Source organism: Psittacula echo (genome assembly GCF_963264785.1).
Source record: "Psittacula echo genome assembly, chromosome: 8".
NCBI lineage: Eukaryota > Metazoa > Chordata > Aves > Psittaciformes > Psittacidae > Psittacula > Psittacula echo.
Genome location: NC_137744.1, coordinates 1,579,157 through 1,649,594, shown reverse-complemented (window position 1 = coordinate 1,649,594; position 70,438 = coordinate 1,579,157).

Here is a 70,438-nt window from a genome sequence, read left to right as displayed (position 1 = left end):
ATCCACTGGTTAAATTAAAACTAGGGACTAGAGGAAAGAAAGTGGAATTTTAGTGGGTACAGGAGCAACGTATTCAGTGTTAAATCAGAGAGAAAAGAATTTGTTACAGATGTGGGAGCTACTGGCCACCAAGAAAAAGGAAAAAGGTTAGAAAAGAAAAGAAAAAAGAAAAGAAAAGAAAGGAAAGGAAAAGAAAAGAAAAGAAAAGAAAAGAAAAGAAAAGAAAAGAAAAGAAAAGAAAAGAAAAGAAAAAAGAAATCGCAGCCCCTGATTTCACAGTGGGTTCAGTGGGTAACTCCGTGGAGGTCTCCATCCAGCAAGGCGCTTGAGTCCCTGCTCAAATCTCCCCACAGATTTCTTCCCTCATGGCCTCAGCCTGGCATCTTTAAGCCTTAATTCCTGCTGGTTTCATAGAATTATAGAATCCTAGAATGGGTTGGGTTGAAGGGACCTTCAAGCTTGTCCAGTTTCAACCCCCTGACTGGGGCAGGGACACTTTCCACTGGAGCAGGTTGCTCCAAGCCCCTGTGTCCAACCTGGCCTTGAACACTGCCAGGGATGGGGCAGCCACAGCTTCTCTGGGCACGCTGTGCCAGCGCCTCAGCACCCTCACAGGGAAGAAGCCCTTCACTGCAGCCCTTTGGATTTCAGCCATGCTGTGGGTGCCTTTGGGCTCAGCCAGCTTTCTGAGGGAAAGCCCGTGGGGCACCACAACCTCATGGACCTCAGGCAACTTCTCTTTGTCCAAGCCAAAACCATCCTGAGATACAGTGGAACCAGTATCGCACCCACAGCCATTTGTAGGGTCTTGTTCTGTCTTTGGGCCATGCAAGGTTTGGCACAGAGAGAGGCCACCGCAGCCCTCACTTCTGCCAGGCGTGTGGGGCACCAGAGCCCCTGGCTCCAAAGATGCTCAACACCTTCCTCCTCCTCTCCCTTCCAGGTCCTTTGAAATGTCCCAGCGCAGCAGCAAGGATGCTCTTTCCACCCATTAGAGGTGGGTCTGGGTGTTTCTCACTTGGCTGAGTCAACCCCATCTTCCTCCCAGGTTTAATAGGCTCTCAGTTTCAGTGGATTTCAGCCTCTGGGATGCCTGCAATAAATGGCAAAGAAATGAACTCATTTCTGCCTTTTGTTTTGAATAACACACAACCGGGGAGGCCAATTGCACTTTTCTCCCTTTCTTTCTCTTTAAAAGCAGCCCCCAAGTAGAGAAGAGCCTTCAAGAATAGCTGCAGGACTCACCCGACCCTTCCCACTTTTCTCCCTGCTCCCCGGTGCAGATAACTTCAGTGCATGGGGTTTTTTTTGGGAGGGTGTTGGGTAGTGTCAGGTTCTTTCCCCCTGAATCCACAGGCCTATGTGCTGCATGCCCCCATTAGCACAGGGCATCATCCCCAGGGGACTGCTGTCCTCCAGATATGAGGCTGGGGGGATGGGGGGGCAGCAGCTGATTTGAGCCTTCTCTTTAACCATGCAAATCCCTCTGGGCAGCCCTGGCCTGTGCTGGGTGCTCTGGCATCATCTTCTGCCAGGAGGGGCTCTGCAGTGGAGGGGAATTGCGGTGCCAGGGGGGGTAGGGTTTGGATGCTGCCTGTGGCTGGGTGGGGAGGGCTCACTCTTTGGGCTCAGCAGGAAACTGAAACCTTATGAACTCTATTGTGGTCCTTGTTTTTTTTCCTGTCTGAAAAGGCAGAGCCACATCCACACCCCAGCGCTGCCTCCCTGCGCACCGAGAGAAGCATTACTGCTGGGCGCCAAAAAGGGCCGACGTGGGCTCAGTCAGCACCTCAGCACCACACAGCCATTTGCTCACCCCTTCATGTTCCTTGCCCACTTCTGATAAGAAAAGTCCGATAAATAAAGTATAAGACTACTACTAACGATAAGGGAAATAACAAGAGGAGAGAATACAAAACTAAAAGGGCAAAGGAAAAAAACGATCAAAACAAGTGATGCACAGTACAACTACTCAGCACCCGCCGACCCATACCCAGCCCGACCCAAGCAGCAGTTAGTCCCTTACAGGTAATTCCCCCCAGTTTCTATACTGGGCATGATGTGCTGTGGTATGGAATATCCCTTTAGCTAATTTGGGTCAGGTGTCCTGTCTCTGCTCCCTCCTGGCTTCTTGGGCCCCTCCTGGCTGGCAGAGCATGAGACTGAAAAGTCCTTGATCAGGATAAGGGCTAATGAGCAGCAACTGTGTGTTATCAGTGTTACCTGTGTTACCAGACTGAAGCCCAAACAAAGCACTGCACCAGATACAAGGAAAGAGAAAAAAATAACTGTTTCAGCTGAACCCAGGAGCCAGAGGTCCAGAGGGTGGGGATGGGCTGGAGATGCTTCCTAGAGCTGAACTGTGTCTCATGGAGTGGAAAGCTGAAGGTCCAGGTGGCTGCAGCAGCGGGTGCAGAGGGAGCATCTCTGTGGGTGGTGGTCCCATTGCTGAGACTGCGGCTGAGCCACGGGACAGAAACGGGATCACCGCAGCTTCCCGAGTGAAGCCAGCGGAGGGAGAGCGGAGGCTGCAGGGGGCATGGAGCAGGGTGGTCCCTTCACACACACGGCGGGAGCCAGACGCAGGCTCCCCGCCCGCTTCCGCTCGCCGCAGAAGCGGCGGCACAGTCCGGGCGCTGCAGTCAGTGTTGTGTCGTGTGGCAGGGGTTGGCTCCGGGCTGCAGGCCCAGGGGAGGAGGGGCCGGTGGCCGGTGGGGTGGTGGAAACAGCGGCTGCACCTGTGGGGCTGGGGCCTGGGGCGGTGGGGATGGGAACTGCAGCGATAGGGATGCCGACTGAAGCAGTGGGCACCGAGGGATCTCCCCCTCACCCCCCTGCTCCCTGCCAGGAGCTGCTCTCTGCTCCCCAGGCACAGCTTCCCCCTCCTACCCAGTCCCAGAAACATGAACTCAAAGGCAGGCAGGCAGGCAGGCGGAGTCATCATAGGCCCTCAAGGTACTGTTCACACAGCTCCTAAAGAGCCCCCATTCTCCCCTCCCCAGCCCTTGGGCAGGGTAGCCTTTGCACGTGTAGTTTGGGGTACTCAGTCCCAGGGCTCTGATGAGCTCCATTCACCCTTTACTGCAGGATGGGGAGAGCATCAGGCAAGGCCAGGGCGAGGTCACAGAAGCCTCTGAATTAGCTCCTTATTGGTCTATGAGGAAGGTGGTTTTCTTGGTTTGCTCATTTATCCCTGACAGTTCAGGGCCAGGTTGGATGGGGCTTGGAGCAAGCTGCTCTAGTGGAAGGTGTCCCTGCCCGTGGCAGGGGTTGGAGCTTGGAGGAGCTTTAAGGTCCCTTTCAACCCAAACCATTCTATGGTTCTATCATGATTCTACAGCTGTGATGGTTTCCCCAAGCTGTTCTCCAAGCAACCTTTTTGCTCAGCCTGTGCTGCTGGTGGAGATGCCAGTGCTGTGGGGACATGTGCAGAAGGTTGGGGGTTCCCCCATCGCTGCACCAAGCAGCCTTCACCTTTCCCAATCCCTGTGTAGCAGATGCCAACGGTGAACCCCTGTGAAGCAGATGCCTTTCACACTGTCCTTCAGAGACCCGGCCACAGCAACATGTGTCTGGAGCAGCCACAGCAAGAGCCCCTCAGTGCAGAGAGCGTTCATCCCTTATGCTGGTCTGAAGGAGCTTTCAGGGCTTCACCATGTTACCCTGCCTGCTGGTGGACATCATGTGCTGTGAGTATGAAAAGGGACTTGTGTGGGGCTTGCACTGGCCATGCACCAACTTGGAGAGCTCATCCTTGCAGCATTCCTGTGCTTTCCTTCCCTCCCTGCTCCATCCAGGCTGTGGCAGTGCTGGTGAAGGTTTCTCCTTTGGGGAGCCATCCTGGTGAGTGCCTCCTTCCTCCAGTGCCGTACCTGGGTACCACCACCTCTTAAAGCAGCTTTCATCCACTTCATCCTTAAGGATTGCTCCCTGTGAGTCTCTTCTCTGCTCTCAGACCTTGCCTTGAGCTTCTTCACCTCCTCTCCGTCATCTTCCCTCTTTGCTTAGACTAGTTTTCCTTTTGGTTTCTGCTCTTTTAGCTTGTTTACTCTTCAGGAACCAGCACAGCCTTTTTTAACATGCTAAAAATATCTCCAAGGTGACGGTTCTGTCAGATTTAGGGGCTGGAAATATTAGATGTGACTTTCCTCTTGGTAAGTCCTTTTCTGCCAGTGGGGCTACAACAGGGTTCTCATGCCTGGGTTTTGTACAGCGCATTTCAGGGTTGCACTTGCAGCCTGGCCCTGATGCATAAGGTCACTGGGCATGTAGCTAAGTGGGAGCAGCAGCTTTGCAGGGTTTAACCTCTTCTCGAGGAGGGGGGTGGGACACACAGGCTGACTATGCCTGCTGGTTCTAGCAGTGTTCAGACAGGTCAGCTCTCACACACCACAGTATCACAGTATCACAGTACGTTAGAGATTGGAAGGACCTCAAAAGATCATCTAGTCCAATCCCCCTGCCAGAGCAGGAACACCTAAATAAGGCTACACAGGAATGTGTCCAGGCGGGTTTTGAATGTCTCCAGAGAAGGAGACTCCACAACCCCCCTGGGCAGCCTGTTCCAGTGTTCTGTCACCCTCCCTGAGAAGAAGTTTCTTCTCAAGTTTAAGTGGAACCTCTTGTGTTCCAGTTTATACCCATTACCCCTTGTCCTATCATTGTTTGCCATTGAGAAGAGCCTGGCTCCATCCTCATGACACTCCCCCTTTATATATTTATATACACTAATAAGGTCCCCCCGCAGTCTCCTCTTCTCCAAACTATAGAGACCCAGCTCCCTCAGCCTTTCCTCATAAGGTAGATGCTCCACTCCCTTAATCATCCTAGTCGCCCTGCGCTGGACTCTCTCCAGCAGGTCCCTGTCCTTCTTGAACTGAGGGGCCCAGAACTGGACACAATATTCCAGATGCGGTCTCACCAGGGCAGAGTAGAGGGGGAGGAGGACCTCTCTCGACCTACTGACCACCCCCCTTCTAATACACCCCAGGATGCCATTGGCCTTCTTGGCCACAAGGGCACAGTGTTGGCTCATGGTCATCCTGCCATCCACTAGGACCCCCAGGTCCCTCTCCCCTACACTGCTCTCTAACAGGTCGTTCCCCAACCTATATTGGAACCTGGGGTTGTTCCTGCCCAGATGCAGGACTCTACACTTTCCCTTGTTATATTTCATCAAGTTATTCCCTGCCCAACTCTCCAGCCTGTCCAGGTCCCGCTGGATGGCAGCACAGCCTTCTGGCGTGTCAGCCACTCCTCCCAGCTTAGTGTCATCAGCAAACTTGCTGACAGTACACTCAATTCCCTCATCTAAATCATTGATGAATATATTAAATAATACTGGTCCCAGTACTGACCCTTGAGGCACTCCGCTAGATACAGGCCTCCAACTAGACTCCGCCCCATAGACTACAACTCTCTGGCTTCTGTCCTTCAGCCAGTTCGCAGTCCACCTCACTACCTGATCATCCAGGCCACACTTCCTCAGTTTAGCTATGAGGATGCTGTGGGAGACTGTGTCAAATGCTTTGCTGAAGTCAAGGTAGACCACGTCCACCGCTCTGCCATCATCCATCCACCGTGTTATTTCCTCATAAAAGGCTATGAGGTTGGTCAAGCATGACTTCCCCTTGGTAAAGCCATGTTGACTGCCCCTCATAACCCTCTTATCCTTGACATGCCTTAAGATGGCATCAAGGATAAGGTGCTCCATCACTTTCCCAGGGATGGAGGTGAGGCTGACCGGTCTATAGTTACCCGGGTCCTCCTTCTTGCCCTTTTTGAAGACTGGAGTGACATTTGCTTTCCTCCAGTCCTCAGCCACCTCTCCCATTTCCCAAGACTTTGTAAAGATGATGGCGAGTGGTCTAGCAATGACTTCCGCCAGTTCCCTCAGCACCCGCGGGTGCATCCCATCTGGACCCATGGATTTATGGATGTCCAGATTGCTCAACTGGTCCCTAACCCATTCCTCGTCAACTAAGGCAAACTGCTCCAGTAACCTGACTTCATCTGAGGTCTCAGGAGTACAGGGCTCTTAAGGACTGCCTCTGGCAGAGTAGACAGAGACAAAGAAGGCATTCAATAACTCTGCCATCTCTGTATCTTCTGTCACCAGGGCACCCATCCCGTTCACCAGTGGGCCAACCTTGCCTCTGGTGTTAGTTTTATCAGCTATGTATTTGAAAAAGCTCTTTCTGTTGTCCTTGACCCCTCTCGCCAGATTTAATTCTAAGGAGGCCTTAGCCATCCTAGCTGCCTTCCTACATCCTCTAGCAGCAGCCTTATATTCCTCCCAAGTGGCCAGCCCCTCCTTCCATGACCTATAAACTCTCCTCTTCCACCAAGACTGTCAGCAGACTTATTTAGCAGCCAGGACTACAGAATCCCAGCAAAGCGCATCTCAGAGTTTGTTTTCTAAGCAATGCTCTTCTTCTCAGGTGCTGAGACCCAGGGGGGAGGTCACTCTGAGATAGCACCTGCTGATGTGCTTAAAGCCCTAGAAAGTCCAGATTTCCATCATTTTCATCCCAAAGGGCAAGACGTCATCTTAACCAGCTAAGAAGTGGTTTTATTACACAAACCAACAGTTTTATCTTGCCAAAGGAGGAAAGGAATCAGGCATGTGGTTTAACAGGTGTCAGGAAGTCAGTTGAAAACTTGTGGCAAGAATAAGTAAGATAAAATAGGGTGTACAAGGAGATGAAATTGCTCATTGGCTTTGCTTCAAAACTAACCCGCTCTGGCATCCCTCCTGTTTCCAGACCTGTTGGTGGTTTGGCAGGGGTCCTCAGCAGTGGGGAGAATCACAGAAAGGAGACTTGCAGCTGAAGGATCTGATGTACTGATGCATGCGCTGGATATCAAGAACATGAGCATCACTGAGTGGGAATATATAAGAAACACCACATCTGAAATCATCCTGCAGCACTATGCAGATGAGCAGTCTCCAGCAGTTTACCAAGGCAGAGTGATCATCTATCCAAAGAACAGCTCGATTCTTTTGCAGAGGGTACAAGAGGGAGACAGTGGCATCTATAAGCAATGGTTGATCTGATGCATGATAAAGACAGGACAACCCTCCTTGCAGTTATCAGTAAGCCAAAGGTGTTGAGAGGATGGTTTTCACAGAGATTCACCAGTCCGTGCAGCAGACAGCTCATAGAATCACGGAGTGGTTTGGGTTGAAGGGCCATTAAAGCTCATCCAGTTCTAAACCCCTGCCACGGCAGGGGGGCAGAGACACCTTCCACCAGAGCAGGTTGCTCTAATCCCTGTCCAACCTGGCCTTGAACACCTCCAGCTCCACAAGATGGAAACCAGAATAGTCATAGTATCATGTAGTATCTTGAGTTGGAAGGGACCCATAAGGGTCACTGAGTCCAACTCCCTGCTCCTCGCAGAACTACCTAACACTAAACCATATGACTAAGAGCATCATCCAGATGCGTCTTGACTTCAGACAGGCTTGGTGCCATGACTTCCCTGGGCAGCATGTTCCAGGGACTTACGTCCCTCCCAGTATAGAACTTTTTCCTCTTACCCAGTCTAAACTTGCCCTAACACAGCCTCGTCCCATTTCCTTGTGTCCTATTGCTGGTCACCAGCTCCCCCCACGTAGCTCCAGACTTTGCAGACTCTTCCTTCAAAGCAGCATTGCCATTCTCTGTCTCTGAATTTCCTTGAAAACTAAACAGAAACAAGAGCTAACCCTGTTTTGAACTGCCCTTTCCTAGAGCTCTGCATCACCACAGGAGCATACCTCATGTAGGACATTCAGGGACGAAGGAGCTCAGGCGCATGGTGTTGCTATCAAGTGGAAGTCCAGATGTACTTAAGAGCAGGTACTTAGGGGTGAGCTGAGGGATGGAGCCAGTCCTCCTTCTGCAAGGGCAGGGGTCTCCAGCATGCCAGGCTTGCTTCTCTGTGCTCCAGCCCATATGGCGCTGGACCAGTTTAACTGCAGGGAGCAGCAGTGTCCCACGTTGCTGCTTTTTTGGCAGAACTTCATGACTTCTTTGCCCACTCCTATACTTTCCCCTGTCACTGCTGCGTGGGAAAAGCCCTCTCCTCTTGGGACACCAGTGACTGGCAGTGTCTGGAAAGTTCCTGTCACTCCTTCCAGGCATAATCCCAACTGGCATCTCTTTTAGGTCGGTATCTGTGCGCCCAGGGTGCTGTGCCTCATCCCCAAGCATTGGTAGTATCCATCCTAGGGGCAGTGGGGTGGCAGGGATGGGAACATCTAATTTCTGCTTGAACTTGGTGGATGTTTTCCTGCTCCTGCAGTATCTTCTCTCCCTCCAAAACGTCCAGAGGTGTAAATTGGACCTGCTCATTCCCAAGGGGCTCGGAGTTCCTGCATGTTGGCCAGTTTTCAGGTCCAAAGCACGGAGCAACTCATGCTCCCAGGAGTGCTACCATGCTTTTCAGAGCCCATGCCCCAGCCTGAGCTTCAGTGCAATTTGAACCTGGCAGGTTTACCCATCGAGCTGGTCTGTGTGGTGGGAATGGTGGCTTCCGTATCCTGGAAGAAGGATGGATGTCTCCTTCCCCCTGAAAAGCACTTCCTGCTCTCTGGAAACCTCACTGAACTGCAGATACGGAATGGAGAGAAGTTGGACTGCGGCTCCTACTCCTGCAGCCTCAGCAAGCCCATAATGTGGAAGGAGGCAGCTCTGAACCTGGTGGTCATAGGTTAGCCTTGGCTGGGCCGGTGGTTGTCCTGTTGTCACATGTCCCCCTTGCAGGGTACAACTGTCTATCATGGGTTTTCCCAAGCCAGGAAGACCCAGGGCTCATCCCTGGAGTTTTCCAGTGTTTTGCTGTTTCCTGGGATAGCTGATCTGGGTGTGGGGTTTGTCCCCAGCATGGGGTTTCCCCCCTGCTCTTGAGGTCTCACCTTGCAGGTCTCATCCCTCCCCTATGCTACGTGCAGAGGTTGGTTGTGGTCGCGCTGATGTTCAGCATCGTCTCTGCCCCCGGCTTCATCATCCTGCTGTGCCAGCTGGGGAAGCAGAGCTTGCGTGAGTGCCAGAAGTCCCCAGGCAAACCCTCCTCTCCGTACCGTGGCCAGGGCAGACAGCAGAAAGCCTCAGCTCCTTCTGCCCCGTCATCCTAATTCCCTCTGGCAGTGGTCGGCTATGTACTGAGCTCCCGCATTCCTTCACATGCCTCTGCAGCTTGCACAGAAAATAAAACTCCCAGAAGCAGCTGATCCCAAATGGAGCCAAAAATAGTCGGAGTACCAAGCGAATGAGTCTTTCCCATTCCTTGGGCATCCCTGGGAAGTTTTAACATGTGCAGGCTGCATGGGAAGAGCCTTCCTGCCTACAGTTGGCCAAAGTCTCATGTGTTTTGATGGGGTTTGGGGTTTTTGCTCATCTCCGGGGTTTTTGCTCATCTCCTGGGTTTTGGTGACCAAGCACACTGGTGTTTGGGTCATGACACTGGGTCTCTAACCCAGAGGTGTGCAGGTTAACATAGGTGCTTCAGTAGCAATATACATATTGATTAACAGAAAACAAACCTAAAGACATCGCCAGCACCCACACAGTAATCTGTGAGTGTGTTCTACCTACCAGGAGTAATCCCCAGACTAAAGGAGACCATCTGGAGAGCAGAAGTGAAGGCCTTCAGCTGGCTGGGAAGTTCTCCCATGTGTGTTTGTCTCTCAGCATTAACACTGGGGACATGCACAGGCTGTGTATTGCCTTTGGGGGTAATGTCTCCGTGCCTAAGGCTTGTGGAAAGAGCTTGTGTCATGGGGGTTTCAACCATGAAATGGGTCTCCAGAGGAAATCCAGCATGTGTCAGGTTATTATAAGAGGCAAAAAAATTCAGGCAGAAGTGTTGGAAAAGTGTCTCACGAGGTGGAATTGGGTATTCATTAAATATTAGCATTAAATCCTTTCTGTGAGGGTGCTGAGGCGCTGGCACAGGGTGCCCAGAGAAGCTGTGGCTGCCCCATCCCTGGCAGTGTTCAAGGCCAGGTTGGACACAGGGGCTTGGAGCAAGCTGCTCTAGTGGAAGGTGTCCCTGCCCATGGCAGGGGCTTGAAACTGCAGGAGCTTTAAGGTCCCTTCCCACCCAAACCAGGCTGGGATTCTATGATGAACTGGTGTCTGGTTCAGTGTGGTACCTCTTTCTTTAGTTTCAGTAGCAATTAGCAAATCATCAACATATGGTAGCAAAGTTCCTGCCTGAGTGGGCGTATTTCATGATTCTAGTTCTTGAGCTAATGGATTTCCAAATATCATCGGGCTATTTTTGAATCCTTGAGGTAATACTGTCCAAGTTAACTGGGTTTTTCTTCCCATATTGGGGTTTTCCCATTCAAAAGCAAACAAATTCTGGCTTGCTTTGGCCAAGGACGGACAGAAAGATGTGCCCTTTAAGTCCATGATGGTAAACCATTTTTGGTTATTGTTCAATTTGGTTAATAAGGTATACGGATTAGCTACTACTGGATGAATATCCTCCATAATTTTGTTGATTGCCCTTAATCTTGAACTAACCTGTAACTTTTTCCATCAGGTTTCTTTACTGGTAAGACAGGGGTGTTATATTCTGATTCACATTCAATTAACAATCCATACTCTAAAAATTTATCAATGATTTCTTTGATTCCCTTCTGATCCTCTAATCTTAAGGGATATTGTTTTATCTGAACTGGGCAGGCCACCCTTTTTATTTGTACTTTAACAGGCAAAGCATTTTTCACCTCACCTGGAACTTCAGATGCCCATTCTCCTGGATACACCTGATTAAAGACTTCTTCTATTTCAGGGAGGTCCTCTCTTTTGCTTTTCTGTTGAATTAAAGATAAACTCAGGACTTCAATTAATTGTTCATCCTTAACTCTTAATTCCATTTCTCCTTCCTTAAACATTATAGTCACTTCCAAATGTTCTAGTAAATCTTGCCCTAGGAAAGATTTTGGAGAATTTGGCAAGTCTGAAAAAGTATGCATTCCTATTTGTTTTTCCCAATTGGTACTCTAAAGGTTTCAGAAAACCCTTTTTCTTGGCGCCCAGTAGCTCCCACAACTGTAACAAATGCTTTTCCCAATGGAGTCAGACTCTGATTTAGCACCGAATAGTTTGCTCCTGTATCCACTAAAATTTCCACCTCCTTTCCTCTGGTCCCTAGCTTTAATTTAACCAGTAAATCCTCTGGGGTAGATTCCCCAGGTCCCCGTCAGTCTAGTTGCTATTCAGCCGTTGAAGCCACCTGCGGATTCCTTTTAGGGCAATCATGTTTCCAATATCCAAATCCCCTACAGTACACACACTGACCTGGTCCCACAGGAACAGAATTTACTCCTCCACCCCTGCCTGACATTCTTCTTCTGCCTTGTACTCTCATATTAGACCCTCTACCAGTTTCTACTTGTCCCAAAGCTGCCACCGTAGCCGTGGCTATGGAACAACCCAACTTTTTCTTCTCCACCTGTTCCCGATTTCTAGACACTCTCCATGCTTCTTTTATCAACTTTTCTGTATCATGATTACTGGTTCTTTAAACTTCTGAAGCTTCTTTCTAATATCTTCTGATGATTGCCCTGAAAATCAATTGGCTATCTGGTGCTTCCTATCCTCTGAGGAGGGATCTAATATAGTGAACTTTCGCATTGCTTCTCTCAACCTGTTCAAAAACTCAGTTGGTGTTTTGGCTTGCCCTTGTTTTATGACAAATAGGGCTGATCAATTTACTGGTTTTGGAATTGCATTTTCCAGTCCAAATTTTATCCAATTTTGATATATTTTCAGAGCGACATAATCCGTAGGCTCGTCATAATCCCAGTCTGGTTTTGTGGTGAGAATATGGTCTTCCACTCTGACAGCTAATGCTCCTGCAGTAGTCTGAGCATTCACATCAGTGCGGGCAGTTTTTAACACCAGCTGTTTTTCCGTTTCAGTTAATGCATCCAGCATTACATCTATATCTCTCCAGTCAGGAACTTGGCTTTGAACAATCCACTGAAACCTTTTTGCCACTCCTATTGGATCATCTCGATAGTCTTTCACAGCTAACTTCCAAGCATCTAAAGCTCCCATTGAAAAATTCACCTTTATTCTTATCTGACCCTCTGGTCCCATTGCCTGTCTTAAAGGTGCCTCAGTTATTGGTCCTGTTTTACTAGGAATGCGTGCAGCAATTCGGGTAACATTTTCAGGTCCTTCAGCTCTGTTGTCAGCAACACCAACCCCTTCCCCCTCATTAGCATCAGAAGGATTCACGGCAGGGGATGCTCCTCATGGAGGTCCCGGTGATACATAAGCCTCCACCCTATCTTCCTGATTACTCTTTTATCTTAATTTTAAACATCTTTCTTCAATATTACAGGCTGAGCAACATCTATCCACTTGAGATCCCTGTTTTCCCCTGTCCTTTTCCAAAGCTAAAATTAAGGGATCCAGAGGAGCTACATTAATCCCGCAGTCTCTCTGCCACTCCAGGTGGTTTCTTAACGTGAAAAATGTATCTGCATACATTGCTTCATTCGATGTCTTTGGGTCCCAATCAGGATCAGACACAAGGGCATGGACTCATGGCCCCACTGCCTTTGTGCCTTTTTTATTGCTCCCCACTTTTTTGGGGGGGTTGGTTTTTTGGTAGTTTTTTTGGTTTTGGGGTTTTTTCCAAGTCACACACCTTGCTCTGCAGCAGCTACAAATGCCTGCCTCTGCAACAGCACTTCTGCTTTAACCCTTTCTAACTCAGAATGTAAATCTGCTGCTTTAAGTTTCTATCTTATCCCACAATGCGCTCCACGGTTCCTGCACTCACCCCGGTGGCTCCACAGGAGGAGCCACAGCCCGAGGCTCTTTCTTATGAAACATAGCGATCGTATATTATACAAAAACTTCAACGCGGCCCTGACAACAAAAATACAAGGAACAGCATCTCTCGATGCAGCTACGCGCCCCACGGACCAAGCCCTGTCCTCAACACACACACACACACATGCAAGGGATCCACCAAGCTTAACATTACTTGGAACTGAATTTACTTATTTACAAAGGATTATATTTCATTTTGTACTTGCTTGTCTCAATTTACCACTTCTCTGGGCAACCTGTGGCAGTGCCTCTATCTTTCAAAGCAGAATCTCCTCCTGCTATCCCCCACCACTCTTGCTTGGCTGTACTCGCAGTTATGCTCTTGATTGGTGCTGAAAGGGGTTGTTGCTCCCTTGTGGTGCCTTTTGCCTCATTAGCCCCCTGCCGAGCTGTGAAGTGGTTCTGGGTGGGGACATCGCGGTCTGGAGGAAACCCCTTGCTGGTATTTGTTCGCTTCCTCCTCTTACTGTGTTTTTTTCTGGCACCAAGTCACCAACCCCCTGGAATAATGTCCTCTTTCCTTTCTGTTTGTGCTAGGGGAGACGCTTGTGGTCCCTGCACAACTTGGGCTTGGAGCCAGCAGCTCAGCTCTCTCTCAGCTTTCCTAATGTCTCTTAATCTCTTGTCTGTCAACAAGACCGCTCACTACTGGTATCCCCCAGGGCGTGGTATTGTGGCAAGTGTTGCATAATTTCTTCATTAGAATCATAGAATCCCAGAACCAGACCATTGATGATGGGGGACGTCACTGTGGGGATCTGTTACGGACCGCCTGATCAAGAGGAATCTGTGGATGAAGTCCTCTATAGGCAGATAGGAACAGCCTCACGCTCACAGGCCCTTGTTCTCATGGGGGACTTCAACCACCCTGACATCTGTTGGAATGAAGGTACGGCCCGGCACAAGCAATCCAGGAGGTTCCTTGATTGTGTGGAAGACAACTTCCTTCTGCAAGTAGTAGAGGAGCCGACAAGGAGAGGTGCCATGCTTGACCTCGTGCTCACCAACAGCGAAGGGCTGGTTGGAAATGTGACGCTCCAGGGCAGCCTTGGTTGCAGTGACCACGAGATGGTCGAATTCGAGATCCTCGGGACAGTGAGAAGAGCATGCAGCAAGCTCACTGCCCTGGACTTCAAGAGAGCAGACTTTGGCCTCTTCAGGAGCCTGCTTAGTTCCATGGGATACAGCCCTAAAGGGCAGGGGGGCCCAAGACTGTTGGTTGTTATTCAAGGATCACCTGCTACAAGCTCAGGAGTGTTACGTCACAACTAGAAGGAAGTGCAGCAGGAAGGCCAGGAGACCTCCTTGGATGGATAAAGAGTGCTCAGGAAAATTCAAAGGAAAAAAGAGGCTTATAGAAGGTGGAAGCAGGGACAGGCGGCCTGGGAAGAATACAGGGATGTTGTCCGGGAAGCTAGGGACCAGGTTAGGAAAGCTAAGGCACAGTTAGAATTGAACTTGGCTAGGGATTTGAAGGATAACAGGAAGGGATTCTATAGTACATAGCGAATGAAAGACAGACTAGGGGCAACATAGGCCCCCTCCGGAAGATATCGGGAGAACTGGCTACCCTGGATTTGGAGAAGGCTGAAGTTCTTAATGATTTCTTTGCCTCGGTCTTCACTGGCAAAGTCTCTGACCGCACCACCCAAGTCTTGGAAGGCGGACGCATGGACTGTGAGAATGAAGACCCTAGGCCCACTGTAGGACAGGATCTGGTTCGAGACCATCTTAAAAACCTAAACGTACACAAGGCCATGGGACCTGACGAAATCTATCTGCGGGTCCTGAAGGAGCTGGCGAATGAAGTTGCTAAGACACTGGCCATCGTATTTGAAAAATCATGGCAGTCAGGTGAAGTTCCCGACGACTGGAAGAAGGGAAATATAACTCCCATTTTCAAGAAGGGGAAAATGGATGACCCGGGGAATTACAGACCAGTCAGTCTCACCTCCATGCCTGGCAAAATCTTGGAGCAGATTCTCCTGGAAGGCATGCTAAGGCACATGAAAAACAACAAGGTGCTTGGTGACAGCCAGCATGGCTTCACTAAAGGGAAATCCTGCCTGACCAATTTGGTGGCCTTCTATGATGGGGCTATGGAACTGATGGACGGGGGTAGAGCAGTTGATGTCATCTACCTGGACTTGTGCAAAGCGTTCGACACTGTCCCACACGACATCCTTGTCTCTAAATTGGAGAGACATCAATTTGATGGGTGGACCACTCGGTGGATAAAGAACTGGCTGGATGGCCGCACGCAAAGAGTTGTGGTCAATGGCTCGGTGTCCGGCTGGAGACCAGTAACGAGTGGTGTCCCTCAGGGATGGGTGTTGGGACCGGTCTTGTTCAACATCTTTGTCAGCGACATGGACAGTGGGATTGAGTGCGCCCTCAGCAAGTTTGCCGATGACACCAAGCTGTGTGGTTCAGTTGATACACCGGAGGGAAGGGATGCCATCCAGAGGGACCTCGACACTCTTGTGAGGTGGGCTGATGCCAACCTTATGAAGTTTAACCATGCCAAGTGCAAGGTCCTACACCTGGGTCGCAGCAATCCCAGGCACAGCCACAGGTTGGGCAGAGAAGAGATTCAGAGCAGCCCTGCAGAGAAGGACTTGGGGGTGTTGGTTGATGAGAAAATGAACATGAGCCGGCTGCAGTGTTTGCTCGCAGCCCAGAAAGCAACCATATCCTGGGCTGCATCAAGAGCAGCGTGACCAGCAGGTCGAAGGAGGTGATCCTGCCCCTCTACTCTGCTCTCGTGAGACCTCACTCGGAGTATTGTGTGCAGTTCTGGTGTCCTCAACATAAAAAGGACATGGAACTGTTGGAACAAGTCCAGAGGAGGCCACGAGGATGATCAGGGGACTGGAGCACCTCCTGTATGGAGACAGGCTGAGAAAGCTGGGGCTGTTCAGCCTGGAGAAGAGAAGGCTGCGTGGAAACCTCAGAGCAGCCTACAAAGATGCTGGGAATGGACTGTTCATCAGGGACTGTAGTGACAGGACAAGGGGTAACAGGTTCAAACTTAAACAGGGGAAGTTTAGATTGGATATAAGGAGGAAATTCTTTACTGAGAGGGTGATGAGGCACTGGAATGGGTTGCCCAGGGAGGTTGTGAATGCTCCATCCCTGGCGGTGTTCAAGGCCAGGTTGGATGAGGCCTTGGGTGGCATGGTTTAGTGTGGGGTGTCCCTGCCCATGGCAGCGGGGTTGGAACTTGATGATCTGAAGGTCCTTTCCAACCCTAACTATTCTATGATTCTAGGTAACGCCCCTGCCCTGCTTGCACCCATTACCCTGTTCTTTCCTCCCATGCTCACCACTTACTGAGGACTTCCAGCAGCATTTTCAGGCTCTCCCTGTCTCCCATGTTGACAGTCACTTTGGAGATGCCACTGTCACTTTCCTGGACACCCTCTAGCAGGAGGGATCCATTGGATGGATGGAAAACAGCTCGTCCTGCGTAGGGCACGTGGATGGCTGGGCTGTGGGACCCCCTGTAGTACTGCAGGATGGTGTGGGAGCTGGTGCCATTGAGGTATTCCCACTGCATGGAGTAGACCTGTGTGATGTTACCCAGCCCAGGAAGCAGCACTGGTGATCCCACAGCAGCAACTTTACTCTGGAAGGGTTCCAAGACTTCTGCAGCCTGTTGCAAAGGCACCAGCAGCCCTGGAGTGCGGGAGAAGAGAAGATGAGCCGGGGAGATGGAGCAGGTTAGCATGGCTGAGGAGAGGCTTTGGTACCCGGATGCCACGGACACACACGTGGTACCTGGACTACTTGGTCACAGCCTCTCACAAAGCCATCTCCCATCACACTTCCAGGCAGGGAGACATTCCAGCTGGAGCACATACAGATGCCGAAACACAGCCCAGGATGCTTGGAGCTCTCTGCTTGCAGCACTGCAAGCTTGTTCTACTCCACTTTTGTGTGTGTTTTAGGTGGAGTTCCCTACCAGTCCATGCCAAAAACAAATTTTCTAATTCTGGCCTAGTTTCCATGGTTCATTCCCAATCCCCAGCCTCTTTGAGGCTGAAGGTGTCCATTCACTTCCAGAAGAGCTGCCTCCCCCACATCACAGGGTGATTTCTGGGCTTGTCGTGACTTGGGCTCTAAGAGGCACTTGGGGACTTCAGGAGGAGTAAGTCATAGTGTCCCCCTCTTCGTTTCTTGTCCACCCCCCCCCCCAAAAAAAAAAAAAAAAAAAAAACCAAAAAACCAGAGCTTTCTAGAAAAGCCAGGCAGAATCACAACTAAAGCTCTGGTTTGGGAAGCGGAGTCTTAAAAACATGCATGTTTTAAAGGGTGAATGTAAAGGGTTTAAAGCAAGGAGCCAGCCCCAAGCAGAGGAAGCAGAAGGAAAGGTGTTTATCTGCACAGGCAGAGGTCCAGCTACTTGCTAGCAATGTTCCTGGTGCTCCTGGGGGTCTGCTCTGTTGGAGTGCCAGGATTTCTCCTAAAGCTCCTCCTCTCCTGTGTAACCGCTCCACGGGAGCATCAGCTCCGAGGCTCACAGAGACAGGGACCAGCATCAGCCCATCCCAGCCCCAGCCCCGCAGCCAGCCTTCCCGCCGGGACACAGGCTCCAGCAGCGCTGGGACGCTGGGCCGCTGGGGCACGGCGCCCTGGCTCCCCACACACCCTGTTTGCTTCCCGGTGCCCCCGTTTCCGCCTCATCAGTGGATGCTCACGAGTGTTTGCTGCCCGTGCAGACAGCCCGAGAGCGGCCCCTGCGTCCTGCTGCTGCTCCCGGCAGCTCTGCAGGTGGGAAAGGAACCAGTGAATCCAGCTCACCTGATGCCTTCCATCTCTCATCCCCACAGCATCGAGAGACGGCTCCTGCCGCTACCCGCTGTTACCCAGCCTGAGAGGAAGAAACAGCCTCATGGCTAAAGGTCCCCTCGCTCTAGGAAAACACTCTTCATACAGAACATGCGGCACCACCAGCAGAAGGGAAGAGGAAACACTTCATGGCAGGCAGCTTTCACAGCTGCAATATCCGAAGCTCATCCAATAGGCACTTGGAGCTCACTAACACCACAGCATCGGAAATCTACGTACATTCTAACAGGCTTCTTTTCTCTTTTAGATGCTCACCCTGAAAACTCTTTGTGCCTGTGCACTTCAAGGCAGCCACTGCATATATAAGGCCCACACTGAGGCTTCTCACATAAGTAAAACTGCAATAAATGTTGTGTTATTACATACATCAGCCCCAGCATAAATCTGCAGCAGGCTTCTAGCCTTGGCACTGTACTTGGTTCTTGGGCTGCTTCTGCCTTCTCTGTCTTTGCACAGTGAAGCAGACATCCTTCCCTTTCAGGTGAAGCATTTGCCCCCTCTAAAAAGCCTCCTATTGACCGCACATCCCCCTGCTCATCTGCAAAGCTCTGCTGAAGCCTCAGGCTCTCTGTGGGCTTGCACCAGGCAAGGATCTGGACGCAGACAGCATCAGCACCCAGCCCAGCCTGCGGACTGCTTACCTGCAAGGAGCACCCAGCCGGCCCCCAGCAGCTCCGTAGGATGACACGTCAGCATCTGCCAGGGAAACATGGCTCAGAACTGCCCTGCTTTCCCAACAGCCCTTCAGGAGTGCCCGCTGTGAGAACAGCTCAGGCTGTACCGGGAGAGGAGGTCCGGTGCTCCTGATGCAGAGCTGGGGGTAATCCCAGCCTGTTTTCCTGACGACTGCTCCTCTCCTCTCCCACTCCTCTGCCTGGGGACACTTCCCGGAGGCTTCCCAGTGGCAGCTCCCGGCTCTTGCCCCTGCGTCCTCTGATGCTGCTGCAAGTGGGAAAGCAGAGCTGCCTGATCCCTGCCCACACAGCAGCGGGGAGCCGCAGCTCCCGGTGAGCAGATCCCAAGGCTCTCCCTGTTGGTCAGGGAAGCCCTGGGAGCAGCCCCCACGGAAGGAAATGCTGAGCTTGATTGACGAGGCCAAAGCAAGGAGAATAACCCACCTGCTTCCAGGAGAGGTGCCTATTCCAGTTCTTGCAGCAATAGAGATTACAGGTGATGTCCCCGATCACTGCCCTGCCCTGAGGTCAAATGAGCACCCGTGGCATGAGAAAGCACAGAATCCCAGCCTGGTTTGGACTGGAAGGGACCTTAAAGCTCCTCCAGTTCCAGCCCTTGCCATGGGCAGTGACACCTTCCACTGGAGCAGCTTGCTCCAAGCCCCTGTGTCCAACCCGGCCTTGAACACTGCCAGGGATGGGGCAGCCACAGCTTCTCTGGGCACCTTGTGACAGCGCCTCAGCACCCTCACAGGGAAGAGCTTCTGCCTCAGAGCTCATCTCAGTCTCCCCTCTGGCAGGTTCAAGCCATTCCCCTTGTCCTGTCCCTACAGGCCCTTGTCCAAAGCCCATCTCCACGTTTCTTGTCAGCTCTTTTGGGGGACCACGGCAAGGGATGGATGAGGGTTTGTGAGACCTGCAGCAGAGCATCTGCTCACCACGAGTCTGAGCATCACTCCCCCACCCCGCTGGCTCTGCCTGAGGAAACCCTCTGGCTGTGCTGGAGCTGGGACCAGACATGGAGTCCCTCGACCTCCGAGGCATCACTGCAGCTTGGGGGCTTCATTTTGGGCATGTCTCCTGTGCCATGCACTGGGTGGCCGTGCAGAGCAAGCACTAATGGGGAGGTGGGATGTGCTGGGGGCAGTGAGGGGTGTCGGGGGGGGGGTTGCAGCCGTGGGGCAGAGCCTCTGCCTCAGCTGAGGAAGAGAAGGAGGTGAGAGAAGGTCAGGGAAGTTTTAGCCTGGCCCAAAGCGCTGGGGCAGGAGGGGCTGAGCTCCACGTAACCACTGTTATTTGTTTTTTCTAAATAAAACAAAGGAAGGAAGTTAATAAATAATGGAAAGTGGAGAACGCATTAATGAAAGAGAGAACGAGGGAGAGAGGGGGAGAGAGGAAGGGACAGGGCAGAGGGAGAGCGCGGGGCGGGGGAGAGATATTCCTGCCTGCATCGATGGGAACCTCATGCCGGTGCAATAGGAGGGAGAGGTGCCCAGTGCTTCTCAGGAGCTCCGGCCAGGCAGCTCCTCTTTGGCTGCTCTGAAATCTTGATGTGGGGCAGCGGGGGCAGACGCAGGGGAAACACCGTCTGCTGCAGCCCCAGCAACTTGCTGTTGAGGCTGCCCTTGCTGCCCGCTGCCAGCATTGCTGGCAGGTGCTCTGCCGCTTGCCCACCGCTCCTCAGTGTGGGCTGAGTGCCTGGGGCCTTGCTGCTGTTGGCTGCACGGACAGTGTCTGTTCTTGTTTGTGCCCCTGCAGCCCTGCTGTGTGCTGGGTCCGGCCGTGCTGCTGGCTGCTAGTGGGGTCCCTGGCTCCCCATCACAGGTAGCAGCCCGCAGCACCTGCTGACAGCTCTCTCTGACTGAAGTGGTGGCTGGGGTGCCATTGTCACCAACGGTGGCAGACGGAGTGTCTGCTCCTGTGTTGTCACGCTCTTTTGGGCCCCAAGCCCACATCTCCCACAGCCCAGTGCTGGCGGGAGCGGGAGCAGGGGCAGGGTAGGGGCTGGGAGATCGAACGCGACCTGCCACAGCACCTGCTGGATTGGCATGCACAGCCAACAGCTCCGAGATAACAGATCCCAAGTTCCTACATGGGGGCTGGAGTGCTGATAACATGCTCCTGACATCATTATACCTCTGGGTGCAGCACCTCCCGTGAGTGGCTCTCCCCACCCAGTTCAGCCTGTGCTTTCCAAACACGTGCAAGTGCACCTCCTCCATTGCTCCCATAATTTAGTTCCTTATCTCCGGCCTTAGTAGCTCCAAGCCTCGCTCCTTATTCTCACATCCCTTCTGCATCCCTCTCATTCTGGTCACTGGGCTGCAGCACGCAGCAGGCTTCAAAAGCCAGCTGACGTGGGAGCCACTCCATCACACACTGTTTCATCCCATCGGGATGCGCTTTTCCTGCATGGGCAGCACACGCTGCCAAGAGCCAGCAGGACTGCAAGCTCAGCAGCTGGGAAGTGCTGCAAGGAAAGAGGTTGCTCCGCAGGCTTCTCCACTACTGACATGAGGGAAAACCTGGCAACAGCGTGCAGCATACTCCCCTTTCAAAGCCAGCAATGCACAGCTAGAGGACAAAGTTATTTAACTTAGAACAGTCTGACTTTATTGCTGCAAAGATCAGAACTGTAGCTGACTGGCAATATTCTCATGTACTCAGAGGAAGGAGTCTGAAGGGGAAGGGGTGCACACAGACAGTGGCCCCCGCTGCCCTCCTCACACCTATTGTGGTGTTTCTTTTCCAGAGTTTAGTCTTCGTGGATGTTGAAAAGCTTTGCTACTTCAGTGAGATCATCGTGCTCCTCCCCATCTTTGATGATCTGATGGAAGGAAGAACACAGTAAAACCTGTACATACATTAAAGTACCAGTGCTGCAAGGCTGTACCTGTCACCCATCAACACAATGAATTCCTTAGATCTCTGAAGCTCTGCTGATGATAACTTAGGCAGCCCACAACACAACAGTACTTCCTACAGCCAAATTTATATGGGAGTCTTAAACACATTATTATCTGCCTAGAGGCTGGAGTTGAAACAATCTCACTACCCCTGTAGGATTTCTTTCCGATGCCTGGGTTTCCCTTTACAGATCCGAAGAACAAGTACCTTCAACAAGTGATTCACCTCAGCTCTGAGAGGATGAGCAAGCTTGGCTCTTTGCATGACTTAGAGGAGCCCGTATAGGTGGCTTAAACTTGCAAACCTACCTTTTAGATGATGAGATGAAGAGGGCAAGGTACACACTTGGCCCTCTGATTTAGAGGAATGGCTGCTACAAGAAGGAAGGAAAGGATCTCTTTCATGGGGATGGAAGTAGTAATAGGTTTAAAGTGCATCCTGAAGGCTTCTGATTAGGTACCAACGGAAACTTCCACCACTAAGAATAGTTCATTTTGGGACAGATCACCTGGAGATGGTATGGAATCTCTCTCAAAGTACTGAAATTCTCCAGATGTTAACAAGTGACCTAAGTATAGCTGATCTTACCTTGGAGGATGGAGACAGACTATGGGGGATGGAGACCTACTCCTAAGCACCTACTCAAGGCTGCTCCTAACCTGACGTTTTATGGCAGGGTATCTAGGATGACAGTTTAAGACTGTTTTAGACACTTGTACATCAGAAAAAGCAGCAGAAATATAGGACTTTTCATGCTGATGCTCAGTCCATTGTGATTCTTGCCTGTACTTACTACAGGCCTGAAATTTCAGCCCTGCAAAGGCAAGGCTTGAAACATAAACCTGACTCAAGTTGGCTTTTGTAAGACTTTTGAACAAACATGCTGAAAAGCAAAAGGACATCTCCCATAATTCACCTGAGGCAGGGCTACCATTGGATGTTGCACAGCGCCGTTCCAGACACAGCATCTGCATTTATTCATCCTAATTTTCAACTGGTAGATTGATTTGTCTACATGAAAATCCCTGACCTAAGCAAGCCTCCCTGTTCAGCACACTAGTCCTGTACTGACCTTTCGAGCAATAGGCATTCTGTTGCAGATGTTCCACAATACAATTCCAACCACAACTTTATCCCTGAGGTAGAAAACGACACCTTTGCCATAGTCTTCTCCTTGCTTTGGAACTTGAGGCGCTGGTGAAGAGCTTGGAGAAACGTCAACTTCTGAGGCTTCTGCTTCTGTCTCGCTCTCTGATCGAACACCCGTCCCTAACGCACAGATATGAGATAGCGAACATCCAGTGCGGAAAAAAGCAGCAGCTTTTGCTGTCATTGTGAAAGCAGACTAAAGAGTGAGGTTCTGTAACAGCCTGAGGCATCCTCCTTTGAGGTGCATACAGCAAAAGTTAGGTTTCAATAACAGGAGAATGAAGCAATCCTAACCTGAAGCACAACCCTGACAATTGCTGAGGTGAGTAGCTGAATTGCTGAGGCGAGTACCTCGAGAGAGGACGCCCTCAGCACCGGAGCGGGGGGAAGCTCAGCGCTCAGGAGCCTCAACTCAGAGCGGCGAAAGCCACTGAGCGAGCCTCACGTCCCGGACAGGACTTGCCCCGGAGCCGGGAGCTCGGCGGAGGCGAGCAGGGACTCACAGGGGGCGGAGCCAGGAGGGGCGGCACCAGCCCTGACTGGGTAAAAACCCGCCCCAGGGAGCGCGAGCGACCGGAAGCGAGGCAAAGAGGAGGGGGAAGGGGGCGGGCCGAGGCAGTTTGCGCGGGCAGGCGAGCGGGATGGTGAGGGGGGTGGTGAGCGCTGGCCGCATGACCAGGGCCCGGCCTGGGAGCTCTGCTCTGGCTGCCCCGGCGGTGGCCAACGTAGGCACCCAGACAGAGCCGATGAGAGGGGAGGCTGCAGTGCAGAGCTCGGAGTGTAGAGAGTGCCTGCACTGCTCTCCTGAGGCGAGGGTGCGCAATGGGCAGGGCTGCAGTCAGTGCTGCCTGGTGCAGGTCCTCATGCAGCAGGGGCTGAGCTGCAGGATGCTGTCAATAGGCTAAAAGATGTAAGGGAAGCTGAGAGGAAGCAGGACTGCTTGCTCCAGGCCCGGGCTGTGCAGGGGCCCCAAAAATCCATTGTAGCTCATTGAGGAAAGAAGGAGGCTGTTAACCCAGGAAGCTGGGAAATAGAAAAAGCAACAACAACAACAAAAACACCACACCAAAAAAAAACCAAACAAAAAAAGGAGGAAGAAGACAATTAAAAGCAGGGGGCTTCTTCCTAAACCTGTTGTCCCCACCCAGAACCACTTTGCTGTCAAGCTGGCAGTGTTTCCAGAAGCAGAACTGTAAATGGGCAGCAGATGGGTGACCCCACTCAATCCCCCCCGTCCCCATCCTACAGCTTACGACCAACTGGGTGCAGGGGTCTTGCAGCTGCCCTGAGCCATGGCCTCGTGTCCCCAGGGCTGCAGCAGAGGAAGGACAGGGAGGTGGGCCTGAAGCTGCAGCTGTACTTGTGCAGGAATGCGCACACAGCTCTTGGTTTGTGTTTGGGGTTGGGAAACCACCTTGCACTCCCGGCCACCCTGTGTGGGGCTGGCACGCAGAGCTCCGCAGTGCAACTGGAGCAAGCGGAGAACAACTTGATCTTGCTGGAAACCAGCTCTAAAGACTGTGTCTGGGAAGCTGTAGCGTGAGCTCGCGCATGGCCTTCGCTTCCCTCCCTGCCCTCATGTGCCCGGCTATTTCCTCGCTCGGGTTCTGTGGCTGTGAAGGCAGAGACAGAATGCATCGACAGAAGGTCCCCAAAGGCAGAAAGGGAAGTCATGGGGAGGGGCCTGGAGCAGCTTCTCTTGACTGACTGCTGTGTCAGTCAGTCCTGGAACTGGGCGAGAGAAGCTTCCAGAAGTGCAGGAACCGGGGCCAATAAACAAGGGCACATGAGAGCCCCTGGGGCACTCTCTCCACACCAAACACCCCCATTGGCAGACTGGTGATCTCTCCCGTTTCTCTGCTGCCCCACCCCCCCCTTTCTCTCTCTCTCTCTTTTTTGAAAGCTGCTGAGTAACACAAGGCCTACCTCGATTTCTCATGAAGCCGCAGAGCTCAGGTGGAGTCTAACTGGGAGAGGGTGACCATTTACAGAATATTTGTTCCATTAAAGCTGGTGTTTATGGAGGGACCTCGGGTGTTATCTCAGCTGAATCCACACAGAGGGGCTTTTGAGGGAGATTCACATGAAGACATTAGGCAGAAGCGCTTCCCTGTGAGCGTGCTGAGGGGCTGGCACAGGGTGCCCAGAGAAGCTGTGGCTGCCCCATCCGTGGTAGTGTTCAAGGCCAGGTTGGACACAGGGGCTTGGAGCAAGCTGCTCTAGTGGAAGGTATCCCTGCCTGTTGCCAGGGGGTTGGAACTGGATGAGCTTTAAGGTTCCTTCCAGACGTGGGAGCCACTGCATCACACACTGTTTCATCCCATCGGGATGCACTTTTCCTACATGGGCAGCATGCGCTGCCAAGAGCCAGCAGGACTGCAAGCTCAGCAGCTGGGAAGTGCTGCAAGGAAAGAGGTCGCTCCGCAGGCTTCTCTGCTACTGACACAAGGGAAAAGCTGGAGCAGGCAGAGGCGAGCACTGGGGGGAAAGGGATCTGGTTTATTGTTCAGAGAAAGGGTCCACAGCGAGCGCAGGCTGCAGCACGATGTCCTCAGCGCAGCTCCCTCGCGCCTGCAGCTGGCAGTGGGGCACTATGTCTCCACTTGGGGGCTGATTCAGGATCTGCGGAAAGCCCTGCGCAGAGCCTTCAGCGCCCTTCTGAAGCGGGATAGTTGTTGCTCTTGGACGTGTTTCTCACTGGTGTCATGCAATGCTTCGTTTGGGTTGGCGGTTCCCCAAGTATGGCTGGTGGAGCGGGGATAGACGGGTAGCAGGTTACGTTGTGTTTGCGGCTGCCACTTCTGCATTTTCATGGGGGTTTTCCACTGCTGGCTTTCAGTCCTCTCCCAGGTAGGGGAGGCCCTGGCACTGTTGAACTTCTGCAAAGGGTGCCACCAGCCTGGCCTGGGTGCCACTCGAGTCGAGGATGTAGTTGGCTCCTCCTTGGTGTCCTGAGCTGCTGCAGGCACTGCCTCTTCATCCCTGTAGAATCGCGGGGAGGCAAAGGTTCTGCTGGCCTCTCCTTGATGCTCTTCAGGTGTTTTCCTCTTTTTGCGCCCGAATACAACTTGCAGAGCTCTGTCAACAACTAAGACACTTTGTGGGTCCTGTCTCGGGGCCTGTGGTGGTTGCTGGCTCCAGCTCGGTACTGGTCCTTGTGCCCAGGCCTGCCCTGGTCCCTTCCTGTCTGTGCGCAGGCGCCTGGCCTGTGCTGATGTCTCTCTCTGGGCCTGTGCTAGTGTTGGCACAGGAGACTTGGTGTGCTGAACTTCTGCAGGTCTCCTTGCTGCCATTGACACATGCACTGCTTCAGCCATGTTCTGCTCTTCCAGACGTTGCTGGATAGTTTCCTCGATCATAGCAAAATTCCTGCGAATGATGTCCCTTGCAAAGTGGCTGGCTACTTCCTGTGGAACCAAATCAGAGGCTATGGGGCTGAGCAGAGAAAGTATCGTACTCTGGGATTCCTCTTCTTCCTTCTGCTTGCTAAAGGCATGGGAAGCTCGTGCCGGTGGCTTCTCTTTTGCCACGGCAGCGAGAGGTGCGTGATGCTTCCCTTCCTCAGCAGCTGGACAGATATCTGCCTTTACAGGCTCTTCTTGATGTTCTCTAGACACGGTGGACACCATGTCTTCTCCAGCCTCACCTGCTGCTGGGACAAGAGGGGCTGTGCTGGGCTCTGCCTGAAGCTCTGCAGCCGCGGAAGACTCCGTGTCCTCAACTGCTGCAGGCCTTGTTGCTGCCATTGGTGCACCCACATGGTTTTCATCAATGTCCTGCTGCTCCAGGGGCTGCTCGTCCGTTTCGTGGATGACAGCCACAGGCTTGCGCAGGACGCCTCTCACAAAGCTCCTGGCTGTTTCCGGTTGTATCAGCTCAGAGGCAGTAGGGCTGAGCAGGGTAAACGGCTTTCTCTGTGCCTCTGCTTCTGCCTCCTGCTCGTCAAAGCCAGGGGAGGCTGATGCCAGTGCCTCCTTCTGCTCTTGTGCCACAGATGTTGTCTGTTCATCTGTTCCTGCGGCAAGGTGGGGTTTCTCACCCTCTGCCCCAGGGATCTGTGTCAAGGCAGCTGCTTCTTCCTGCTTGTCTTCTGCCAGAGATATAAGGGCTCTTCTGGCTTCCTTTTGGTCTCCAGACACGGGAGACACCATGTCTTCTCCAGCCTCATCTGCTGCCAGGCCGAAAGGGGCTGAGCTGGGCTCTCCTCGAGGCTCTATAGCCATAGGAGTCTCCATGTCCTCAAGTGTTAGTGGCATCACTGGTGTCTTTGACACATCCACATGGCTTTGGGCCACATCCTCCTGCTCCTGAGGCTGCTCGTCTGTTTCCTGCATGGCAGACATAGCTTTGCACGCAATGTCCCTCACAAAGCGCCTGGCTGTTTCCTGCATAAAGAGCTCATAGGCAGTGGGGCTGAGCAGAGCAAATGACTATCTCCGGGCCTCTGTTTCTGCCTCCTGCTCGCCAAAGCCAGGGGAAGGTGGTGCCGGTGCCTCCTTCTGCTCTTGTTCCACGGAAGCGAGAGGTGCGCGGTGCTGCTCTTCCTCATCAGCTCCAGCCAGGGGAGGAGCTGCCAGCTCGGTGTCCGTGGGACCGGCCAGGACAGGAGGCACGCTCTGCAGGTCTCCAGCTGCCTCTGATGTCGCATCTGTGCCCACATTGCTGCGGATGCTGGATCCCACCTGGATGTCCGCTCGGGGGTCCTGGAAGAGCTCTGGCACCAAAGGGCTGACGCAGATGTTGTACATGGTGACGGCTTCCCCTTGGGGTAGCTCTTTGTCACTAACACTTTCCAACTCCTCCTTCACCTCCTCATCCTTCTCCTCAGGGAAGGCTGCTGGCTCCTCCTGTAAACACACAGCAGAACTTCAGGAGCTGACAGCTCTCCCCAGCCCTGTCCCTCCCAGGGCTGCAGGTAGCTGTGTGGGTGCTGTGCCGTGGGCTGCTTTCTCCCCTGCTGCCCTGTGACCAGCACCAGGGCTGGGTGGTGCATTGGCCCGTCACCTGGGCCCTGGGGCTGCTGCTGGTGGCTGCTGACTGGGGAGGTCCCTCCCGGGCTGCTCTCCTTCAGTGCCTTTGCTCCAGAGGAGGGGTGCCAGATGGGAGAGCAAGAGCACAGGCAGGGGAGGGAGGGAATGTTCAGCGGGATGGCACAGGGAGCACCAGCAATGTCCCTGGCACATGCATTTTGGGATCTGCGGCTGCCTCCAGCACCTTGGGATCCCCAGTGCCGGCCACGTGGGTGTCACTCACCTGGGGCTGAGAGCCCTGAGTCAAAGGTGAAGCTGCTGCTTCACCTTCATCATGGGCTCCAGGCGCAAGGTGAGGTATCCCAGACTCTGCCCCAGGGATCATTGTCATTGAAGCCAGAACTTCCTCCTCATGTTGTGCTGGGGAGACAACGGCTCTGCTGGCCTCCTGTTGATGGTCTCCAGACACGGGAGACACCGTGTCTTCTCCAGCCTCATCTGCTGCTGGGGCGAAAGGGGCTGAGCTGGGCTCTCCTCGAGGCTCTATAGCCATAGGAGTCTCCATGTCCTCAAGTGTTAGTGGCATCACTGGTGTCTTTGACACATCCACATGGCTTTGGGCCACATCCTCCTGCTCCTGAGGCTGCTCATCTGTTTCCTGCATGGCAGACATAGCTTTGCACACAATGTCCCTCACAAAGCGCCTGGCTGTTTCCTGCATAAAGAGCTCGTAGGCAGTGGGGCTGAGCAGAGCAAATGACTTTCTCTGGGCCTCTGCTCCTGCCTCTTGCTCGCCAAAGCCAGGGGAAGGTGGTGCCGGTGCCTCCTTCTGCTCTTGTTCCACGGAAGCGAGAGGTGCGCGGTGCTGCTCTTCCTCATCAGCTCCAGCCAGGGGAGGAGCTGCCAGCTCGGTGTCCGTGGGACCGGCCAGGACAGGAGGCACGCTCTGCAGGTCTCCAGCTGCCTCTGATGTCGCATCTGTGCCCACATTGCTGCGGATGCTGGATCCCACCTGGATGTCCGCTCGGGGGTCCTGGAAGAGCTCTGGCACCAAAGGGCTGACGCAGATGTTGTACATGGTGACGGCTTCCCCTTGGGGTAGCTCTTTGTCACTAACACATTCCAACTCCTCCTTCACCTCCTCATCCTTCTCCTCAGGGAAGGCTGCTGGCTCCTCCTGTAAACACACAGCAGAACTTCAGGAGCTGACAGCTCTCCCCAGCCCTGTCCCTCCCAGGGCTGCAGGTAGCTGTGTGGGTGCTGTGCCGTGGGCTGCTTTCTCCCCTGCTGCCCTGTGACCAGCACCAGGGCTGGGTGGTGCATTGGCCCGTCACCTGGGCCCTGGGGCTGCTACTGGTGGCTGCTGACTGGGGAGGTCCCTCCCGGGCTGCTCTCCTTCAGTGCCTTTGCTCCAGAGGAGGGGTGCCAGATGGGAGAGCAAGAGCACAGGCAGGGGAGGGAGGGAATGTTCAGCGGGATGGCCCAGGGAGCACCAGCAATGTCCCTGGCACATGCATTTTGGGATCTGGGGCTGCCTCCAGCACCTTGGGATCCCCAGTGCCGGCCACGTGGGTGTCACTCACCTGGGGCTGAGAGCTCTGAGTCAAAGGTGAAGCTGCTGCTTCTCCTTCATCATGGGCTCCAGGCGCAAGGTGAGGTATCCCAGACTCTGCCCCAGGGATCATTGTCATTGAAGCCAGAACTTCCTCCTCATGTTGTGCTGGGGAGACAACGGCTCTGCTGGCCTCCTGTTGATGGTCTCCAGACACGGGAGACACCGTGTCTTCTCCAGCCTCATCTGCTGCTGGGGCGAAAGGGGCTGAGCTGGGCTCTCCTCGAGGCTCTATAGCCATAGGAGTCTCCATGTCCTCAAGTGTTAGTGGCATCACTGGTGTCTTTGACACATCCACATGGCTTTGGGCCACATCCTCCTGCTCCTGAGGCTGCTCGTCTGTTTCCTGCATGGCAGACATAGCTTTGCACACAATGTCCCTCACAAAGCGCCTGGCTGTTTCCTGCATAAAGAGCTCGTAGGCAGTGGGGCTGAGCAGAGCAAATGACTTTCTCTGGGCCTCTGCTCCTGCCTCTTGCTCGCCAAAGCCAGGGGAAGGTGGTGCCGGTGCCTCCTTCTGCTCTTGTTCCACGGAAGCGAGAGGTGCGCGGTGCTGTTCTTCCTCATCAGCTCCAGCCAGGGGAGGAGCTGCCAGCTCGGTGTCCGTGGGACCGGCCAGGACAGGAGGCACGCTCTGCAGGTCTCCAGCTGCCTCTGATGTCGCATCTGTGCCCACATTGCTGCGGATGCTGGATCCCACCTGGATGTCCGCTCGGGGGTCCTGGAAGAGCTCTGGCACCAAAGGTCTGACGCAGATGTTGTACGTGGTGACGGCTTCCCCTTGGGGTAGCTCTTTGTCACTAACACATTCCAACTCCTCCTTCACCTCCTCATCCTTCTCCTCAGGGAAGGCTGCTGGCTCCTCCTGTAAACACACAGCAGAACTTCAGGAGCTGACAGCTCTCCCCAGCCCTGTCCCTCCCAGGGCTGCAGGTAGCTGTGTGGGTGCTGTGCCGTGGGCTGCTTTCTCCCCTGCTGCCCTGTGACCAGCACCAGGGCTGGGTGGTGCATTGGCCCGTCACCTGGGCCCTGGGGCTGCTGCTGGTGGCTGCTGACTGGGGAGGTCCCTCCCGGGCTGCTCTCCTTCAGTGCCTTTGCTCCAGAGGAGGGGTGCCAGATGGGAGAGCAAGAGCACAGGCAGGGGAGGGAGGGAATGTCAGCACGATGGCACAGGGAGCACCAGCAATGTCCCTGGCACATGCATTTTGGGATCTGGGGCTGCCTCCAGCACCTTGGGATCCCCAGTGCCGGCCACATGGGTGTCACTCACCTGGGGCTGAGAGCCCTGAGTCAAAGGTGAAGCTGCTGCTTCTCCTTCATCATGGGCTCCAGGCGCAAGGTGAGGTATCCCAGACTCTGCCCCAGGGATCATTGTCATTGAAGCCAGAACTTCCTCCTCATGTTGTGCTGGGGAGACAACGGCTCTGCTGGCCTCCTGTTGATGGTCTCCAGACACGGGAGACACCGTGTCTTCTCCAGCCTCATCTGCTGCTGGGGCGAAAGGGGCTGAGCTGGGCTCTCCTCGAGGCTCTATAGCCATAGGAGTCTCCATGTCCTCAAGTGTTAGTGGCATCACTGGTGTCTTTGACACATCCACATGGCTTTGGGCCACATCCTCCTGCTCCTGAGGCTGCTCATCTGTTTCCTGCATGGCAGACATAGCTTTGCACACAATGTCCCTCACAAAGCGCCTGGCTGTTTCCTGCATAAAGAGCTCGTAGGCAGTGGGGCTGAGCAGAGCAAATGACTTTCTCTGGGCCTCTGCTCCTGCCTCTTGCTCGCCAAAGCCAGGGGAAGGTGGTGCCGGTGCCTCCTTCTGCTCTTGTTCCACGGAAGCGAGAGGTGCGCGGTGCTGCTCTTCCTCACCAGCTCCAGCCAGGGGAGGAGCTGCCAGCTCGGTGTCCGTGGGACCGGCCAGGACAGGAGGCACGCTCTGCAGGTCTCCAGCTGCCTCTGATGTCGCATCTGTGCCCACATTGCTGCGGATGCTGGATCCCACCTGGATGTCCGCTCGGGGGTCCTGGAAGAGCTCTGGCACCAAAGGGCTGACGCAGATGTTGTACATGGTGACGGCTTCCCCTTGGGGTAGCTCTTTGTCACTAACACATTCCAACTCCTCCTTCACCTCCTCATCCTTCTCCTCAGGGAAGGCTGCTGGCTCCTCCTGTAAACACACAGCAGAACTTCAGGAGCTGACAGCTCTCCCCAGCCCTGTCCCTCCCAGGGCTGCAGGTAGCTGTGTGGGTGCTGTGCCGTGGGCTGCTTTCTCCCCTGCTGCCCTGTGACCAGCACCAGGGCTGGGTGGTGCATTGGCCCGTCACCTGGGCCCTGGGGCTGCTGCTGGTGGCTGCTGACTGGGGAGGTCCCTCCCGGGCTGCTCTCCTTCAGTGCCTTTGCTCCAGAGGAGGGGTGCCAGATGGGAGAGCAAGAGCACAGGCAGGGGAGGGAGGGAATGTTCAGCGGGATGGCCCAGGGAGCACCAGCAATGTCCCTGGCACATGCATTTTGGGATCTGGGGCTGCCTCCAGCACCTTGGGATCCCCAGTGCCGGCCACGTGGGTGTCACTCACCTGGGGCTGAGAGCCCTGAGTCAAAGGTGAAGCTGCTGCTTCTCCTTCATCATGGGCTCCAGGCGCAAGGTGAGGTATCCCAGACTCTGCCCCAGGGATCATTGTCATTGAAGCCAGAACTTCCTCCTCATGTTGTGCTGGGGAGACAACGGCTCTGCTGGCCTCCTGTTGATGGTCTCCAGACACGGGAGACACCGTGTCTTCTCCAGCCTCATCTGCTGCTGGGGCGAAAGGGGCTGAGCTGGGCTCTCCTCGAGGCTCTATAGCCATAGGAGTCTCCATGTCCTCAAGTGTTAGTGGCATCACTGGTGTCTTTGACACATCCACATGGCTTTGGGCCACATCCTCCTGCTCCTGAGGCTGCTCATCTGTTTCCTGCATGGCAGACATAGCTTTGCACACAATGTCCCTCACAAAGCGCCTGGCTGTTTCCTGCATAAAGAGCTCGTAGGCAGTGGGGCTGAGCAGAGCAAATGACTTTCTCTGGGCCTCTGCTCCTGCCTCTTGCTCGCCAAAGCCAGGGGAAGGTGGTGCCGGTGCCTCCTTCTGCTCTTGTTCCACGGAAGCGAGAGGTGCGCGGTGCTGCTCTTCCTCATCAGCTCCAGCCAGGGGAGGAGCTGCCAGCTCGGTGTCCGTGGGACCGGCCAGGACAGGAGGCACGCTCTGCAGGTCTCCAGCTGCCTCTGATGTCGCATCTGTGCCCACATTGCTGCGGATGCTGGATCCCACCTGGATGTCCGCTCGGGGGTCCTGGAAGAGCTCTGGCACCAAAGGGCTGACGCAGATGTTGTACATGGTGACGGCTTCCCCTTGGGGTAGCTCTTTGTCACTAACACTTTCCAACTCCTCCTTCACCTCCTCATCCTTCTCAATGAAGGCTGCTGGCTCCTCCTGTAAACACACAGCAGAACTTCAGGAGCTGACAGCTCTCCCCAGCCCTGTCCCTCCCAGGGCTGCAGGTAGCTGTGTGGGTGCTGTGCCGTGGGCTGCTTTCTCCCCTGCTGCCCTGTGACCAGCACCAGGGCTGGGTGGTGCATTGGCCCGTCACCTGGGCCCTGGGGCTGCTACTGGTGGCTGCTGACTGGGGAGGTCCCTCCCGGGCTGCTCTCCTTCAGTGCCTTTGCTCCAGAGGAGGGGTGCCAGATGGGAGAGCAAGAGCACAGGCAGGGGAGGGAGGGAATGTTCAGCGGGATGGCCCAGGGAGCACCAGCAATGTCCCTGGCACATGCATTTTGGGATCTGGGGCTGCCTCCAGCACCTTGGGATCCCCAGTGCCGGCCACGTGGGTGTCACTCACCTGGGGCTGAGAGCTCTGAGTCAAAGGTGAAGCTGCTGCTTCACCTTCATCATGGGCTCCAGGCGCAAGGTGAGGTATCCCAGACTCTGCCCCAGGGATCATTGTCATTGAAGCCAGAACTTCCTCCTCATGTTGTGCTGGGGAGACAACGGCTCTGCTGGCCTCCTGTTGATGGTCTCCAGACACGGGAGACACCGTGTCTTCTCCAGCCTCATCTGCTGCTGGGGCGAAAGGGGCTGAGCTGGGCTCTCCTCGAGGCTCTATAGCCATAGGAGTCTCCATGTCCTCAAGTGTTAGTGGCATCACTGGTGTCTTTGACACATCCACATGGCTTTGGGCCACATCCTCCTGCTCCTGAGGCTGCTCATCTGTTTCCTGCATGGCAGACATAGCTTTGCACACAATGTCCCTCACAAAGCGCCTGGCTGTTTCCTGCATAAAGAGCTCGTAGGCAGTGGGGCTGAGCAGAGCAAATGACTATCTCCGGGCCTCTGTTTCTGCCTCCTGCTCGCCAAAGCCAGGGGAAGGTGGTGCCGGTGCCTCCTTCTGCTCTTGTTCCACGGAAGCGAGAGGTGCGCGGTGCTGCTCTTCCTCATCAGCTCCAGCCAGGGGAGGAGCTGCCAGCTCGGTGTCCGTGGGACCGGCCAGGACAGGAGGCACGCTCTGCAGGTCTCCAGCTGCCTCTGATGTCGCATCTGTGCCCACATTGCTGCGGATGCTGGATCCCACCTGGATGTCCGCTCGGGGGTCCTGGAAGAGCTCTGGCACCAAAGGGCTGACGCAGATGTTGTACATGGTGACGGCTTCCCCTTGGGGTAGCTCTTTGTCACTAACACTTTCCAACTCCTCCTTCACCTCCTCATCCTTCTCCTCAGGGAAGGCTGCTGGCTCCTCCTGTAAACACACAGCAGAACTTCAGGAGCTGACAGCTCTCCCCAGCCCTGTCCCTCCCAGGGCTGCAGGTAGCTGTGTGGGTGCTGTGCCGTGGGCTGCTTTCTCCCCTGCTGCCCTGTGACCAGCACCAGGGCTGGGTGGTGCATTGGCCTGTCACCTGGGCCCTGGGGCTGCTGCTGGTGGCTGCTGACTGGGGAGGTCCCTCCCGGGCTGCTCTCCTTCAGTGCCTTTGCTCCAGAGGAGGGGTGCCAGATGGGAGAGCAAGAGCACAGGCAGGGGAGGGAGGGAATGTCAGCACGATGGCACAGGGAGCACTAGCAATGTCCCTGGCACATGCATTTTGGGATCCGGGGCTGCCTCCAGCACCTTGGGATCCCCAGTGCCAGCCACATGGGTGTCACTCACCTGGGGCTGAGAGCCCTGAGTCAAAGGTGAAGCTGCTGCTTCACCTTCATCATGGGCTCCAGGGGCAAGGTGAGGTATCCCAGACTCTGCCCCAGGGATCATTGTCATTGAAGCCAGAACTTCCTCCTCATGTTGTGCTGGGGAGACAACGGCTCTGCTGGCCTCCTGTTGATGGTCTCCAGACACGGGAGACACCGTGTCTTCTCCAGCCTCATCTGCTGCTGGGGCGAACGGGGCTGAGCTGGGCTCTCCTCGAGGCTCTATAGCCATAGGAGTCTCCATGTCCTCAAGTGTTAGTGGCATCACTGGTGTCTTTGACACATCCACATGGCTTTGGCCCACATCCTCCTGCCCCTGAGGCTGCTCCTCTGTTTCCTGCATGGCAGACATAGCTTTGCACACAATGTCCCTCACAAAGCGCCTGGCTGTTTCCTGCATAAAGAGCTCGTAGGCAGTGGGGCTGAGCAGAGCAAATGACTTTCTCCGGGCCTCTGCTTCTGCCTCCTGCTCGCCAAAGCCAGGGGAAGGTGGTGCCGGTGCCTCCTTCTGCTCTTGTTCCACGGAAGCGAGAGGTGCGAGGTGCTGCTCTTCCTCATCAGCTCCAGCCAGGGGAGGAGCTGCCAGCTCGGTGTCCGTGGGACCGGCCAGGACAGGAGGCACGCTCTGCAGGTCTCCAGCTGCCTCTGATGTCGCATCTGTGCCCACATTGCTGCGGATGCTGGATCCCACCTGGATGTCCGCTCGGGGGTCCTGGAAGAGCTCTGGCACCAAAGGGCTGACGCAGATGTTGTACATGGTGACGGCTTCCCCTTGGGGTAGCTCTTTGTCACTAACACTTTCCAACTCCTCCTTCACCTCCTCATCCTTCTCCTCAGGGAAGGCTGCTGGCTCCTCCTGTAAACACACAGCAGAACTTCAGGAGCTGACAGCTCTCCCCAGCCCTGTCCCTCCCAGGGCTGCAGGTAGCTGTGTGGGTGCTGTGCCGTGGGCTGCTTTCTCCCCTGCTGCCCTGTGACCAGCACCAGGGCTGGGTGGTGCATTGGCCCGTCACCTGGGCCCTGGGGCTGCTGCTGGTGGCTGCTGACTGGGGAGGTCCCTCCCGGGCTGCTCTCCTTCAGTGCCTTTGCTCCAGAGGAGGGGTGCCAGATGGGAGAGCAAGAGCACAGGCAGGGGAGGGAGGGAATGTCAGCACGATGGCCCAGGGAGCACCAGCAATGTCCCTGGCACATGCATTTTGGGATCTGGGGCTGCCTCCAGCACCTTGGGATCCCCAGTGCCGGCCACGTGGGTGTCACTCACCTGGGGCTGAGAGCTCTGAGTCAAAGGTGAAGCTGCTGCTTCTCCTTCATCATGGGCTCCAGGCGCAAGGTGAGGTGTCCCAGACTCTGCCCCAGGGATCATTGTCATTGAAGCCAGAACTTCCTCCTCATGTTGTGCTGGGGAGACAACGGCTCTGCTGGCCTCCTGTTGATGGTCTCCAGACACGGGAGACACCGTGTCTTCTCCAGCCTCATCTGCTGCTGGGGCGAAAGGGGCTGAGCTGGGCTCTCCTCGAGGCTCTATAGCCATAGGAGTCTCCATGTCCTCAAGTGTTAGTGGCATCACTGGTGTCTTTGACACATCCACATGGCTTTGGGCCACATCCTCCTGCTCCTGAGGCTGCTCATCTGTTTCCTGCATGGCAGACATAGCTTTGCACACAATGTCCCTCACAAAGCGCCTGGCTGTTTCCTGCATAAAGAGCTCGTAGGCAGTGGGGCTGAGCAGAGCAAATGACTTTCTCTGGGCCTCTGCTCCTGCCTCTTGCTCGCCAAAGCCAGGGGAAGGTGGTGCCGGTGCCTCCTTCTGCTCTTGTTCCACGGAAGCGAGAGGTGCGCGGTGCTGCTCTTCCTCATCAGCTCCAGCCAGGGGAGGAGCTGCCAGCTCGGTGTCCGTGGGACCGGCCAGGACAGGAGGCACGCTCTGCAGGTCTCCAGCTGCCTCTGATGTCGCATCTGTGCCCACATTGCTGCGGATGCTGGATCCCACCTGGATGTCCGCTCGGGGGTCCTGGAAGAGCTCTGGCACCAAAGGGCTGACGCAGATGTTGTACATGGTGACGGCTTCCCCTTGGGGTAGCTCTTTGTCACTAACACTTTCCAACTCCTCCTTCACCTCCTCATCCTTCTCCTCAGGGAAGGCTGCTGGCTCCTCCTGTAAACACACAGCAGAACTTCAGGAGCTGACAGCTCTCCCCAGCCCTGTCCCTCCCAGGGCTGCAGGTAGCTGTGTGGGTGCTGTGCCGTGGGCTGCTTTCTCCCCTGCTGCCCTGTGACCAGCACCAGGGCTGGGTGGTGCATTGGCCTGTCACCTGGGCCCTGGGGCTGCTGCTGGTGGCTGCTGACTGGGGAGGTCCCTCCCGGGCTGCTCTCCTTCAGTGCCTTTGCTCCAGAGGAGGGGTGCCAGATGGGAGAGCAAGAGCACAGGCAGGGGAGGGAGGGAATGTCAGCACGATGGCACAGGGAGCACTAGCAATGTCCCTGGCACATGCATTTTGGGATCCGGGGCTGCCTCCAGCACCTTGGGATCTCCAGTGCCAGCCACATGGGTGTCACTCACCTGGGGCTGAGAGCCCTGAGTCAAAGGTGAAGCTGCTGCTTCACCTTCATCATGGGCTCCAGGGGCAAGGTGAGGTATCCCAGACTCTGCCCCAGGGATCATTGTCATTGAAGCCAGAACTTCCTCCTCATGTTGTGCTGGGGAGACAACGGCTCTGCTGGCCTCCTGTTGATGGTCTCCAGACACGGGAGACACCGTGTCTTCTCCAGCCTCATCTGCTGCTGGGGCGAACGGGGCTGAGCTGGGCTCTCCTCGAGGCTCTATAGCCATAGGAGTCTCCATGTCCTCAAGTGTTAGTGGCATCACTGGTGTCTTTGACACATCCACATGGCTTTGGCGCACATCCTCCTGCCCCTGAGGCTGCTCCTCTGTTTCCTGCATGGCAGACATAGCTTTGCACACAATGTCCCTCACAAAGCGCCTGGCTGTTTCCTGCATAAAGAGCTCGTAGGCAGTGGGGCTGAGCAGAGCAAATGACTTTCTCCGGGCCTCTGCTTCTGCCTCCTGCTCGCCAAAGCCAGGGGAAGGTGGTGCCGGTGCCTCCTTCTGCTCTTGTTCCACGGAAGCGAGAGGTGCGAGGTGCTGCTCTTCCTCATCAGCTCCAGCCAGGGGAGGAGCTGCCAGCTCGGTGTCCGTGGGACCGGCCAGGACAGGAGGCACGCTCTGCAGGTCTCCAGCTGCCTCTGATGTCGCATCTGTGCCCACATTGCTGCGGATGCTGGATCCCACCTGGATGTCCGCTCGGGGGTCCTGGAAGAGCTCTGGCACCAAAGGGCTGACGCAGATGTTGTACATGGTGACGGCTTCCCCTTGGGGTAGCTCTTTGTCACTAACACTTTCCAACTCCTCCTTCACCTCCTCATCCTTCTCAATGAAGGCTGCTGGCTCCTCCTGTAAACACACAGCAGAACTTCAGGAGCTGACAGCTCTCCCCAGCCCTGTCCCTCCCAGGGCTGCAGGTAGCTGTGTGGGTGCTGTGCCGTGGGCTGCTTTCTCCCCTGCTGCCCTGTGACCAGCACCAGGGCTGGGTGGTGCATTGGCCCGTCACCTGGGCCCTGGGGCTGCTGCTGGTGGCTGCTGACTGGGGAGGTCCCTCCCGGGCTGCTCTCCTTCAGTGCCTTTGCTCCAGAGGAGGGGTGCCAGATGGGAGAGCAAGAGCACAGGCAGGGGAGGGAGGGAATGTTCAGCGGGATGGCACAGGGAGCACCAGCAATGTCCCTGGCACATGCATTTTGGGATCTGCGGCTGCCTCCAGCACCTTGGGATCCCCAGTGCCGGCCACGTGGGTGTCACTCACCTGGGGCTGAGAGCCCTGAGTCAAAGGTGAAGCTGCTGCTTCTCCTTCATCATGGGCTCCAGGCGCAAGGTGAGGTATCCCAGACTCTGCCCCAGGGATCATTGTCATTGAAGCCAGAACTTCCTCCTCATGTTGTGCTGGGGAGACAACGGCTCTGCTGGCCTCCTGTTGATGGTCTCCAGACACGGGAGACACCGTGTCTTCTCCAGCCTCATCTGCTGCTGGGGCGAAAGGGGCTGAGCTGGGCTCTCCTCGAGGCTCTATAGCCATAGGAGTCTCCATGTCCTCAAGTGTTAGTGGCATCACTGGTGTCTTTGACACATCCACATGGCTTTGGGCCACATCCTCCTGCTCCTGAGGCTGCTCATCTGTTTCCTGCATGGCAGACATAGCTTTGCACACAATGTCCCTCACAAAGCGCCTGGCTGTTTCCTGCATAAAGAGCTCGTAGGCAGTGGGGCTGAGCAGAGCAAATGACTATCTCCGGGCCTCTGTTTCTGCCTCCTGCTCGCCAAAGCCAGGGGAAGGTGGTGCCGGTGCCTCCTTCTGCTCTTGTTCCACGGAAGCGAGAGGTGCGCGGTGCTGCTCTTCCTCATCAGCTCCAGCCAGGGGAGGAGCTGCCAGCTCGGTGTCCGTGGGACCGGCCAGGACAGGAGGCACGCTCTGCAGGTCTCCAGCTGCCTCTGATGTCGCATCTGTGCCCACATTGCTGCGGATGCTGGATCCCACCTGGATGTCCGCTCGGGGGTCCTGGAAGAGCTCTGGCACCAAAGGGCTGACGCAGATGTTGTACATGGTGACGGCTTCCCCATGGGGTAGCTCTTTGTCACTAACACTTTCCAACTCCTCCTTCACCTCCTCATCCTTCTCCTCAGGGAAGGCTGCTGGCTCCTCCTGTAAACACACAGCAGAACTTCAGGAGCTGACAGCTCTCCCCAGCCCTGTCCCTCCCAGGGCTGCAGGTAGCTGTGTGGGTGCTGTGCCGTGGGCTGCTTTCTCCCCTGCTGCCCTGTGACCAGCACCAGGGCTGGGTGGTGCATTGGCCTGTCACCTGGGCCCTGGGGCTGCTGCTGGTGGCTGCTGACTGGGGAGGTCCCTCCCGGGCTGCTCTCCTTCAGTGCCTTTGCTCCAGAGGAGGGGTGCCAGATGGGAGAGCAAGAGCACAGGCAGGGGAGGGAGGGAATGTCAGCACGATGGCACAGGGAGCACTAGCAATGTCCCTGGCACATGCATTTTGGGATCCGGGGCTGCCTCCAGCACCTTGGGATCCCCAGTGCCAGCCACATGGGTGTCACTCACCTGGGGCTGAGAGCCCTGAGTCAAAGGTGAAGCTGCTGCTTCACCTTCATCATGGGCTCCAGGGGCAAGGTGAGGTATCCCAGACTCTGCCCCAGGGATCATTGTCATTGAAGCCAGAACTTCCTCCTCATGTTGTGCTGGGGAGACAACGGCTCTGCTGGCCTCCTGTTGATGGTCTCCAGACACGGGAGACACCGTGTCTTCTCCAGCCTCATCTGCTGCTGGGGCGAACGGGGCTGAGCTGGGCTCTCCTCGAGGCTCTATAGCCATAGGAGTCTCCATGTCCTCAAGTGTTAGTGGCATCACTGGTGTCTTTGACACATCCACATGGCTTTGGCCCACATCCTCCTGCCCCTGAGGCTGCTCCTCTGTTTCCTGCATGGCAGACATAGCTTTGCACACAATGTCCCTCACAAAGCGCCTGGCTGTTTCCTGCATAAAGAGCTCGTAGGCAGTGGGGCTGAGCAGAGCAAATGACTTTCTCCGGGCCTCTGCTTCTGCCTCCTGCTCGCCAAAGCCAGGGGAAGGTGGTGCCGGTGCCTCCTTCTGCTCTTGTTCCACGGAAGCGAGAGGTGCGAGGTGCTGCTCTTCCTCATCAGCTCCAGCCAGGGGAGGAGCTGCCAGCTCGGTGTCCGTGGGACCGGCCAGGACAGGAGGCACGCTCTGCAGGTCTCCAGCTGCCTCTGATGTCGCATCTGTGCCCACATTGCTGCGGATGCTGGATCCCACCTGGATGTCCGCTCGGGGGTCCTGGAAGAGCTCTGGCACCAAAGGGCTGACGCAGATGTTGTACATGGTGACGGCTTCCCCTTGGGGTAGCTCTTTGTCACTAACACTTTCCAACTCCTCCTTCACCTCCTCATCCTTCTCCTCAGGGAAGGCTGCTGGCTCCTCCTGTAAACACACAGCAGAACTTCAGGAGCTGACAGCTCTCCCCAGCCCTGTCCCTCCCAGGGCTGCAGGTAGCTGTGTGGGTGCTGTGCCGTGGGCTGCTTTCTCCCCTGCTGCCCTGTGACCAGCACCAGGGCTGGGTGGTGCATTGGCCCGTCACCTGGGCCCTGGGGCTGCTGCTGGTGGCTGCTGACTGGGGAGGTCCCTCCCGGGCTGCTCTCCTTCAGTGCCTTTGCTCCAGAGGAGGGGTGCCAGATGGGAGAGCAAGAGCACAGGCAGGGGAGGGAGGGAATGTTCAGCGGGATGGCACAGGGAGCACCAGCAATGTCCCTGGCACATGCATTTTGGGATCTGGGGCTGCCTCCAGCACCTTGGGATCCCCAGTGCCGGCCACATGGGTGTCACTCACCTGGGGCTGAGAGCCCTGAGTCAAAGGTGAAGCTGCTGCTTCTCCTTCATCATGGGCTCCAGGCGCAAGGTGAGGTATCCCAGACTCTGCCCCAGGGATCATTGTCATTGAAGCCAGAACTTCCTCCTCATGTTGTGCTGGGGAGACAACGGCTCTGCTGGCCTCCTGTTGATGGTCTCCAGACACGGGAGACACCGTGTCTTCTCCAGCCTCATCTGCTGCTGGGGCGAAAGGGGCTGAGCTGGGCTCTCCTCGAGGCTCTATAGCCATAGGAGTCTCCATGTCCTCAAGTGTTAGTGGCATCACTGGTGTCTTTGACACATCCACATGGCTTTGGCCCACATCCTCCTGCTCCTGAGGCTGCTCATCTGTTTCCTGCATGGCAGACATAGCTTTGCACACAATGTCCCTCACAAAGCGCCTGGCTGTTTCCTGCATAAAGAGCTCGTAGGCAGTGGGGCTGAGCAGAGCAAATGACTTTCTCTGGGCCTCTGCTCCTGCCTCTTGCTCGCCAAAGCCAGGGGAAGGTGGTGCCGGTGCCTCCTTCTGCTCTTGTTCCACGGAAGCGAGAGGTGCGCGGTGCTGCTCTTCCTCATCAGCTCCAGCCAGGGGAGGAGCTGCCAGCTCGGTGTCCGTGGGACCGGCCAGGACAGGAGGCACGCTCTGCAGGTCTCCAGCTGCCTCTGATGTCGCATCTGTGCCCACATTGCTGCGGATGCTGGATCCCACGTGGATGTCCGCTCGGGGGTCCTGGAAGAGCTCTGGCACCAAAGGGCTGACGCAGATGTTGTACATGGTGACGGCTTCCCCTTGGGGTAGCTCTTTGTCACTAACACATTCCAACTCCTCCTTCACCTCCTCATCCTTCTCCTCAGGGAAGGCTGCTGGCTCCTCCTGTAAACACACAGCAGAACTTCAGGAGCTGACAGCTCTCCCCAGCCCTGTCCCTCCCAGGGCTGCAGGTAGCTGTGTGGGTGCTGTGCCGTGGGCTGCTTTCTCCCCTGCTGCCCTGTGACCAGCACCAGGGCTGGGTGGTGCATTGGCCCGTCACCTGGGCCCTGGGGCTGCTACTGGTGGCTGCTGACTGGGGAGGTCCCTCCCGGGCTGCTCTCCTTCAGTGCCTTTGCTCCAGAGGAGGGGTGCCAGATGGGAGAGCAAGAGCACAGGCAGGGGAGGGAGGGAATGTCAGCACGATGGCCCAGGGAGCACCAGCAATGTCCCTGGCACATGCATTTTGGGATCTGGGGCTGCCTCCAGCACCTTGGGATCCCCAGTGCCGGCCACGTGGGTGTCACTCACCTGGGGCTGAGAGCTCTGAGTCAAAGGTGAAGCTGCTGCTTCTCCTTCATCATGGGCTCCAGGCGCAAGGTGAGGTATCCCAGACTCTGCCCCAGCGATCATTGTCATTGAAGCCAGAACTTCCTCCTCATGTTGTGCTGGTGAGACAACGGCTCTGCTGGCCTCCTGTTGATGGTCTCCAGACACGGGAGACACCGTGTCTTCTCCAGCCTCATCTGCTGCTGGGGCGAAAGGGGCTGAGCTGGGCTCTCCTCGAGGCTCTATAGCCATAGGAGTCTCCATGTCCTCAAGTGTTAGTGGCATCACTGGTGTCTTTGACACATCCACATGGCTTTGGGCCACATCCTCCTGCTCCTGAGGCTGCTCATCTGTTTCCTGCATGGCAGACATAGCTTTGCACACAATGTCCCTCACAAAGCGCCTGGCTGTTTCCTGCATAAAGAGCTCGTAGGCAGTGGGGCTGAGCAGAGCAAATGACTTTCTCTGGGCCTCTGCTCCTGCCTCTTGCTCGCCAAAGCCAGGGGAAGGTGGTGCCGGTGCCTCCTTCTGCTCTTGTTCCACGGAAGCGAGAGGTGCGCGGTGCTGCTCTTCCTCATCAGCTCCAGCCAGGGGAGGAGCTGCCAGCTCGGTGTCCGTGGGACCGGCCAGGACAGGAGGCACGCTCTGCAGGTCTCCAGCTGCCTCTGATGTCGCATCTGTGCCCACATTGCTGCGGATGCTGGATCCCACCTGGATGTCCGCTCGGGGGTCCTGGAAGAGCTCTGGCACCAAAGGTCTGACGCAGATGTTGTACGTGGTGACGGCTTCCCCTTGGGGTAGCTCTTTGTCACTAACACATTCCAACTCCTCCTTCACCTCCTCATCCTTCTCCTCAGGGAAGGCTGCTGGCTCCTCCTGTAAACACACAGCAGAACTTAAGGAGCTGACAGCTCTCCCCAGCCCTGTCCCTCCCAGGGCTGCAGGTAGCTGTGTGGGTGCTGTGCCGTGGGCTGCTTTCTCCCCTGCTGCCCTGTGACCAGCACCAGGGCTGGGTGGTGCATTGGCCCGTCACCTGGGCCCTGGGGCTGCTGCTGGTGGCTGCTGACTGGGGAGGTCCCTCCCGGGCTGCTCTCCTTCAGTGCCTTTGCTCCAGAGGAGGGGTGCCAGATGGGAGAGCAAGAGCACAGGCAGGGGAGGGAGGGAATGTCAGCACGATGGCACAGGGAGCACCAGCAATGTCCCTGGCACATGCATTTTGGGATCTGGGGCTGCCTCCAGCACCTTGGGATCCCCAGTGCCGGCCACATGGGTGTCACTCACCTGGGGCTGAGAGCCCTGAGTCAAAGGTGAAGCTGCTGCTTCTCCTTCATCATGGGCTCCAGGCACAAGGTGAGGTATCCCAGACTCTGCCCCAGGGATCATTGTCATTGAAGCCAGAACTTCCTCCTCATGTTGTGCTGGGGAGACAACGGCTCTGCTGGCCTCCTGTTGATGGTCTCCAGACACGGGAGACACCGTGTCTTCTCCAGCCTCATCTGCTGCTGGGGCGAAAGGGGCTGAGCTGGGCTCTCCTCGAGGCTCTATAGCCATAGGAGTCTCCATGTCCTCAAGTGTTAGTGGCATCACTGGTGTCTTTGACACATCCACATGGCTTTGGGCCACATCCTCCTGCTCCTGAGGCTGCTCATCTGTTTCCTGCATGGCAGACATAGCTTTGCACACAATGTCCCTCACAAAGCGCCTGGCTGTTTCCTGCATAAAGAGCTCGTAGGCAGTGGGGCTGAGCAGAGCAAATGACTTTCTCTGGGCCTCTGCTCCTGCCTCTTGCTCGCCAAAGCCAGGGGAAGGTGGTGCCGGTGCCTCCTTCTGCTCTTGTTCCACGGAAGCGAGAGGTGCGCGGTGCTGCTCTTCCTCATCAGCTCCAGCCAGGGGAGGAGCTGCCAGCTCGGTGTCCGTGGGACCGGCCAGGACAGGAGGCACGCTCTGCAGGTCTCCAGCTGCCTCTGATGTCGCATCTGTGCCCACATTGCTGCGGATGCTGGATCCCACCTGGATGTCCGCTCGGGGGTCCTGGAAGAGCTCTGGCACCAAAGGGCTGACGCAGATGTTGTACATGGTGACGGCTTCCCCTTGGGGTAGCTCTTTGTCACTAACACATTCCAACTCCTCCTTCACCTCCTCATCCTTCTCCTCAGGGAAGGCTGCTGGCTCCTCCTGTAAACACACAGCAGAACTTCAGGAGCTGACAGCTCTCCCCAGCCCTGTCCCTCCCAGGGCTGCAGGTAGCTGTGTGGGTGCTGTGCCGTGGGCTGCTTTCTCCCCTGCTGCCCTGTGACTAGCACCAGGGCTGGGTGGTGCATTGGCCCGTCACCTGGGCCCTGGGGCTGCTGCTGGTGGCTGCTGACTGGGGAGGTCCCTCCCGGGCTGCTCTCCTTCAGTGCCTTTGCTCCAGAGGAGGGGTGCCAGATGGGAGAGCAAGAGCACAGGCAGGGGAGGGAGGGAATGTCAGCACGATGGCCCAGGGAGCACCAGCAATGTCCCTGGCACATGCATTTTGGGATCTGGGGCTGCCTCCAGCACCTTGGGATCCCCAGTGCCGGCCACGTGGGTGTCACTCACCTGGGGCTGAGAGCTCTGAGTCAAAGGTGAAGCTGCTGCTTCTCCTTCATCATGGGCTCCAGGCGCAAGGTGAGGTATCCCAGACTCTGCCCCAGGGATCATTGTCATTGAAGCCAGAACTTCCTCCTCATGTTGTGCTGGGGAGACAACGGCTCTGCTGGCCTCCTGTTGATGGTCTCCAGACACGGGAGACACCGTGTCTTCTCCAGCCTCATCTGCTGCTGGGGCGAAAGGGGCTGAGCTGGGCTCTCCTCGAGGCTCTATAGCCATAGGAGTCTCCATGTCCTCAAGTGTTAGTGGCATCACTGGTGTCTTTGACACATCCACATGGCTTTGGGCCACATCCTCCTGCTCCTGAGGCTGCTCATCTGTTTCCTGCATGGCAGACATAGCTTTGCACACAATGTCCCTCACAAAGCGCCTGGCTGTTTCCTGCATAAAGAGCTCGTAGGCAGTGGGGCTGAGCAGAGCAAATGACTTTCTCCGGGCCTCTGCTTCTGCCTCTTGCTCGCCAAAGCCAGGGGAAGGTGGTGCCGGTGCCTCCTTCTGCTCTTGTTCCACGGAAGCGAGAGGTGCGCGGTGCTGCTCTTCCTCACCAGCTCCAGCCAGGGGAGGAGCTGCCAGCTCGGTGTCCGTGGGACCGGCCAGGACAGGAGGCACGCTCTGCAGGTCTCCAGCTGCCTCTGATGTCGCATCTGTGCCCACATTGCTGCGGATGCTGGATCCCACCTGGATGTCCGCTCGGGGGTCCTGGAAGAGCTCTGGCACCAAAGGGCTGACGCAGATGTTGTACATGGTGACGGCTTCCCCTTGGGGTAGCTCTTTGTCACTAACACATTCCAACTCCTCCTTCACCTCCTCATCCTTCTCCTCAGGGAAGGCTGCTGGCTCCTCCTGTAAACACACAGCAGAACTTCAGGAGCTGACAGCTCTCCCCAGCCCTATCCCTCCCAGGGCTGCAGGTAGCTGTGTGGGTGCTGTGCCGTGGGCTGCTTTCTCCCCTGCTGCCCTGTGACCAGCACCAGGGCTGGGTGGTGCATTGGCCCGTCACCTGGGCCCTGGGGCTGCTGCTGGTGGCTGCTGACTGGGGAGGTCCCTCCCGGGCTGCTCTCCTTCAGTGCCTTTGCTCCAGAGGAGGGGTGCCAGATGGGAGAGCAAGAGCACAGGCAGGGGAGGGAGGGAATGTCAGCACGATGGCCCAGGGAGCACCAGCAATGTCCCTGGCACATGCATTTTGGGATCTGGGGCTGCCTCCAGCACCTTGGGATCCCCAGTGCCGGCCACGTGGGTGTCACTCACCTGGGGCTGAGAGCTCTGAGTCAAAGGTGAAGCTGCTGCTTCTCCTTCATCATGGGCTCCAGGCGCAAGGTGAGGTATCCCAGACTCTGCCCCAGGGATCATTGTCATTGAAGCCAGAACTTCCTCCTCATGTTGTGCTGGGGAGACAACGGCTCTGCTGGCCTCCTGTTGATGGTCTCCAGACACGGGAGACACCGTGTCTTCTCCAGCCTCATCTGCTGCTGGGGCGAACGGGGCTGAGCTGGGCTCTCCTCGAGGCTCTATAGCCATAGGAGTCTCCATGTCCTCAAGTGTTAGTGGCATCACTGGTGTCTTTGACACATCCACATGGCTTTGGGCCACATCCTCCTGCTCCTGAGGCTGCTCATCTGTTTCCTGCATGGCAGACATAGCTTTGCACACAATGTCCCTCACAAAGCGCCTGGCTGTTTCCTGCATAAAGAGCTCGTAGGCAGTGGGGCTGAGCAGAGCAAATGACTTTCTCCGGGCCTCTGTTTCTGCCTCCTGCTCGCCAAAGCCAGGGGAAGGTGGTGCCGGTGCCTCCTTCTGCTCTTGTTCCACGGAAGCGAGAGGTGCGCGGTGCTGCTCTTCCTCATCAGCTCCAGCCAGGGGAGGAGCTGCCAGCTTGGTGTCCGTGGGACCGGCCAGGACAGGAGGCACGCTCTGCAGGTCTCCAGCTGCCTCTGATGTCGCATCTGTGCCCACATTGCTGCGGATGCTGGATCCCACCTGGATGTCCGCTCGGGGGTCCTGGAAGAGCTCTGGCACCAAAGGTCTGACGCAGATGTTGTACATGGTGACGGCTTCCCCTTGGGGTAGCTCTTTGTCACTAACACATTCCAACTCCTCCTTCACCTCCTCATCCTTCTCCTCAGGGAAGGCTGCTGGCTCCTCCTGTAAACACACAGCAGAACTTCAGGAGCTGACAGCTCTCCCCAGCCCTGTCCCTCCCAGGGCTGCAGGTAGCTGTGTGGGTGCTGTGCCGTGGGCTGCTTTCTCCCCTGCTGCCCTGTGACCAGCACCAGGGCTGGGTGGTGCATTGGCCCGTCACCTGGGCCCTGGGGCTGCTGCTGGTGGCTGCTGACTGGGGAGGTCCCTCCCGGGCTGCTCTCCTTCAGTGCCTTTGCTCCAGAGGAGGGGTGCCAGATGGGAGAGCAAGAGCACAGGCAGGGGAGGGAGGGAATGTTCAGCGGGATGGCACAGGGAGCACCAGCAATGTCCCTGGCACATGCATTTTGGGATCTGCGGCTGCCTCCAGCACCTTGGGATCCCCAGTGCCGGCCACATGGGTGTCACTCACCTGGGGCTGAGAGCCCTGAGTCAAAGGTGAAGCTGCTGCTTCTCCTTCATCATGGGCTCCAGGCGCAAGGTGAGGTATCCCAGACTCTGCCCCAGGGATCATTGTCATTGAAGCCAGAACTTCCTCCTCATGTTGTGCTGGGGAGACAACGGCTCTGCTGGCCTCCTGTTGATGGTCTCCAGACACGGGAGACACCGTGTCTTCTCCAGCCTCATCTGCTGCCGGGCCGAAAGGGGCTGAGCTGGGCTCTCCTCGAGGCTCTATAGCCATAGGAGTCTCCATGTCCTCAAGTGTTAGTGGCATCACTGGTGTCTTTGACACATCCACATGGCTTTGGCCCACATCCTCCTGCTCCTGAGGCTGCTCATCTGTTTCCTGCATGGCAGACATAGCTTTGCACACAATGTCCCTCACAAAGCGCCTGGTTGTTTCCTGCATAAAGAGCTCGTAGGCAGTGGGGCTGAGCAGAGCAAATGACTTTCTCCGGGCCTCTGTTTCTGCCTCCTGCTCGCCAAAGCCAGGGGAAGGTGGTGCCGGTGCCTCCTTCTGCTCTTGTTCCACGGAAGCGAGAGGTGCGCGGTGCTGCTCTTCCTCATCAGCTCCAGCCAGGGGAGGAGCTGCCAGCTCGGTGTCCGTGGGACCGGCCAGGACAGGAGGCACGCTCTGCAGGTCTCCAGCTGCCTCTGATGTCGCATCTGTGCCCACATTGCTGCGGATGCTGGATCCCACCTGGATGTCCGCTCGGGGGTCCTGGAAGAGCTCTGGCACCAAAGGGCTGATGCAGATGTTGTACATGGTGACGGCTTCCCCTTGGGGTAGCTCTTTGTCACTAACACATTCCAACTCCTCCTTCACCTCCTCATCCTTCTCCTCAGGGAAGGCTGCTGGCTCCTCCTGTAAACACACAGCAGAACTTCAGGAGCTGACAGCTCTCCCCAGCCCTGTCCATCCCAGGGCTGCAGGTAGCTGTGTGGGTGCTGTGCCGTGGGCTGCTTTCTCCCCTGCTGCCCTGTGACCAGCACCAGGGCTGGGTGGTGCATTGGCCCGTCACCTGGGCCCTGGGGCTGCTGCTGGTGGCTGCTGACTGGGGAGGTCCCTCCCGGGCTGCTCTCCTTCAGTGCCTTTGCTCCAGAGGAGGGGTGCCAGATGGGAGAGCAAGAGCACAGGCAGGGGAGGGAGGGAATGTTCAGCACGATGGCCCAGGGAGCACCAGCAATGTCCCTGGCACATGCATTTTGGGATCTGGGGCTGCCTCCAGCACCTTGGGATCCCCAGTGCCGGCCACATGGGTGTCACTCACCTGGGGCTGAGAGCCCTGAGTCAAAGGTGAAGCTGCTGCTTCTCCTTCATCATGGGCTCCAGGCGCAAGGTGAGGTATCCCAGACTCTGCCCCAGGGATCATTGTCATTGAAGCCAGAACTTCCTCCTCATGTTGTGCTGGGGAGACAACGGCTCTGCTGGCCTCCTGTTGATGGTCTCCAGACACGGGAGACACCGTGTCTTCTCCAGCCTCATCTGCTGCCGGGGCGAAAGAGGCTGAGCTGGGCTCTCCTCAAGGCTCTATAGCCATAGGAGTCTCCATGTCCTCAAGTGTTAGTGGCATCACTGGTGTCTTTGACACATCCACATGGCTTTGGCCCACATCCTCCTGCTCCTGAGGCTGCTCATCTGTTTCCTGCATGGCAGACATAGCTTTGCACACAATGTCCCTCACAAAGCGCCTGGCTGTTTCCTGCATAAAGAGCTCGTAGGCAGTGGGGCTGAGCAGAGCAAATGACTTTCTCCGGGCCTCTGCTTCTGCCTCCTGCTCGCCAAAGCCAGGGGAAGGTGGTGCCGGTGCCTCCTTCTGCTCTTGTTTCACGGAAGCGAGAGGTGCGCGGTGCTGCTCTTCCTCATCAGCTCCAGCCAGGGGAGGAGCTGCCAGCTCGGTGTCCGTGGGACCGGCCAGGACAGGAGGCACGCTCTGCAGGTCTCCAGCTGCCTCTGATGTCGCATCTGTGCCCACATTGCTGCGGATGCCGGATCCCACCTGGATGTCCGCTCGGGGGTCCTGGAAGAGCTCTGGCACCAAAGGGCTGACGCAGATGTTGTACATGGTGACGGCTTCCCCTTGGGGTAGCTCTTTGTCACTAACACATTCCAACTCCTCCTTCACCTCCTCATCCTTCTCCTCAGGGAAGGCTGCTGGCTCCTCCTGTAAACACACAGCAGAACTTCAGGAGCTGACAGCTCTCCCCAGCCCTGTCCCTCCCAGGGCTGCAGGTAGCTGTGTGGGTGCTGTGCCGTGGGCTGCTTTCTCCCCTGCTGCCCTGTGACCAGCACCAGGGCTGGGTGGTGCATTGGCCCGTCACCTGGGCCCTGGGGCTGCTGCTGGTGGCTGCTGACTGGGGAGGTCCCTCCCGGGCTGCTCTCCTTCAGTGCCTTTGCTCCAGAGGAGGGGTGCCAGATGGGAGAGCAAGAGCACAGGCAGGGGAGGGAGGGAATGTTCAGCGGGATGGCACAGGGAGCACCAGCAATGTCCCTGGCACATGCATTTTGGGATCTGGGGCTGCCTCCAGCACCTTGGGATCCCCAGTGCCGGCCACATGGGTGTCACTCACCTGGGGCTGAGAGCCCTGAGTCAAAGGTGAAGCTGCTGCTTCTCCTTCATCATGGGCTCCAGGCGCAAGGTGAGGTATCCCAGACTCTGCCCCAGGGATCATTGTCATTGAAGCCAGAACTTCCTCCTCATGTTGTGCTGGGGAGACAACGGCTCTGCTGGCCTCCTGTTGATGGTCTCCAGACACGGGAGACACCGTGTCTTCTCCAGCCTCATCTGCTGCCGGGCCGAAAGGGGCTGAGCTGGGCTCTCCTCGAGGCTCTATAGCCATAGGAGTCTCCATGTCCTCAAGTGTTAGTGGCATCACTGGTGTCTTTGACACATCCACATGGCTTTGGCCCACATCCTCCTGCTCCTGAGGCTGCTCATCTGTTTCCTGCATGGCAGACATAGCTTTGCACACAATGTCCCTCACAAAGCGCCTGGTTGTTTCCTGCATAAAGAGCTCGTAGGCAGTGGGGCTGAGCAGAGCAAATGACTTTCTCCGGGCCTCTGTTTCTGCCTCCTGCTCGCCAAAGCCAGGGGAAGGTGGTGCCGGTGCCTCCTTCTGCTCTTGTTCCACGGAAGCGAGAGGTGCGCGGTGCTGCTCTTCCTCATCAGCTCCAGCCAGGGGAGGAGCTGCCAGCTCGGTGTCCGTGGGACCGGCCAGGACAGGAGGCACGCTCTGCAGGTCTCCAGCTGCCTCTGATGTCGCATCTGTGCCCACATTGCTGCGGATGCTGGATCCCACCTGGATGTCCGCTCGGGGGTCCTGGAAGAGCTCTGGCACCAAAGGGCTGATGCAGATGTTGTACATGGTGACGGCTTCCCCTTGGGGTAGCTCTTTGTCACTAACACATTCCAACTCCTCCTTCACCTCCTCATCCTTCTCCTCAGGGAAGGCTGCTGGCTCCTCCTGTAAACACACAGCAGAACTTCAGGAGCTGACAGCTCTCCCCAGCCCTGTCCATCCCAGGGCTGCAGGTAGCTGTGTGGGTGCTGTGCCGTGGGCTGCTTTCTCCCCTGCTGCCCTGTGACCAGCACCAGGGCTGGGTGGTGCATTGGCCCGTCACCTGGGCCCTGGGGCTGCTGCTGGTGGCTGCTGACTGGGGAGGTCCCTCCCGGGCTGCTCTCCTTCAGTGCCTTTGCTCCAGAGGAGGGGTGCCAGATGGGAGAGCAAGAGCACAGGCAGGGGAGGGAGGGAATGTTCAGCACGATGGCCCAGGGAGCACCAGCAATGTCCCTGGCACATGCATTTTGGGATCTGCGGCTGCCTCCAGCACCTTGGGATCCCCAGTGCCGGCCACATGGGTGTCACTCACCTGGGGCTGAGAGCCCTGAGTCAAAGGTGAAGCTGCTGCTTCTCCTTCATCATGGGCTCCAGGCGCAAGGTGAGGTATCCCAGACTCTGCCCCAGGGATCATTGTCATTGAAGCCAGAACTTCCTCCTCATGTTGTGCTGGGGAGACAACGGCTCTGCTGGCCTCCTGTTGATGGTCTCCAGACACGGGAGACACCGTGTCTTCTCCAGCCTCATCTGCTGCCGGGGCGAAAGAGGCTGAGCTGGGCTCTCCTCAAGGCTCTATAGCCATAGGAGTCTCCATGTCCTCAAGTGTTAGTGGCATCACTGGTGTCTTTGACACATCCACATGGCTTTGGCCCACATCCTCCTGCTCCTGAGGCTGCTCATCTGTTTCCTGCATGGCAGACATAGCTTTGCACACAATGTCCCTCACAAAGCGCCTGGCTGTTTCCTGCATAAAGAGCTCGTAGGCAGTGGGGCTGAGCAGAGCAAATGACTTTCTCCGGGCCTCTGCTTCTGCCTCCTGCTCGCCAAAGCCAGGGGAAGGTGGTGCCGGTGCCTCCTTCTGCTCTTGTTTCACGGAAGCGAGAGGTGCGCGGTGCTGCTCTTCCTCATCAGCTCCAGCCAGGGGAGGAGCTGCCAGCTCGGTGTCCGTGGGACCGGCCAGGACAGGAGGCACGCTCTGCAGGTCTCCAGCTGCCTCTGATGTCGCATCTGTGCCCACATTGCTGCGGATGCCGGATCCCACCTGGATGTCCGCTCGGGGGTCCTGGAAGAGCTCTGGCACCAAAGGGCTGACGCAGATGTTGTACATGGTGACGGCTTCCCCTTGGGGTAGCTCTTTGTCACTAACACATTCCAACTCCTCCTTCACCTCCTCATCCTTCTCCTCAGGGAAGGCTGCTGGCTCCTCCTGTAAACACACAGCAGAACTTCAGGAGCTGACAGCTCTCCCCAGCCCTGTCCCTCCCAGGGCTGCAGGTAGCTGTGTGGGTGCTGTGCCGTGGGCTGCTTTCTCCCCTGCTGCCCTGTGACCAGCACCAGGGCTGGGTGGTGCATTGGCCCGTCACCTGGGCCCTGGGGCTGCTGCTGGTGGCTGCTGACTGGGGAGGTCCCTCCCGGGCTGCTCTCCTTCAGTGCCTTTGCTCCAGAGGAGGGGTGCCAGATGGGAGAGCAAGAGCACAGGCAGGGGAGGGAGGGAATGCCAGCGGGATGGCCCAGGGAGCACCAGCAATGTCCCTGGCACATGCATTTTGGGATCTGGGGCTGCCTCCAGCACCTTGGGATCCCAAGTGCCGGCCACGTGGGTGTCACTCACCTGGGGCTGAGAGCCCTGAGTCAAAGGTGAAGCTGCTGCTTCTCCTTCATCATGGGCTCCAGGCGCAAGGTGAGGTATCCCAGACTCTGCCCCAGGGATCATTGTCATTGAAGCCAGAACTTCCTCCTCATGTTGTGCTGGGGAGACAACGGCTCTGCTGGCCTCCTGTTGATGGTCTCCAGACACGGGAGACACCGTGTCTTCTCCAGCCTCATCTGCTGCTGGGGCGAAAGGGGCTGAGCTGGGCTCTCCTCGAGGCTCTTTAGCCATAGGAGTCTCCATGTCCTCAAGTGTTAGTGGCATCACTGGTGTCTTTGACACATCCACATGGCTTTGGCCCATATCCTCCTGCTCCTAAGGCTGCTCATCTGTTTCCTGCATGGCAGACATAGCTTTGCACACAATGTCCCTCACAAAGCGCCTGGCTGTTTCCTGCATAAAGAGCTCGTAGGCAGTGGGGCTGAGCAGAGCAAACGACTTTCTCTGGGCCTCTGCTTCTGCCTCCTGCTCGCCAAAGCCAGGGGAAGGTGGTGCCGGTGCCTCCTTCTGCTCTTGTTCCACGGAAGCGAGAGGTGCGCGGTGCTGCTCTTCCTCATCAGCTCCAGCCAGGGGAGGAGCTGCCAGCTCGGTGTCCGTGGGACCGGCCAGGACAGGAGGCACGCTCTGCAGGTCTCCAGCTGCCTCTGATGTCGCATCTGTGCCCACATTGCTGGGGAAGCTGGATCCCACCTGGATGTCCGCTCGGGGGTCCTGGAAGAGCTCTGGCACCAAAGGGCTGATGCAGATGTTGTACATGGTGACGGCTTCCCCTTGGGGTAGCTCTTTGTCACTAACACATTCCAACTCCTCCTTCACCTCCTCATCCTTCTCCGCAGGGAAGGCCGCTGTCTCCTCCTGTAAACACACAGCAGAACTTCAGGAGCTGACAGCTCTCCCCAGCCCTGTCCCTCCGAAGGCTACAGGTAGCTGTGTGGGTGCTGTGCTGTGGGCTGCTTTCTCCCCTGCTGCCCTGTGACCAGCACCAGGGCTGGGTGCTGCATTGGCCTGTCACCTGGGCTCTGGGGCTGCTGCTGGTGGCTGCTGACTGGGGAGGTCCCTCCCGGGCTGCTCTCCTTCAGTGCCTTTGCTCCAGAGGAGGGGTGCCAGATGGGAGAGCAAGAGCACAGGCAGGGGAGGGAGGGAATGTTCAGCGGGATGGCACAGGGAGCACCAGCAATGTCCCTGGCACATGCATTTTGGGATCTGGGGCTGCCTCCAGCACCTTGGGATCCCCAGTGCCGGCCACGTGGGTGTCACTCACCTGGGGCTGAGAGCCCTGAGTCAAAGGTGAAGCTGCTGCTTCTCCATCATGGGCTCCAGGCGCAAGGTGAGGTATCCCAGACTCTGCCCCAGGGATCATTGTCATTGAAGCCAGAATTTCCTCCTCATGTTGTGCTGGGGAGACAATGGCTCTGCTGGCCTCCTGTTGATGGTCTCCAGACACGGGAGACACCATGTCTTCTGTAGCCTCATCTGCTGCTGGGGCGAACGGGGCTGAGCTGGGCTCTCCTCGAGGCTCTGCAGCCATAGGAGTCTCCATGTCCTTAGGTGCTGCATGTGACAATGCTGCCATCGCCACATTCAATCTTTGGCTTCTCTCTTGCTGTTCCTCCTGCTTCTTGGTGGTTCTCTGGACCACAGCCACAGGCGGGAGCAGCGGCTTCATCTTTTTGAACGTGGACGTGACCTGCACAGCTGCGTCCCTGACTTCGACGTTCTGTAGTTCAAGTGCATGTCTCTGTCTCTATGGTGCTGCCTCCTTCTTGCCAATGTTATTAGAAGCCCGTGCCGGTGCCATAGGAATGAGATGTGCCTGGTGCTTCTCTTTCTCAGGAGCTCTGACCAGGCAGCTCCTGTTCATCTACTCCAAAGGCCTGATCTTGCTGGGCAGAGAGAGCAGATGCTGTGCAACAGGCCTGGAGTGCACACTGAGGAGGTTGTTGTTGTTGCACATAGCGATGCGTGCCGCTTGAATTGCTGGCAGGTGCTCTGCTGCTCGCCCAGTGTTTCTCAGTGTGGGCTGAGTGACTGGGGCCCTGCTGCTGTCGGCTGCACGAATAGTGTCTCTTCTTGCTTGTGTCCCTGCAGCCCTGCCTTGTGCTGGCTCCTGGCATGCAACTGGCTGCTGGTGGGGTCCCTGGCTCCCAGTGCTGTACCTGTGCGGCACTGTGCTCGTGCTGCCTGAGTTCTTAGTTGTGGGAGCAGAGGCTTTGGACCTGCCTAGAGCAGGCTGACAGGTCTCTGGCCATGTATCTCTGCTGCCGTAACGGGGGACACGGCACAGCTGGCCAGCAGTTTTGAGAAGCTGCTGTTGGTTGCTGCTTGCGCTGCCAACAGCCTAGTTGCTCACATTGCCAGAAGCCACAGAGGCTGCTGGTGTTATAGGTGGCAGCCTGCAGCAGCTGCCGACTGCTCTCCCTGAGCGAGGTGGCGGCCGGGGTGCCATTTTCACCAATGGTGACAGATGGAGTGTCTGCTCCTGTCTCAACCCGCTGGTGCTGGACAGCACCACTCGGTGCCCAAGGCTGCCCATCTGCAAAAGAAGCCGAGCAGAGAGGCTGTGTGATGGTGTCCCTTGCGCCCGCATCCCAGCTGGCTGAGCTCAGGCAGTTGGGCTCCCCTGCCAGCCCCAGGGCAGGACTCAGCCCCACAGGCGGCTGCCACCTGCTCCCAGAGCCGGCTGGGGAGAGGGCTGGCCACCCACAGCCCACGGCCACTGCCCAGAGCACCCGCGGCATGCCCGAGCAGCCTGCGGGGCACGGCATGGGGGGCTCAGCTTGCTCCCTCCTGCACCCACCGCCCGGCCGTCAGCATCTCTGTGGGGTCGGGAAGACGTTTCCATTGTGTCAATGAGCACTGGGCACACCAGGGCTGCTCCAGGCAGTCGTAGAGTCAACCGGGTTGGAAAAGACCTTTCAGATCATCAAGTCCAAACGTTCCCCAGCACTGCCAAGGCCACCACTGACCCATGGCACTGAGGGCCTCGTCTACACAGCATGTGAACATTCTAGGAAGGGCGACTCCAGCACTGCCCTGGACAGCCTGTTCCAATGCCTGACTACACCTGAAGTGATCTCCTGATCTCCAGTCTAAACCTCCCCTTGCTCAGCTTGAGGCCATTTCTTCTTGTTCTATCCCTCGTTCCCTGGGAGAGGAGACCAGGCACCTTCTGGCTCCAGCCTCCTTTCAGGTAGCTGTAGAGGGCAATAAGGTCCCCCTTGATCCTTCTCTTCTCCAGACTAAACCTCCTCTAGTCCTTCTGCCTTTCCTTATCACACCTGTGCTCCAGGCCCTTCACCAGATCCTTTGCCCTTCTCTGGCCCAGCTCCAGCACCTCAATGACTCTCCTGTAGCGGGAGCCCAGGTCTGAACACAGGTCTCGAGGGGCAGCCCAGTACAGGGGGTAATCATTGCTCTGGTCCTGCTGGCCACACCGGTGCTGATACAGGCCAGGATGCTCCCAGCCAAGTTCAGGACCCAGCAGTTTGCCTTGTTGAACCTCATACCACTGGCCACAGCCCATTGCTGCAGCTTGTCCAGATCCCTCTGCAGAGCTTCCTGCCCTACGGCAGATCAACACTCCCACTCAACTTGGTGTCCTCCACAAACTTACTGAGAGGGCACTTGACCCTCTCATCTAGATCATAGAATCATAAAATAGTTAGGGTTGGAAAGGACCTTCAGATCATCAAGTTCCAACCCCCCTGCCATGGGCAGGGACACCCCACACTAAACCATGCCACCCAAGGCCTCATCCAACCTGGCCTTGAACACCGCCAGGGATGGAGCATTCACAACCTCCCTGGGCAACCCATTCCAGTGCCTCATCACCCTCTCAGTAAAGAATTTCTTCCTTATATCCAATCTAAACTTCCCCTGTTTAAGTTTGAACCCGTTACCCCTTGTCCTGTCACTACAGTCCCTGATGAACAGTCCATTCCCAGCATCCTTGTAGGCTCCCTTCAGATACTGGAAGGCTGCTCTGAGGTCTCCACGCAGCCTTCTCTTCTCCAGGCTGAACAGCCCCAGCTTTCTCAGCCTGTCTCCATACGGGAGGTGCTCCAGTCCCCTGATCATCCTCGTGGCCTCCTCTGGACTTGTTCCAACAGTTCCATGTCCAAAAAAGTGGGGAGCAATAAAAAAGGCACAAAGGCAGTGGGGCCATGAGTCCATGCCCTTGTGTCTGATCCTGATTGGGACCCAAAGACATCGAATGAAGCAATGTATGCAGATACATTTTTCACGTTAAGAAACCACCCGGAGTGGCAGAGAGACTGCGGGATTAATGTAGCTCCTCTGGATCCCTTAATTTTAGCTTTGGAAAAGGACAGGGGAAAACAGGGATCTCAAGTGGATAGATGTTGCTCAGCCTGTAATATTGGAGAAAGATGTTTAAAATTAAGATAAAAGAGTAATCAGGAAGATAGGGTGGAGGATTATGTATCACCGGGACCTCCATGAGGAGCATCCCCTGCCGCAAATCCTTCTGATGCTAATGAGGAGGAAGGGGTTGGTGTTGCTGACAACAGAGCTGAAGGACCTGAAAATGTTACCCGAATTGCTGCACGCATTCCTAGTAAAACAGGACCAGTAACTGAGGCACCTTTAAGACAGGCAATGGGACCAGAGGGTCAGATAAGAATAAAGGTGAATTTTTCAATGGGAGCTTTAGATGCTTGGAAGTTAGCTGTGAAAGACTATCGAGATGATCCAATAGGAGTGGCAAAAAGGTTTCAGTGGATTGTTCAAAGCCAAGATCCTGATTGGAGAGATATAGATGTAATGCTGGATGCATTAACTGAAACGGAAAAACAGCTGGTGTTAAAAACTGCCCGCACTGATGTGAATGCTCAGACTACTGCAGGAGCATTAGCTGTCAGAGTGGAAGACCATATTCTCACCACAAAACCAGACTGGGATTATGACGAGCCTACGGATTATGTCGCTCTGAAAATATATCAAAATTGGATAAAATTTGGACTGGAAAATGCAATTCCAAAACCAGTAAATTGATCAGCCCTATTTGTCATAAAACAAGGGCAAGCCAAAACACCAACTGAGTTTTTGGACAGGTTGAGAGAAGCAATGCGAAAGTTCACTATATTAGATCCCTCCTCAGAGGATAGGAAGCACCAGATAGCCAATTGATTTTCAGGGCAATCATCAGAAGATATTAGAAAGAAGCTTCAGAAGTTTAAAGAACCAGTAATCGTGATACAGAAAAGTTGACAGAAGAAGCATGGAGAGTGTCTAGAAATCGGGAACAGGTGGAGAAGAAAAAGTTGGGTTGTTCCATAGCCACAGCTACGGTGGCAGCTCTGGGACAAGTAGAAACTGGTAGAGGGTCTAATATGAGAGTAGGAGGCAGAGGCAGAAGAAGAATGTCAGGCAGGGGTGGAGGAGTAAATTCTGTTCCTGTGGGACCAGGTCAGTGTGTGTACTGTAGGGGATTTGGACATTGGAAACATGATTGCCCTAAAAGGAATCCGCAGGTGGCTTCAACGGCTGAATAGCAACTAGGCTGACGGGGACCTGGGGAATCTACCCCAGAGGATTTACTGGTTAAATTAAAGCTAGGGACCAGAGGAAAGGAGGTGGAAATTTTAGTGGATACAGGAGCAAACTATTCGGTGCTAAATCAGAGTCTGACTCCATTGGGAAAAGCATTTGTTACAGTTGTGGGAGCTACTGGGCGCCAAGAAAAAGTGTTCTTTCTGAAACCTTTAGAGTACCAATTGGGAAAACAAATAGGAATGCATATTTTTTCAGACTTGCCAAATTCTCCAAAATCTTTCCTAGGGCAAGATTTACTAGAACATTTGGAAGTGACTATAATGTTTAAGGAAGGAGAAATGGAATTAAGAGTTAAGGATGAACAATTAATTGAAGTCCTGAGTTTATCTTTAATTCAACAGAAAAGCAAAAGAGAGGACCTCCCTGAAATAGAAGAAGTCTTTAATCAGGTGTATCCAGGAGAATGGGCATCAGAAGTTCCAGGTGAGGTGAAAAATGCTTTGCCTGTTAAAGTACAAATAAAAAGGGGGGCCTGCCCAGTTCAGATAAAACAATATCCCTTAAGATTAGAGGATCAGAAGGGAATCAAAGAAATCATTGATAAATTTTTAGAGTATGGATTGTTAATTGAATGTGAATCAGAATATAACACCCCTGTCTTACCAGTAAAGAAACCTGATGGAAAAAGTTACAGGTTAGTTCAAGATTAACGGCAATCAACAAAATTATGGAGGATATTCATCCAGTAGTAGCTAATCCGTATACCTTATTAACCAAATTGAACAATAACCAAAAATGGTTTACCATCATGGACTTAAAGGGCACATCTTTCTGTCCGTCCTTAGCCAAAGCAAGCCAGAATTTGTTTGCTTTTGAATGGGAAAACCCCAATATGGGAAGAAAAACCCAGTTAACTTGGACAGTATTACCTCAAGGATTCAAAAATAGCCCGATGATATTTGGAAATCCATTAGCTCAAGAACTAGAATCATGAAATACGCCCACTCAGGCAGGAACTTTGCTACCATATGTTGATGATTTGCTAATTGCTACTGAAACTAAAGAAAGAGGTACCACACTGAACCAGACACCAGTTCATCATAGAATCCCAGCCTGGTTTGGGTGGGAAGGGACCTTAAAGCTCCTGCAGTTTCAAGCCCCTGCCATGGGCAGGGACACCTTCCACTAGAGCAGCTTGCTCCAAGCCCCTGTGTCCAACCTGGCCTTGAACACTGCCAGGGATGGGGCAGCCACAGCTTCTCTGGGCACCCTGTGCCAGCGCCTCAGCACCCTCACAGAAAGAATTTAATCCTAATATTTAAGGAATACCCAATTCCACCTCGTGAGACACTTTTCCAACACTTCTGCCTGAATTTTTTTGCTTCTTATAATAACCTGACACATGCTGGATTTCCTCTGGAGACCCATTTCATGGTTGAAACCCCCATGACACAAGCTCTTTCCACAAGCCTTAAGCACGGAGACATTACCCCCAAAGGCAATACACAGCCTGTGCATGTCCCCAGTGTTAATGCTGAGAGACAAACACACATGGGAGAACTTCCCAGCCAGCTGAAGGCCTTCACTTCTGCTCTCCAGATGGTCTCCTTTAGTCTGGGGATTACTCCTGGTAGGTAGAACACACTCACAGATTACTGTGTGGGTGCTGGCGATGTCTTTAGGTTTGTTTTCTGTTAATCAATATGTATATTGCTACTGAAGCACCTATGTTAACCTGCACACCTCTGGGTTAGAGACCCAGTGTCATGACCCAAACACCAGTGTGCTTGGTCACCAAAACCCAGGAGATGAGCAAAAACCCCAAACCCCATCAAAACACATGAGACTTTGGCCAACTGTAGGCAGGAAGGCTCTTCCCATGCAGCCTGCACATGTTAAAACTTCCCAGGGATGCCCAAGGAATGGGAAAGACTCATTCGCTTGGTACTCCGACTATTTTTGGCTCCATTTGGGATCAGCTGCTTCGGGAGTTTTATTTTCTGTGCAAGCTGCAGAGGCATGTGAAGGAATGCGGGAGCTCAGTACATAGCCGACCACTGCCAGAGGGAATTAGGATGACGGGGCAGAAGGAGCTGAGGCTTTCTGCTGTCTGCCCTGGCCACGGTACGGAGAGGAGGGTTTGCCTGGGGACTCCTGGCACTCACCCAAGCTCTGCTTCCCCAGCTGGCATAGCAGGATGATGAAGCCGGGGGCAGAGACGATGCTGAACATCAGCGCGACCACAACCAACCTCTGCACGTAGCATAGGGGAGGGATGAGACCTGCAAGGTGAGACCTCAAGAGCAGGGGGGAAACCCCATGCTGGGGACAACCCCCACACCCAGATCAGCTATCCCAGGAAACAGCAAAACACTGGAAAACTCCAGGGATGAGCCCTGCGTCTTCCTGGCTTGGGAAAACCCATGATAGACAGTTGTACCCTGCAAGGGGGACATGTGACAACAGGACAACCACCGGCCCAGCCAAGGCTAACCTATGACCACCAGGTTCAGAGCTGCCTCCTTCCACCTTATGGGCTTGCTGAGGCTGCAGGAGTAGGAGCCGCAGTCCAACTTCTCTCCATTCCGTATCTGCAGTTCAGTGAGGTTTCCAGAGAGCAGGAAGTGCTTTTCAGGGGGAAGGAGACATCCATCCTTCTTCCAGGATACGGAAGCCACCATTCCCACCACACAGACCAGCTCGATGGGTAAACCTGCCAGGTTCAAATTCCACTGAAGCTCAGGCTGGGGCATGGGCTCCGAAAAGCATGGTAGCACTCCTGGGAGCATGAGTTGCTCCTTGCTTTGGACCTGAAAACTGGCCAACATGCAGGAACCCCAAGAGCCCCTTGGGAATGAGCAGGTCCAATTTACACCTCTGGACGTTTTGGAGGGAGAGAAGATACTGCAGGAGCAGGAAAACATCCACCAAGTTCAAGCAGAAATTAGATGTTCCCATCCCTGCCACCCCAATGCCCCTAGGATGGATACTACCAATGCTTGGGGATGAGGCACAGCACCCTGGGCGTACAGATACCGACCTAAAAGAGATGCCAGTTGGGATTATGCCTGGAAGGAGTGACAGGAACTTTCCAGACACTGCCGGTCACTGGGTGTCCCAAGAGGAGAGGGCTTTTCCCACGCAGCAGTGACAGGGGAAAGTATAGGAGGGGGCAAAGAAGTCATGAAGTTCTGCCAAAAAGCAGCAACGTGGGACACTGCTGCTCCCTGCAGTTAAACTGGTCCAGCCCCATATGGGCTGGAGCACAGAGAAGCAAGCCTGGCATGCTGGAGACCCCTGCCCTTGCAGAAGGAGGACTGGCTCCATCCCTCAGCTCACCCCTAAGTACCTGCTCTTAAGTACATCTGGACTTCCACTTGATAGCAACACCATGCGCCTGAGCTCCTTCGTCCCTGAATGTCCTACATGAGGTATGCTCCTGTGGTGATGCAGAGCTCTAGGAAAGGGCAGTTCAAAACAGGGTTAGCTCTTGTTTCTGTTTAGTTTTCAAGGAAATTCAGAGACAGAGAATGGCAATGCTGCTTTGAAGGAAGAGTCTGCAAAGTCTGGAGCTACGTGGGGGGAGCTGGTGACCAGCAATAGGACACAAGGAAATGGGACGAGGCTGTGTTAGGGCAAGTTTAGACTGGGTAAGAGGAAAAAGTTCTATACTGGGAGGGACGTAAGTCCCTGGAACATGCTGCCCAGGGAAGTCATGGCACCAAGCCTGTCTGAAGTCAAGACGCATCTGGATGATGCTCTTAGTCATATGGTTTAGTGTTAGGTAGTCCTGCGAGGAGCAGGGAGTTGGACTCAGTGATCCTTATGGGTCCCTTCCAACTCAAGATACTACATGATACTATGACTATTCTGGTTTCCATCTTGTGGAGCTGGAGGTGTTCAAGGCCAGGTTGGACAGGGATTAGAGCAACCTGCTCTGGTGGAAAGTGTCTCTGCCCCCCTGCCGTGGCAGGGGTTTAGAACTGGATGAGCTTTAATGGCCCTTCAACCCTCACCACTCCGTGATTCTACGAGCTGTCTGCTGCACGGACTGGTGAATCTCTGTGAAAACCATCCTCTCAACACCTTTGGCTTACTGATAACTGCAAGGAGGGTTGTCCTGTCTTTATCATGCATCAGATCAACCATTGCTTATAGATGCCACTGTCTCCCTCTTGTACCCTCTGCAGAAGAATCGAGCTGTTCTTTGGATAGATGATCACTCTGCCTTGGTAAACTGCTGGAGACTGCTCATCTGCATAGTGCTGCAGGATGATTTCAGATGTGGTGTTTCTTATATATTCCCACTCAGTGATGCTCATGTTCTTGATATCCGGCGCATGCATCAGTACATCGGATCCTTCAGCTGCAAGTCTCCTTTCTGTGATTCTCCCCACGGCTGACGACCCCTGCCAAATCACCAACAGGTCTGGAAACAGGAGGGATGCCAGAGCGGGTTAATTTTGAAGCAAAGCCAATGAGCAATTTCATCTCCTTGTACACCCTATTTTATCTTACTTATTCTTGCCACAAGTTTTCAACTGACTTCCTGACACCTGTTAAACCACATGCCTGATTCCTTTCCTCCTTTGGTAAGATAAAACTGTTGGTTTGTGTAGTAAAACCACTTCTTAGCTGGTTAAGATGACGTCTTGCCCTTTGGGATGAAAATGATGGAAATCTGGACTTTCTAGGGCTTTAAGCACATCAGCAGATGCTATCTCAGAGTGACCTCCCCCCTGGGTCTCAGCACCTGAAAAGAAGAGCATTGCTTGGAAAACAAACTCTGAGATGCACTTTGCTGGGATTCTGTAGTCCTGGCTGCTAAATAAGTCTGCTGACAGTCTTGGTGTGTGAGAGCTGACCTGTCTGAACACTGCTAGAACCAGCAGGCATAGTCAGCCTGTGTGTCCCACCCCCCTCCTCGAGAAGAGGTTAAACCCTGCAAAGCTGCTGCTCCCACTTAGCTACATGCCCAGTGACCTTATGCATCAGGGCCAGGCTGCAAGTGCAACCCTGAAATGCGCTGTACAAAACCCAGGCATGAGAACCCTGTTGTAGCCCCACTGGCAGAAAAGGACTTACCAAGAGGAAAGTCACATCTAATATTTCCAGCCCCTAAATCTGACAGAAGCGTCACCTTGGAGATATTTTTAGCATGTTAAAAAAGGCTGTGCTGGTTCCTGAAGAGTAAACAAGCTAAAAGAGCAGAAACCAAAAGGAAAACTAGTCTAAGCAAAGAGGGAAGATGACGGAGAGGAGGTGAAGAAGCTCAAGGCAAGGTCTGAGAGCAGAGAAGAGACTCACAGGGAGCAATCCTTAAGGATGAAGTGGATGAAAGCTGCTTTAAGAGGTGGTGGTACCCAGGTACGGCACTGGAGGAAGGAGGCACTCACCAGGATGGCTCCCCAAAGGAGAAACCTTCACCAGCACTGCCACAGCCTGGATGGAGCAGGGAGGGAAGGAAAGCACAGGAATGCTGCAAGGATGAGCTCTCCAAGTTGGTGCATGGCCAGTGCAAGCCCCACACAAGTCCCTTTTCATACTCACAGCACATGATGTCCACCAGCAGGCAGGGTAACATGGTGAAGCCCTGAAAGCTCCTTCAGACCAGCATAAGGGATGAACGCTCTCTGCACTGAGGGGCTCTTGCTGTGGCTGCTCCAGACACATGTTGCTGTGGCCGGGTCTCTGAAGGACAGTGTGAAAGGCATCTGCTTCACAGGGGTTCACCGTTGGCATCTGCTACACAGGGATTGGGAAAGGTGAAGGCTGCTTGGTGCAGCAATGGGGGAACCCCCAACCTTCTGCACATGTCCCCACAGCACTGGCATCTCCACCAGCAGCACAGGCTGAGCAAAAAGGTTGCTTGGAGAACAGCTTGGGGAAACCATCACAGCTGTAGAATCATGATAGAACCATAGAATGGTTTGGGTTGAAAGGGACCTTAAAGCTCCTCCAAGCTCCAACCCCTGCCACAGGCAGGGACACCTTCCACTAGAGCAGCTTGCTCCAAGCCCCATCCAACCTGGCCCTGAACTGTCAGGGATAAATGAGCAAACCAAGAAAACCACCTTCCTCATAGACCAATAAGGAGCTAATTCAGAGGCTTCTGTGACCTCGCCCTGGCCTTGCCTGATGCTCTCCCCATCCTGCAGTAAAGGGTGAATGGAGCTCATCAGAGCCCTGGGACTGAGTACCCCAAACTACACGTGCAAAGGCTACCCTGCCCAAGGGCTGGGGAGGGGAGAATGGGGGCTCTTTAGGAGCTGTGTGAACAGTACCTTGAGGGCCTATGATGACTCCGCCTGCCTGCCTGCCTGCCTTTGAGTTCATGTTTCTGGGACTGGGTAGGAGGGGGAAGCTGTGCCTGGGGAGCAGAGAGCAGCTCCTGGCAGGGAGCAGGGGGGTGAGGGGGAGATCCCTCGGTGCCCACTGCTTCAGTCGGCATCCCTATCGCTGCAGTTCCCATCCCCACCGCCCCAGTCCCCAGCCCCACAGGTGCAGCCGCTGTTTCCACCACCCCACCGGCCACCGGCCCCTCCTCCCCTGGGCCTGCAGCCCGGAGCCAACCCCTGCCACACGACACAACACTGACTGCAGCGCCCGGACTGTGCCGCCGCTTCTGCGGCGAGCGGAAGCGGGCGGGGAGCCTGCGTCTGGCTCCCGCCGTGTGTGTGAAGGGACCACCCTGCTCCATGCCCCCTGCAGCCTCCGCGCTCCCTCCGCTGGCTTCACTCGGGAAGCTGCGGTGATCCCGTTTCTGTCCCGTGGCTCAGCCGCAGCCTCAGCAATGGGACCACCACCCACAGAGATGCTCCCTCTGCACCCGCTGCTGCAGCCACCTGGACCTTCAGCTTTCCACTCCATGAGACACAGTTCAGCTCTAGGAAGCATCTCCAGCCCATCCCCACCCTCTGGACCTCTGGCTCCTGGGTTCAGCTGAAACAGTTATTTTTTTCTCTTTCCTTGTATCTGGTGCAGTGCTTTGTTTGGGCTTCAGTCTGGTAACACAGGTAACACTGATAACACACAGTTGCTGCTCATTAGCCCTTATCCTGATCAAGGACTTTTCAGTCTCATGCTCTGCCAGCCAGGAGGGGCCCAAGAAGCCAGGAGGGAGCAGAGACAGGACACCTGACCCAAATTAGCTAAAGGGATATTCCATACCACAGCACATCATGCCCAGTATAGAAACTGGGGGGAATTACCTGTAAGGGACTAACTGCTGCTTGGGTCGGGCTGGGTATGGGTCGGCGGGTGCTGAGTAGTTGTACTGTGCATCACTTGTTTTGATCGTTTTTTTCCTTTGCCCTTTTAGTTTTGTATTCTCTCCTCTTGTTATTTCCCTTATCGTTAGTAGTAGTCTTATACTTTATTTATCGGACTTTTCTTATCAGAAGTGGGCAAGGAACATGAAGGGGTGAGCAAATGGCTGTGTGGTGCTGAGGTGCTGACTGAGCCCACGTCGGCCCTTTTTGGCGCCCAGCAGTAATGCTTCTCTCGGTGCGCAGGGAGGCAGCGCTGGGGTGTGGATGTGGCTCTGCCTTTTCAGACAGGAAAAAAAACAAGGACCACAATAGAGTTCATAAGGTTTCAGTTTCCTGTTGAGCCCAAAGAGTGAGCCCTCCCCACCCAGCCACAGGCAGCATCCAAACCCTACCCCCCCTGGCACCGCAATTCCCCTCCACTGCAGAGCCCCTCCTGGCAGGAGATGATGCCAGAGCACCCAGCACAGGCCAGGGCTGCCCAGAGGGATTTGCATGGTTAAAGAGAAGGCTCAAATCAGCTGCTGCCCCCCCATCCCCCCAGCCTCATATCTGGAGGACAGCAGTCCCCTGGGGATGCTGCCCTGTGCTAATGGGGGCAGGCAGCACATAGGCCTGTGGATTCAGGGGGAAAGAACCTGACACTCCCCAACACCCTCCCAAAAAAAACCCCATGCACTGAAGTTATCTGCACCGGGGAGCAGGGAGAAAAGTGGGAAGGGTCGGGTGAGTTCTGCAGCTATTCTTGAAGGCTCTTCTCTACTTGGGGGCTGCTTTTAAAGAGAAAGAAAGGGAGAAAAGTGCAATTGGCCTCCCTGGTTGTGTGTTATTCAAAACAAAAGGCAGAAATGAGTTCATTTCTTTGCCATTTATTGCAGGCATCCCAGAGGCTGAAATCCACTGAAACTGAGAGCCTATTAAACCTGGGAGGAAGATGGGGTTGACTCAGCCAAGTGAGAAACACCCAGACCCACCTCTAATGGGTGGAAAGAGCATCCTTGCTGCTGCGCTGGGACATTTCAAAGGACCTGGAAGGGAGAGGAGGAGGAAGGTGTTGAGCATCTTTGGAGCCAGGGGCTCTGGTGCCCCACACGCCTGGCAGAAGCGAGGGCTGCGGTGGCCTCTCTCTGTGCCAAACCTTGCATGGCCCAAAGACAGAACAAGACCCTACAAATGGCTGTGGGTGCGATACTGGTTCCACTGTATCTCAGGATGGTTTTGGCTTGGACAAAGAGAAGTTGCCTGAGGTCCATGAGGTTGTGGTGCCCCACGGGCATTCCCTCAGAAAGCTGGCTGAGCCCAAAGGCACCCACAGCGTGGCTGAAATCCAAAGGGCTGCGGTGAAGGGCTTCTTCCCTGTGAGGGTGCTGAGGCGCTGGCACAGCGTGCCCAGAGAAGCTGTGGCTGCCCCATCCCTGGCAGTGTTCAAGGCCAGGTTGGACACAGGGCCTTGGAGCAACCTGCTCCAGTGGAAGGTGTCCCTGTCCCTGTCAGGGGGTTGAAACTGGACAAGCTTGAAGGTCCCTTCAACCCAACCCATTCTAGGATTCTATAATTCTATGAAACCAGCAGGAATTAAGGCTTAAAGATGCCAGGCTGAGGCCATGAGGGAAGAAATCTGTGGGGAGATTTGAGCAGGGACTCAAGCGCCTTGCTGGATGGAGACCTCCACGGAGTTACCCACTGAACCCACTGTGAAATCAGGGGCTGCGATTTCTTTTTTCTTTTCTTTTCTTTTCTTTTCTTTTCTTTTCTTTTCTTTTCTTTTCTTTTCTTTTCTTTTCTTTTCTTTTCTTCTTTTCTTTTCTTTTCTTTTCTTTTCTTTTCTTTTCTTTTCTTTTCTTTTCTTTTCTTTTCCTTTCCTTTCCTTTCCTTTCCTTTCCTTTCCTTTCCTTTCCTTTCCTTTCCTTTCCTTTCCTTTCCTTTCCTTTCCTTTCTTTTCTTTTTTCTTTTCTTTTCTAACCTTTTTCCTTTTTCTTGGTGGCCAGTAGCTCCCACATCTGTAACAAATTCTTTTCTCTCTGATTTAACACTGAATACGTTGCTCCTGTACCCACTAAAATTCCACTTTCTTTCCTCTAGTCCCTAGTTTTAATTTAACCAGTGGATCTGCTAGAGGAGATTCCCCAGGTCCCTGTCAGTCTAGTTCCAATTCAGTCACCGGAGCCACCCCATGGCGCTCCCCCCACCAGGGCAGTCTCACTTCCAATGTGCAAACTCCCCATAGCACGCACACCGATCTTGTTCCACAGAAGAGGAGCCCACTCCCCCACCTCTGTCCGACATCCCTCATCCCACACTCAAACGCAGGAGCTGCGCGAGCTCCGCTCCTTTCCCTCTTGGTTTTTTTTTTATCACCCCCCCTGGGAAAATGAGAATGGGGTCCCTCCCCTGGAGGGACAGACACTCTGTGATGGGGCAGCATCTGCACCGTCCCCTTCCCTCCATGGGGACAGGGGCAGGCGAGCCTGGACACAGCCAATGCCTCCCCCCTGTGCTGGGTGAATGCTCCTCCTGCCCAGGGCAGCAATCTGGGAAGGGGGAGAGGGGCTCCCTGGGATGAGTGGAAGGAGGTGTTGATACAGGTGGGAGCCACACAGAGACTGGCCCATTCAACCCAGGACCTCAGTGGCTCCCTGAGTCTGAGCTGAGGGTTGGAGTCTCACTGTGACCCATGTCTCGTGTCCTCAGCTCTCCTATGGCTCCTTCATGGAGCAGGGATTCTGGAGCTCTGCCTGCTCCCGGCTCCGTCCCCCTTGGGCATCCCTGGGGTCTCCCCTCAGCTCCCCCCTACCCCAGGAATACCCTTCACCCCAGGGTCACTGCTTTGGCTGCTGCACAGCCCCTTTCCCCTTCCAACCTGACTTTCCCACTGCCTGCAGCACAGCATGGCCCTGCCCCAGGCTTTCCGTGGCCCCTTGGGTCCCGCTTGGAGCAGAGGAATGTGGCTCAGCAGCCTGGGGGCTCTTTGTCCCAGTGAGTGACCCTGGAGGGGTGTTGGGGTCAGGATGCTTGGCACAAAGGCAGACACTGGGGTTGTCCCCATCCAGGCAAGCCCCTGAGCTCAGCCCACCCTGGCAGGGCAGCATGGACCAGCAGCAGCTGTGGGGAGCATCCCTGGACTGCCGGGACATACCTGACTACTGTGGGAATCGCGGAACCCCAGCCTGGTTTGGTTGAAGGGAGCTTAAAGCTCCTCCAGTTCCAACCCCAGCCATGAGCAGGGACATCTTCCACTAGAGCAGCTTGCTCCAAGCCCCTGTGTCCAACCTGGCCTTGAACACTGCCAGGGATGGGGCAGCCACAGCTTCTCTGGGCACCCTGTGCCAGCGCCTCAGCACCCTCACAGGGAAGAGCTTCTGCCTCAGAGCTCATCTCAGTCTCCCCTCTGGTAGGTGAAAGCCATTCCCCTTGTCCTGTCCCTACAGGCCCTTGTCCAAAGCCCCTCTCCACGTTTCTTGTCAGCTCTTTTGGGGGACCACAGCAAGGGATGGATGAGGGTTTGTGAGACCTGCAGCAGAGCATCTGCTCACCACGAGTCTGAGCATCACTCCCCCACCCCGCTGGCTCTGCCTGGGGAAACCCTCTGGCTGTGCTGGAGCTGGGACCAGACATGGAGTCCCTCCACCTCCGAGGCATCGCTGCAGCTTGGGGGCTTCATTTTGGGCATGTCTCCTGTGCCATGCACTGGGTGGCCGTGCAGAGCAAGCACTAATGGGGAGGTGGGATGTGCTGGGGGCAGTGAGGGGTGTCGGGGGGGGGTTGCAGCCGTGGGGCAGAGCCTCTGCCTCAGCTGAGGAAGAGAAGGAGGTGAGAGAAGGTCAGGGAAGTTTTAGCCTGGCCCAAAGCGCTGGGGCAGGAGGGGCTGAGCTCCATGTAACCACTGTTATTTAATTTGTTTTTTCTAAATAAAACAAAGGAAGGAAGTTAATAAATAATGGAAAGTGGAGAATGCATTAATGAAAGAGAGAACGAGGGAGAGAGGGGGAGAGAGGAAGGGACAGGGCAGAGGGAGAGCACGGGGCGGGGGAGAGATATTCCTGCCTGCATCGATGGGAACCTCATGCCGGTGCAATAGGAGGGAGAGGTGCCCAGTGCTTCTCAGGAGCTCCGGCCAGGCAGCTCCTCTTTGGCTGCTCTGAAATCTTGATGTGGGGCAGCGGGGGCAGACGCAGGGGAAACACCGTCTGGTGCAGCCCCAGCAACCTGCTGTTGAGGCTGCCCTTGCTGCCCGCTGCCAGCATTGCTGGCAGGTGCTCTGCCGCTTGCCCACCGCTCCTCAGTGTGGGCTGAGTGCCTGGGGCCTTGCTGCTGTTGGCTGCACGGACAGTGTCTGTTCTTGTTTGTGCCCCTGCAGCCCTGTTGTGTGCTGGGTCTGGCCGTGCTGCTGGCTGCTAGTGGGGTCCCTGGCTCCCCATCACAGGTAGCAGCCTGCAGCACCTGCTGACAGCTCTCTCTGACTGAAGTGGTGGCTGGGGTGCCATTGTCACCAACGGTGGCAGACGGAGTGTCTGCTCCTGTGTTGTCACGCTCTTTTGGGCCCCAAGCCCACATCTCCCACAGCCCAGTGCTGGCGGGAGCGGGAGCAGGGGCAGGGTAGGGGCTGGCAGGTCAAACGCAACCTGCCACAGCACCTGCTGGATTGGCATGCACAGCCAACAGCTCCAAGATAACAGATCCCAAGTTCCTACATGGGGGCTGGAGTGCTGATAACATGCTCCTGACATCATTATACCTCTGGGTGCAGCACCTCCCGTGAGTGGCTCTCCCCACCCAGTTCAGCCTGTGCTTTCCAAACACGTGCAAGTGCACCTCCTCCATTGCTCCCATAATTTAGTTCCTTATCTCCGGCCTTAGTAGCTCCAAGCCTCGCTCCTTATTCTCACATCCCTTCTGCATCCCTCTCATTCTGGTCACTGGGCTGCAGCACGCAGCAGGCTTCAAAAGCCAGCTGACGTGGGAGCCACTCCATCACACACTGTTTCATCCCATCGGGATGCGCTTTTCCTGCATGGGCAGCACACGCTGCCAAGAGCCAGCAGGACTGCAAGCTCAGCAGCTGGGAAGTGCTGCAAGGAAAGAGGTTGCTCCGCAGGCTTCTCCACTACTGACATGAGGGAAAACCTGGCAACAGCGTGCAGCATACTCCCCTTTCAAAGCCAGCAATGCACAGCTAGAGGACAAAGTTATTTAACTTAGAACAGTCTGACTTTATTGCTGCAAAGATCAGAACTGTAGCTGACTGGCAATATTC